The following is a 72,089-nucleotide window of genomic DNA, read 5'->3' as shown; positions in this document are numbered from 1 at the left end:
AAATCTGAAGCCGCTCGAGTCGCCTTATTGCCAAATGCGCTCTTGTTCTTCCATGACCAATAGTTAGTGCTAGTCTTGGCTGGAAGTATCTTGGCCAGAAGATAGTTGAACTATGGCTACAATTCTTCATTTAAACAAATTCAAATAGACCACCCTGATTTGTGTTATTCTTCGTATCGCGCTGAAACGGTAGATGGCTTCGGTATAGCTTCCAGGTGATATGAAGGATTGTCAGGTGTGTGTCCAAGCACGATGTCGTCAGAAAGGTGTACGTAAGTAATTGTTTTTAGGATTAGCCTCATCAATTGTGCAATTAATTGAGCGTGGATATCAATAAAACCAGTGATAGAAAACGGATATTTTAAAATGTTAATTTTACGTGTTTAATGATAGTTACATACTTATATTGGTGCAGTGAACTTATTATTAATTGATTTTAGTTAAAACAATGTCACAAAGTAATTTTTGGTGTATATATCCACGAGATTTAGCATACAGCCACAATTGGTACAGCTATGGCGAATTGCTAGGAACACTATAGCCATAAGTGGTACCTTAAGATGCAATTTTGAATTGAAATTTTCTAGTATTTTGATAAACACTGAGTGAAAATAAAAAATACCCTCGTGTTCTACACATTGTAGGCTACATAAAAACATAAAGAAGTTTGAAATTTTACCCAATACTTATTGTTACAGGCGGAAAATCGGTATCTTGATGACATATTATAGCCATAATTGGTACACCTACCATAATTGTATTTGTTTCAACTCTGTTGGCACGATATCGACCTCGTGCGAGATCTGTCAGGCGAATGTTGACATATATCGAGCTATCTTGATGATAGCTCGAATAAGTCGCAATAAATCCCTCAGATGGCGCTATACAGATACAGACTAGGACGAAAATACGAGACAGCTAGATCTCCAACATTAGGGCCAATTAGGAAATAGTTCATGTACGGTCAACTTAAGGGCAAACGAGGTCAAGGAGATCAGCTGATCGAGTAAAATGCCGCCATCGTAAAAGGGACAGTAGCAAACTAACAAAGAAAGAAGAAAGACTATTTTTTGAACTGTGCAGCGAAAACCCTATACGCGAGAGCCAGTTACAAGAAAGTCTGCAAAGCTACCGAAAATAAACGGATTGTTACCAGGCGTAACAACATTCAAAAAATACGTGCGAATATTTCTTTCGAAAACTACAATTCGTGCAAATAGTTATCGCGATGAATCAACGCGGGTTTAATTGTGGTGGCTGCGAGCGGCATATTACTGTGAATGATATGGTGCTGTGCAATAAGTGCAAAATGAGGTACCACCACGGATGTGTCGGCGTCACCACAGTGACAAAATACCGAGCGTTGTGTTGCGATTCGTGTGTGATAAAGGTGTCGAAGTGCGAAGCTAAGGAGACGGGTTACACAATGACCTCCCAGGAAGCCAACGCGAAGACGAGGAAGCCTGCAGATAGTTGCGACGGTGATAATAAGGCCAAAGAAGCAGTATCTAGCGAGGGCGAAACCTCGGCGAACAAGCTGTCCACAGGAGAAGAAGTGCCCATGATGATCCACGCTGCAAGGATGACATCTACCACGAACGCATCAAAAAGGGCGTCAACTAAAAGCACAATACAAGCTGCACTTACACGACTTGTAAAAGTGCAGCATCTAGAACGAGAAATGGCCTTGAAGAAGTTCGAACTCAAAATGGCCAATCTGAAGTTCGAGCAAGAAAAGATTCGGCTTCAATTCGAGTACGAACGAGAATCGATTCGATCTTCCGTGAAGAAAACATTCACAGAACAGACGAATTGCAAGCAGCTGCAGCAGCAGCAACAGCAACATCAACTGCAGCAACATCAGCCGCAGCAACGGCAGCCGCAACAACAGCAGCCGCAGCATCAGCAGCCGCAGCAGCATAAGCAACATCAGCAGCCGCAGCAGCATCAGCAGCCGTGTGATGTAGCTACAAATGAAAGTGCATGCATCAAATCGGGGACTCCTTCGGCAGTGGCAGTCAGGGATGAAACAGTCCTTCCTGAGCTTGATGCAGAGGAGCAGCGATCTTCCGAACCACATAACACCGCACTCCTGCACGATGCGTCGAGAATGTGGGTACCGAGAGAACCATTTGGTGTAGCGTCTGTCACACCTTTGCAACATGGACAACAAACCGTCAACACCCCCGACGTCGGATCAGCACCAGCTCTTCTGCTATCACAACTGGCACGATGCGCCGGTGTAACGGGTAAAACAAAACCATCGGAAAGGAGCTGCACAGGAGGCGCGGCGAGGGGCGATTCGACTGTGAGGCGGACCAACTTGGCAATTTTGGCGTGCGGCAACAGCAGACAACACGAGTTTGCCAACACTCGTTCCGTCAAACAGCTAAGTTTGCCGCTTCAAGAACCGTACTTCATCGCATTAACCATTGACTTTACTCACTTTCAGGGACTGTCGACTCTACCGTTCCTGAAAGGGGAGTTGAGGTCAATGATCGGGACTCAACGCATCGATTCAGTGGCATCACTCGACATTCGCAGCACCGACAACCCTGCAACCGGGAGAAGCCGTTTGAGATTGATGAACCATGGATTCGGCAGCCTCGACGGGCCCACTACCGGCAGAGGACGAACGCGACACATATTCCCCGGCGTACAACAAAACGGTGTAGCAGAGCTAAAAAATAACAATGCGCAAATTAGGAATCTGTACACACACGCACTCACCAGTATCGACACAGTTGAGGTTAAGTTACTACCATCCGCGTTGCGAAACAGGAATATAGGCCAAACAAATCTACGTCTTCGTGTCCCAAAACAAAACGGTAGGGCTAACGAGCTAGATAGCGTAAAATCATCAGAGTGCCAGCTACGGTTGAGTGAAAGATTGATTGAGGGAAGGCGCAGGCGTGACCGCTTAAAGTTTGTAGCGCAGAAAGTAAACAAACCGAACGAGATGAAACGCAATGATGAGCGTTGGAAACGGCGAATAATCAGGCGACATATTGTGAAACCTTTTATCCCACACTTGAGTCGAGAAGCAGGAAATTGGTATATCGTGCTAATTATAAGCAAATCCTGCTTTTCTAAGGATTTACGGGGTGGGGTGTTGGCACGATATCGACCTCGTGCGAGATCTGTCAGGCGAATGTTGACATATATCGAGCTATCTTGATGATAGCTCGAATAAGTCGCAATAAATCCCTCAGATGGCGCTATACAGATACAGACTAGGACGAAAATACGAGACAGCTAGATCTCCAACATTAGGGCCAATTAGGAAATAGTTCATGTACGGTCAACTTAAGGGCAAACGAGGTCAAGGAGATCAGCTGATCGAGTAAAATGCCGCCATCGTAAAAGGGACAGTAGCAAACTAACAAAGAAAGAAGAAAGACTATTTTTTGAACTGTGCAGCGAAAACCCTATACGCGAGAGCCAGTTACAAGAAAGTCTGCAAAGCTACCGAAAATAAACGGATTGTTACCAGGCGTAACAACAAACTCTCATAAGTACATACAATTTTTCGTTTGTATTGCATCGCTCTTTGAAAGATTAATCAGAAAGGAATGCAAAAAAATAATGAAAAGCTTATGCATTTCCTAGAACTAATTCGGATTTTCTAGAAGAGCTCTTTTGAACCTTATCAAACCAACATGCCAAAACAGTAGCATAACTTCAGGCGTTAAACTTTTATACTGGATAAATGAACTCAGAATTCTAATGTTCTCAGAATCAATGTTCATTGAGTTTCTTCTTTGCAGTTCAAGGAAAGTGGACAAATTCCTAATATTTGATTTGGGAAACCTATCGCAATAATGGATATATTAAATACTCGTATGTCCATTGATGTACCTGACTACAATTAGCTTTACATTCAGTTTTGTTAGGAAAAATAATATTTAAGATATGTAAGAATCATCTATCGATAATTGTAATCTTCAGTAGTAAGTGATCACTTCATCACTCATGGTATATATATCACTTTATACTTCTTTTACTGTATACGTAACATGCCCTTTGTATTGTACTGAAAAGATTGGAACCATACCTCTTCATACTGCCCAGTTCATCAAAGATCACAAACAAATTGTTTGCTTTATTTGCTACCAGAAACAAGAGCTACATCGACCCCGTGTTCCAAAACGACACACTTTAAGACCCTCTTGAGCATGTACACCCCGTTCGGCACCGTCTACTCAGTGCTCTATTCACGACCGAACATCCAAAACCTCGAGACGCCGGGCCTATTATTAGGAAGCAAACAAGCGAGGACATTTGTTTTATCATCTGTGGGCTCGAATGCGCGTGCATTATTTATGGATTTCCACGTTTAATATCAAACCGCACCGTTAGCGGTCTCCTGTGCAAAGAGCAGGACATACACCGAGGGGCGAAGGGGAAGTTGCGAAGTTTCGACGTAAAAAGAGTTATGTATGACTTTTTCCCCTTTCCCGGGGCAATAAGCGTCCCTGCGGTCCCTGCATTACCGGTGAGGTACGGTGGCTGACTTGCCTGCTGACTTGCTCACTGGCTGACTGGCTGCCTTCCTGGTGCCCCTTAGCCCGCTGTGTATGTGTGTGTGTGTGCACTCGCGCTACTATCTGCCCCGAAAGTTTCGAGTCGGCCTTATGTTTTGATTTATGACGGGTTCAAGCCTTTGATCATGAACCAAAAAGGGGAATCGGGGCCGGAAAGCGTGCGGCCGAAAAACCGCCCAAGGCGACCCGGTACCCTCCGATGTTTCATAAAACTCGTACTCCACTTTTTTCCGGACGGCGTCCGTGTGTGTGTGTGTGTGTGTGTTTGTGTGCCCCCACGGCCACAAAATCAAGCTTTGCCAAAACACGCGAATCCTTCCACCAGGTTTGAAATTGCCACCGTTTGTGGAGCTGGGCGACAGGCGGCACCGTTAGTCGGGTGTAGTAAAATTATCTCTTGTGCGCTCTGTGTGAGCTGGGGGAGATGATGCTGCGGCTGCTACTACTGCTGCTGTGATTGCTTCCTCGTGGTACTCGACGGCAGCCAACACGGCCAACACGAGACCGCAAAAGCCACATAATGAACCTATCCGTTTCGCTTACCTTTTTAGCAGCGCGGCACATATGTTTGCACCCGAAGAACCGGTAGCACCGAACCGATTGCAGGAGGGCAATAGAATTGTTTCTTCAATCCAATCGGAACGCAATGGCAGACAAAAACGGGAGTTTTGTGAGGCGTGACCCCGGGCAGATGCGCACTTTAGGCGAGGTGGAAGATAATTCTTATGACATTTGGTGGTTATGCTACCAGGTTGGTACGCCTTTAGGGAGCAAACGTGAAGATGCTTGGGAAGAACGGCCCGTGGAGTGGGATGAGTAGCAGTTTTTGCTTGATTTCTTTTTATGATGCTTGCGCTTGGCATGAGATGTGGAAATATTTGATGAAATGGGAAAACTTTTACTGCTTTATACATTTTACAAATTTGTTAAACTATTTAAAACAAAAATGGTTTCAAAATAATTTCTTACAATAAAAGGAAAATTACTTTTATCATTACTCATGACCCAATAAAGGCTACATTCTTCCACACTGTGCTCTTCAAACGACACAAAAGTCCTTCTTGTGCAAGCTTTTTCTTGTGCCCTATCAAGCCATAAAAGCTTGCTCGTTTAAATTAATCTTTAATCGGCCTGCTCCAGCAGCTTCCAGCACGCCGGCTGCCGTCCGAAGCGGATTTATTTGTGAATAATTTATCCTAAGTGAGACACTGGGGAAACGCAAGCCTCGTTTCCTATGGCTGAGTGGCTGACTTGCTGACACACAAAGCGAAGTCGTCCCCAAAGCTCACCCAAAGTCAAGCTCGGTGCGTCTGTGTGTATGTGTTTATCATTAAGATTAACAAGATAGTCGGGCAAGCCGTTGGTCGAGATAACTATTTGCCACACTATTGTTGCCGGGGCCCCGTGGAAATAGTTCCATCTGCCAACGGGTTATGACATTCATGCACTTCTCCTGCTTCATGCACCGAGCGCACGACTGTTTACACAGCCCTTATGGTCGGGTTTTCGGAAGGAACGTAAAGGCAGTAGCCACTACAGCAGAGAGAAAAAAGGAGCCTGTGTAAAGAAGCGACTGGTACAAAGACGCCAGGCAGCATCTTCAGAATCTGGTGCTAATGCTTGGCGCGGCTGCTTTCGTCGGAAGTCCTCGAGCGGCGACACAGTGAGCAGAGCCGAGCCAAACACAAGTAACAAGCCGGGACAGGGGCAGGAGTGCGTTCGTACACACTTCATCAAAGGAATAGGTTTATTATAAAACACCAAGAAATCATGACTTGCAAAGCCACGCCACCCGGCTGGTCGCTCAGCGGCAGTAAGACTGGCAGAATGGCGCACAGACGATGTTTGTTCACCATCAACCGACCAAGATGACAAAACGGATGTTGGCAGAGCTGGGAGCGAAAAAAAGCGTTCCTTCCATTATGTTTCTGTGTTTGCGTGTCCGGTCAGAATCCAGCCATTGTCGGGGCGTCGTAAGACACCGTACGCCAAACGCCAAAGGGCCCAGCGCAACTATGTGTGCTGCCGAACCCCGGGACCATCTTCTTGCGGTGTGTCATTAGCCCGAGCACTATCAAAATATTTTTATCTGCTTGTTAGATTTAATTTGGCACCGGAAAAAGAATGCGCGTGCCTTGCCACTCTGAGGATGACTCTCGTGGGATAAAGTAAGTCACTTTGTGGTGCTCCCTGTCGCCGCTTGCCAGGATAAAGCAATATTCCAGTCGCGCCTTCTTCATCTCGCCGGACCAGGACAAGAGCGCACAAAAACAGCGATGAGTCAGGCGTTGCCACAAAAGACAAACGATTATTTAGGAGCAGGGAAAAAAACAGTAATGTACAACGATGGTAAGCAGATAGTGGTGATGATGGTCTTTAAATTAGCATTTGATGTTAGCGTTTATCATCTTAATCGCACTTCGGTGTGTCACTGCCGTGAAGATGAGTAATTTGGGAGAAAAAGAAGTACATTTGTTTAATAATTGAATTGAGTAACCAAGCTAAGAACAGCACTCTCTTCCCCTCTCTTGTTAGAGCCGCTAATGGCGAGAAAAACAAAGAAGCAGTCTCTTTCGAGAAGAGCGCAAAAGGGGTAATAATTGTGATCATAATTTTCATTTGCTATCACCAGCGCTGAGTGGGTCTGTTTTTCGCAACATTCGTAACGAGTTTTCGAACGGTATCTGACCGGCTGGAGATAGAAAAATTATACAATCGATTTCCCATTGGCGGGGAAAAGGATGCGAAACAAACAAACAGACGGTGCCGACTGCTGGTACGGTTGGGTTTCTCTGTTGTCGATAGAATTGGGTTATTTCAAAGGTTATGATAGTTTATACTATTTCAGTTTAGAGCGTTTTTAATCTCAAAGGATTTATATAGTTTTGTTTTATATTTTTAATTATCTTTTATCTTAACACTATGATACAAATTTGCAATGCTCTAGACGTATCTTTTTTCATGTTTCTGTCTTTTATATTCTTCGTGTTTTCACATGTTGAAGCGTCTACTTAAGTATTTTTATTGTTTTACTTTCATTTACATTTTTTAACAATGCATTATTTTATTTTTATTCACTTTGTTACTTTTGTATAGTTTCATCCATTTTCTGTATGATAGTATACAAAAAATTGAATCACTTTTCACTTTCCTGTTATTTTATATTGTTTTCCGTTGGTTAAATTATCTTTCTAGGTTTTTATTTTCTTGTGTTTTGTTTTTTTATTTAGTATTAAAAAGATAATTCTAGAAGCACTTTGTTTCTTTATGCAGGTCTTGGTTCCCTCCATTGACTTTACTATCAAAGATTTTGTAAACCTTTGCTGCCCTTACAGTGTTCATCTCACTAAGGTCTGCTCTGGACTCCCGGAGCGCCGCCAATCGTTTTCGACCCACGCTCCGGGCCGGCCAAGTGCAATATTATGACAATAAATTTGTTCACTCTCGACCGGCTGCCAGCCCCGCTGTGTGGCCGCGGCAGTCCGGTAGCCCATCGAAAATGCTAATGAAAGTCTGCGGGAGGTCTGTCGGGTATGTTGGGCCTCCCATCCCCGGGCAGCTACTGGCGCTGTCTTTGCTGTCTTCGTCGTCGTCGTCGTCGTAATGAGACATCCTCGTCGGCCCAACTAGCGCAGCCCAGTAATGCGCACCTTCGCTCGACCCGATGTTGTCGCTGGTCTCGGCCGTAATATCAGTAGCGCGACACTCCATCGCTATCATTTGGTTTCATTTTATTTTATGGTCTTTAGGTCGAGGTCTGCCAACACGCTGCCGCCGCCCCCGTCGTCCTCGGCCACGCACACCGGAAGCACCGAAAACGGAGTGCTCCGTGCGAGCTTATTAGCGTCGATCGACACCCGCCGGGCAAAACAGGCAAAAGCGAAAACATCCTACTCGCGGCAAAAGCAGGGACCGGATTGGGGGGACAATGGCGGCTAAATGAAAATAAATAAAAACTAAAGAAGGAAGATTGTTTCTTGTAAATGAATTTACTTAATACTGTTAGAGCTTGCTGCTGCTGCTGCTCCCCCCGGGGCTGTCTCGGTTAAACGGTGTCCGTCGGCTCTCCGTGGCATCAGATTACGACGGCACGACACAAAATGAGCTCCAACGTTATTATCAGATAATGGAAATCATTCAGATTCCGGTTAGAATCAGCGCGATAGTAACGCTGGGTGTAATGGTTCGTTTACTGGCGGACGGGTGGCCTGTGTTTTTGCCGCCCTGTAGCCCGGTGGTTTGGGTCGCGTTCGCGTTACTTTGCTGTTGTTTTGAGGGAAGAGTGTAAAACATTTTGCAGAACCTGTGCCTACTGGAAGATGCCTGCATGGCCATACGCGGTTGAAGATGGCGTTAGAGTGAATTAGGATGATTAGATAGTGTCTTATTTAATCATGACATTAAGCTGCTCCCGATTATGTACCTTTGGTGTACGATTATTTTCCATGTCACCATCTCTTGCCTTCGAAAAGAGGATTCGCGTTTGAGTGTAGTTTGTGTGTTAGCAATTTGTTCTTTTTGCACATTAAATGAAATGAAAGTATCTTTTGCTCTTTGAAAAAAAAACGTGTCCTTTTCCGTTCGCTTGCTAGTGTATAATAACGTTCAGGAAAAAATAAGGTTCTAAAACACAGTAGAAACAGGTTGGATTCATGTTACTTGAGAGCTAACCAAACATATTGCTCCGATGTCAACAGAAGAGTACAAAAACCCCTCCTGTTTTACGGTACACCTGTGGGCATCGTTTGCTTTTGCTCAGTTTTTTTTAAGCGCTGCTTTCTTTCACCGCGTATGTGCACTGTTGTTACAATCCATTTTTGTTTTTGCGCCCAATGCCCGGTAGCCAGGGACAAAGCTCGAGCCACTCGAACGTGACAATACCAGCGATTCAAAGACAACAAACAAATCGGGCGCCCAGGGCCGGGGCAAACAAATTTATTCCTGAACATAAAACCAACAAACCAGCAAACGCCATGATTTACACCGAGAGGAAGTCCGAGCACTGCGAGCGCACTCCGTCTCAAGGCTACCGGGGAGTGAGGCGGCCTTGCTGCATTCGTGCCCGCTGCAGGAAGTGATATCCTTCGTGCAGAGTTTCTACCACCCAAGAGGTCCTTTTTTTTGTTGGTCGTTGGCAGTCCCAGTCCGTTGCAAGGAAGTGCAAGGATAAGCAGCGATCGCCTTTTCCGGACCGGGTCACGGGGTTTTTGGTTTCGCTCTATCCCAAAGTCACACATGCATGAATTTGTAAATAAATATTTCCTCCCTGCCGGATGGTGATGCATGGGATTCGTTGGCGGCACGAAAAATAGGCTTATTAATTCTTTAATCCTTAAACATCGCAGCGGCACAGTGAAACGTGAGGTTGGCTGCAGTCTTGACGCGCGTTGAGTATTGTTTCCTTTGGTGCCAGTGTTCGTTGCTACCGTTCCGCTTGATAAACACTCCGAGACCGGGCGGAAGAGGATCAAATTCTCAAAGTGGGTGTCTTTTGCCCGAGCTACGATTGCTTTTCCGAACAGATTTCATTTTCGGTTTTTGTTTTAAATTGTGGGAAAATGTACGTTTGTTGTATGTTAAGAAGCAGCGTAAAGACAACTTGAACATTCTTAATTTAAGGCTGTTTAAGTGCCGTATTCAAACTGTGGGGCTGTTATCAGGAATAACCATGAATTCAATTTGATAGTTTAATGAGAATTATTTCTTAAATATTTTTTATCGATGTAGTTTTAACAGTGTGAACCAAAATTATACATATGAAAATATATTTTTTAATGAAAATCTGCAAAACTCGTAGAAATAGATCAAAAGGAAAGGATAAAAATTGAACGTCAAGCAAATAAAAATTACGCCTTAAAGCTTAACAAAACTTTTTTAAATCAAAAGTCTAAATAATAAATTACAAAAATCTATAATCAAAACATAAAAAAAATTAAAACTTAAAATGTTCGAAACTTCGAAAAAATTGCAATGACTTATTTGTAAATTGTACGATACACAAATCGATTTGTATCTCCGTTTAAATCATGAATTATGATTTTTATCAATTTCCATAAAAAATGAACATTTTAAAATCTTTTCTCTTATATTCATAGTACGCACTGTGGGAAATATTCAATGCTTAATCATTGCGTGTATTTTATAATCTTCATTCCATCAGAACATCATCCAGTACATTTTCATATAATTCATCCCAGAAATGCAAACAACGCGATAAACGTAAATCTGCTCACAATTCCACCATTCGCACCTTTGCCAAAAATAAGCTCTCATCCATTACCGGTGGGGTGGCCGTCTCGTCTTCACACTCACTTCAAGTGCCATGCTATCGTCGGCGGCGAAAAGACGAATGCCTGCTCAAAATGCAAATTCCCACATCGTCGTTGGCGCTGTCATCACCAGCGCCTTTGGAACGTAAATGCGCATCCAACTTCAAACAAAAACACAGCGGCTTACGACGCACTTAACGAACGCTGCCCCGCCGAATCTACCCGGTGGTGTACAAATCCCGCGTCTAGTTATTTAAATTTGAGCACTAGTAAATTTTCTGACCTCGCTTCTCGCCCTGCAGCACGGCCGAAAGAGAGAGAGTGTTAAAGCGAGCCGGGTCGGTACCATCCATCTTAAGCTTCGACACAGGGCATTTGCGTTACAATAGCGCTTTCAAGCGAGAGGGGAGGGAGGGAAGCTAATCCGACAACGCGGACACAAGATCAAGGGGATGCATGTCTTTTTTTTGTATTTGTTTCAAATTCAGGGTGGGATGGGAAAAAAGGTTCTCCCTCCCGGTTGGTATCTCGAGCTCGAGCTGGTGCCTGGGTGCCAGCTAATCCACCGTTAAATTGTCAACAGTAACGAATCGGCACCGAATACGCCCGTGCGCCTCAAAACTCTTTAATTTGTCCTCCGAAAGCCATCGAAAACGGTTTGCAGCATCTGCAGCCGACTATCAGGGTGCTCGCACAGCACCCGATCGAACTCCACCAAACCTCACCGCGGGCAGGGTAATGCAACAACATTAGCGCGTGTTCTGCACGTGACACGGGCCCCGGGATTATATCGGAATAAAGCGACAGGCAGCATCGGCAGCGAAGCGAAACATACTGCGCCAAATTGCGACAATGCTGCCGGAGAGACTCGCTGTGAACCTTTGCACCGCTAGGAACACTACTGTCAGGGGATGCGGGCACACTCTTCCAGCGAGATTTGCTTCCAAAGATGACAGAAGATTACAGCCTCAAATAAACCTCCGACCGTCCGGCGATGAAGAATCTTCGTTTTTGCGCCCGTTGTCGAAGGTAAAGACACTCCAGAAAGGTAGAGGAAGCAGCCGGCCCAAACCATTTGTGATGTGCGTGGGCCGCACAGTGACAACCCTGCGTGTCGTCCTCGCCACCGGCCGGAAATCTACTCCCCGACCGGGAAGCGAACGATTAACGTGTAAGAAGTTTTCCATCCCGCACTCCTTCACCGCAATGGCACGTCGCACCGACAGGCGACCAAAGCGCGCGTGTCGTTAATACGAAGCCCGAGCCCGAGGAGTTTATGCTCGTTTTACGGCTGATGGCATTCGCTTTTGGACAAAACTAACAAGCATTCCGAGGCATTTTCCTTTGCAAGGCTTAAGCCCCTCTATCTCGATACTAGAATTCAGGCCTGAGTGTGGCTGCTAGCGTACCGGAATCATTACTGCGCCTCCTCGCAGGCAGAATGCTGGGACGAAGCTGTGTGGGGGTTTATTAAATTTTGTAATTGTACACACAATCATAATTAAGTTCTCCGGTTTCGGCGGTGGCTATAAGGAGGGGGGGGGGAGGGTGAGATCGTCGATCTGCCACACTCGTTCTTGGAGCGTTCTGAGCGAAGGGCGTCCAATTTTCGAACCCAGCCTCCTAAGGGGCCCCTCGGGAGGGTAATTTCGTTCCACGCAGCTAATGATTTTCTTGTTAGCTAGCATCCGGTACGGGCAGCAGGCAACAGCAATCGCAACCGAAATCAAATTAGCGTGAATGAGGCAGGTTCTATTTTCCAGCCAGTTGAACCGGGCGCGGGTCGTTCGGGCAGAGGCTGAGGGCGTTCGGTTGAAGCATCGTTCAAGACAAAATCTTTTCCCTGCAAAGCAAGTTTAAGACTGGGACCATTTGTTGGAAAGTAATAAATTTATTAATAATGACCAGGTTCGGGGAAGAAATGTGTTTGTGCTTGTCCCGTTGCTTGTTTCTTTCGAGCCAAAAAGGTTCTGGTGCTAATCTGTCTCCGAAAGTGCTGCTAATCGATTAAAAATTGCTGTCACGGATGTGTCGCGTTGGGTTTGAAATCGAAACGTCACGTGCATGGGGAAGACATGGGGCCATACTTTGGGGATGGATTTCTGAGGAAAGAATGATTTGATTCATTCATTAAAAATAGCCCAAATTTGGTGTTTACTTTTGACAAAATTAAGTTAAAATATTGCTTAAGATGACTTCAGAAATATTATGATACATGAGATGTTATAGTCTTGTGGTTTTTATATCTTGTCTTATCTCATCTAAAGTTATCCTTTTTTGTTAAAAAAAAACTCATTAAAACCATGTACCACGCAAGAAAATGCCATTTTGGGACACATTGTAACGCATCCTAACACAGTTTTCCCCTTTTAAAGCGTGATAATAATGTAGGTCACTCGGTTCGTATATCACGCGGGACGACAAACGCCATATATCTTTGGGTTTGAAAATTAATTTTCTTCCCGTTTGGCAGATACACAGAGCCTCCCGTGAAGGAAACCATTTCTGCTAGGCTGGTCGCGTTGTCGCAGAAGAAAGAAAGGGTCCCACGGGCAATGTCACACCTTGTGGCTTGTGTTCCTGTGTGCTCGTTTAGCTGCTTAACCCCTTAAGCACACCATTAGCATCAATTTAAATTATCCGAAAAAACAGACGACACACTGAGGTCGTATGGATGAAAGCATTTCGTTGGTAGAAACACTCACAGATGCAGAAGAAAGTAGAGGAAAAGGCGTGTTGTGTGCGCCGCCAAAGCTTGAGCTTGAAAAATGATACACCGGTGGCCATCGCTCACTGGCGACGAACGCGCGAGCGCGCACACCATCTTGCGCATCGAAAATTGGCCGCTAACGCTAAGCTCCATGCTCCGGCTGCTGCTGCTGCATGCATACGGTGAGATGTTAAGCTTGTTCTGAAAACATATCGAAACCCATAATGTTGTGCTTGCTTGCGACGACACCCGTCAGGTGAGAATTGTTTCGTAAGGGCTAAATAAAAACACGAGGCCACGAATTCAACGGTAATGTTGTACGTCTTGCGAGGATTACTGAGTAAGAAAGTGTGGACTGTTTTTTTATTTTCGCCTGTCTGTTAGAAGCGGATTTAACGCCCGATGAAGGGTCTATCAGGATAAGATGTTCGTCGGATATTAGCGTTAGCATCCCCCACCGGCCCCCAAACACTCGTCCTGATACATCAGCTGACAAAACAGTTTACACTGGTGGCACCTTCAGACCTTGGAATCATCCTCTCCCCCGGGGGCCGGCGTCAGAGATCAATCAATCTTCGAGTAATTAATACGCCAACAGTGGACAGACGCGTTTGTGAATGTCACATTGTCACCGTGCTGAGAGACCGCTTGCTGCTTGATGTACCAGGTTTTGCCAGCATTCCATATCTATAATTAATCACCCACCTTGATCGCATCCTCTATCAAACACACACACACACACATCTTTGAAGGCATTCGATTCCAAGCTCTAGGCTTGTTATTGCTTCGCCCGGGTGTCAAACACATCACGTCGAACCAAGGGGAGGGAGTAGCCGAACTCTGTAACTGACACTAATACCGTGCGGGGGCTGGAAAAACATATACGCCGATCAACCGGTGCTTTCTCCGTGATCCAACCTCACGATGAGACACGGTGAACACAGTTCGGTTCGGTTCCAACAGGGCATGGCGGTGTTTTCTACGCGCGGGGGAACAACGCGCCGAAGCAGACGAAGGCAACAGAAACATGTTTGAAATTTGAGGAGATTTTGGGATGAGACAATCCAACCAACAACAAACGGCTAGATTCTTCTACCCGGAGTGATAGAAAGGTTAGCAGCTCTTTGAAGGCGTTGCGAGGGATTTGAAAGTAATCGCTGCACGGGTCCGACCGCAGCGCCAGATCCGTGGCTGCGAGTTATCATCCGTTTGTTACATGTTGTGTGTTTTGTGGTGATAAAAATAAATCAAGCTGTTTACAAAACCGTCTATCAGGCGCGTTGAGTTGTAATCTACCAACGGGAGAAGATATTGTAGCTCATTGTAAACATAGAGAGAATTTTAACAAGTTGAAGATATGTAACATTTTTGATTCTTATTTTATTTGAGCGATGTTTAGAGTCTTTTGGGCTTGACAAGTAAAACCAAAAAATCGCCACAAACAACTCAAAGCATTTGCCAATTGTTCACTTTGCAGTTCTGGACCGTATTTTGTGATACCATGTGCTTCTGTTAGGATGTAGTAGCTTATTTTTAATTTATTTAATCTAGATCCTGATGTATTTATCTTTATTTATTTCTAGGAGTTTGTAGAAGATCACAGAATGTTTACCATTGATTCTTAAGTCTCTGAATGCAATGTCCTTCTACTTTAAAGCAGTCTCAAGATTAACATATACAAAGCTGTATTGAAAGTGCGACGTCCTGCTGTGATCTCCAATCATTTGAGTTTTGATCTGGAAAGTTTAAGCTTCACAGTATGGTAGACCATTACAGGTCAGAACGCAGCTGTTGATATTTCTATTTTAATGCAAATTTATATTTCACTTGTCATATTTTACTCGTAGTTTCAGATGTATGCAAAGCTTTTAATAAAAAGAAAAACAGCGGTTTTTTTTACAGTGGTACCTGTTCTACCATTACCAGCGATAACTATATTTAAAATATTCGCTATCCAACTCACTGAACCAGAAACCATGAAAACTGTAAAATGTACCTGTTTCTCGGAACTCGAAATAAGCAACATCAAATGCTGTTCCCTCCCGCCAGGAACCGGGTTAGGCGACGAACTTTGAAATTAAATGTCGCAGCTTCAAAGGAAGCCCGGAGCACGCTGTCCGCTCGTTAGATGACCATATTTTTCCACTGCAAGCCGCAAACGGTAATTTGCTTTAGAGTTTTCATAGAAAAACATTACTCCCCGACCATATTTTTACCTTTACGGTCAAAATCCGATGTAATGGCTCATTCGTGGATGGTGGACAAATATTAAATCCGTCTTCGTATCAAATTAAACAGCTCGTAAACCGGGCCATAGTGGTGAGCTTTGAAGCAATTTTATGAATGTGTGTGTTTTTTTACTCCTTCTCAAAACTGTTCTGGAGTAGTGTTTGAGCAAATGCCGCTACCGGTTTTGGTTGTTACAGTTCTGTCGTTTCCTTAGCTTGTCCAACACGCTGACCAAACCAACTGGAGTGTAAATGAACAAAACTACCCGCTATGAATTTACCCCCCGAATTGCTGGGGATGTAAAACTATTACTTTTTGGAAGCGCTTTTTACACTGCCCGTTTGCTAGTTGCCCTTCTCTGTCTCTCTGTCTAGTAATAGCCACCAAAATGCTCCACCGCAACGGTAGGTTCTAAAAATAATATAACTAAACCAAAAAAAAAAGGAGAAAACGCTACCCCTTTACACCGTGCTGTGGGTCCCTTTGGGAAAGATTTTCGACGAACTCACTACTGTCTCGCTCGTTTTGGATCGTCCCTTCTATGCCCGGAGCCATACGGCCCTCACCCAGCACCACCGCATTTCTACGGACAGCTGGGTTCTCTTTCGGTTAGTTTTGGTTGCTTTGCCACCATCTCCAAGCACTGGTCCCGCTCCGCTTTGGTCCGCTCAAACTGGGATGTCATTAAAAGTTTTATGCTTTTATTACATATTTTCCTAGTTGTAAAACTAGAGCGTTTTACGAGCACTACGGTACCACTTTTCTCGGCCCGCTCATGACCGTAAATATTTGTATATGTCACCGTGGTATTGGTGGTGGTGGAGACGCGGGGCGGTAGGCACCATTTCAGTGGCCAGTTGCGTTCTGATTCCGAGTTTGTTGAGTGAATGTGGCGTGTGTAGGCTTGCTTTTTTTGTTGCTGCTCCACTTTGGTCCCCACATCGTTTGGGTGGTTCAACCCATTCCATTACGTTGCTTGGCAACGGCCCGGTCCGGTTTGTGCTAAAAACCTGTCAATAAATGGTGATGAGAACATGATTTAGACATTATGACGGGCGTGTGGGCCCGTTGGTATGGAATGGAATTCTTTTCCTAAGTACGCCATTTAAACGACTCATTTGCTGTCCACGCATGCAGCCCGCGTGTTTGCGTTCGCTTGGCAAAGCTACTAAAGCGCACTTCAATTGCTCGGAAACCTCATGAGACTATACTTTATTTAATGACTCAAAATGAAATCTCTTTCATAATGAGCCAAATGCAAACCTTCCACCCCATGTAGCACACAAAAATATGTTACATTGCACCGTGTTAACCGAACCGTTCTTAACGATCCTTTTTGCTTTTGCTCGCCTCCGCACGTTGGTGCAAGCGTCACACTGCAACCAACCACCCTGTTACTGCTATTCGTCGTTTCTTCGCACCGGTATCGTAATTACCGCAATGATAACCATTAATAATTGCTCCTCAAAAACATAGCAGCACACGAAACCCGTACCGCGTACCGCGGGCGTCACCATCCTTGCTAGACAAAACAACACAACATCCTGGGGTTCCTGTGCAGTTCCGACACACTGTGGCGCTTGCTCGTCTTTCAAACCGCGTATCGTATTTTCCACCCAAGCAGTTTCCATAAAGCAAGCGTTAAATTTTCCCTCAAACTCAAAGTAAAGCAACACCAACCAAAACAGCAGCAGTAGCAGAAGCAGTGGTACAAAAAAGCGCTCCTCCAAACGTGCGGAGCTACTGCTAACTGCAAACGAGAAGAAGGCTGCGCCCACGAAAGCCAACACTGCGAAAATACACTTGCACGCCTCACTCGTTCGGTGTGCACGGGACCATAATTACTGCACTTATTAGGTGGGCGCTTCATGTGTCTTCGCTTCGGTCGGTGGTAGCCACCCCAGCCACCCCTGGTAGCACTGACTTTGTAGCTGACGGCTATCCACCCGGGAACACTACCTCGGTCGGTGTGTGTGTGTCGGAACTGCAGCGTTAACAGGGCGAACAAGGCTGAACCGCACCCAGCCAGCCCGTCAAACTGTTGTGCGGAGTGGAAAGGAAAAGTTACTGCTGCTTCTATCAGGAAACTACCTACCATCCCTGGGGCGCGCTGGAAAGCTCCACCGTTGGAGGACACATTTTCATACACACTAGTACCAACACGCGGGGCTCGGGCATGTCCCGGTGTGCAAACATATTGCTCGTAAATTAACTTCAGATTTAATCTAAATTCACTCCCGTGCTTGGCGCTTACAGCACCGTGTGCGTGTGTGTGTGTTTGTCTGTGTGCTTTTGTGTTGCACTTTGCATGTAAACTTTGCTGTACTTCTTGTGCAGTGTTTGTATGTGTGTGTGTGTGAAGGAACGAAAAAGGGAATGAAAAGCTCCAACAGGAGAGAAAGCATAAACCCGATCCGTACGGTTCAAGCGAAATCCTGGGCATGAGGTTCGGCCCGGAAAACCTCAACGCTAACACCAACCAACGCCTCCAATATGTTGCAAAATTTTTGATGCATTTAAAGGTGGCAATCTTGGGAAACATTAGCGTGTCTGAGTGTGTGTGTGGTGGGTCCTTATTTTTGCCCTTCCGATTAAGTGACTGCTTTAAAGTGGATCAATTAGAGCAACTTCAACGGATGGAAGCGGGGTGTGTGTATGTGTGTCTGCTTCCTCTTTTGCTTTGTGTATCGTTTGTCTCGAGAGCTTATCACAACAGTTACACCCTCAAACCACTGGCACTGGAAGGTTCCGTTTGCCCACGGATCAGCGTAAAAACTTTTCCTTCTCACTGGAGCAGGGCGCTCCAACGGGGAGCGATGCAAGCAAGAAGGTAAATTTGGGACCAAAATTGCTTCACTTATCTTGACATCCTGAAAGCTAATGTTTCATTACTGTCTTGCCGTGCTCTTCAGGAATCCTTCACCTTACAATAATAATCCCTATCCATGTGTGCTAATAAAAACGGGCAAAGCAATTATATACCCTGCGGAAGCGGAGAAGACTGAGAGAAGAGGGTGTCGCTTTATGCTAAATGTACTTAGCAACTATAAGCTGGCCGTCTCGACCCTACCAGGAACGCTTGTGCGAACTTGTGCGGATAAACTTCTTCTTTCGATACACGGACCAGCGTGTAAGCAAACGTTTGAGCGCACCAGAGAGCAACGTAAACAGTTTTGACAAATGTAGGATTATCCTCCCTGTCTGGAGCTGGATTTGGTGGAACTGCTGGAGGAACTCCACGCGGGATAGGACAGCTTAATAAACCACCACAGCGCGGCAACTGGTTTAAGATCAATCTCCGTAGGGTTTGTTACGTGATGTTATGGCTTGGCTGTTGGGAGAGTTTTTAACACCTTTTAGAGTTGGCTAGGACTGTGCTGTGACTTTAGCAAATGCGAGATCGCAACGCGAGTACACACAGCCAATTGGGTAACATTAATTAGAACGGGTCCTACGGCTGACAGTACACCGAAACGTTCGGTGCGATTAGACTAACGGGGTCGTATACGCACACTCACGACCTTTGCTTCATAAATCTCCCGGATGGCAATAGATGTATTTCCGCCTTGCCTAAATTATGTACCCGCCGCAGAATGTGGCGCAATTCATCTTCTTCCCACCACGCGAGTCCACCGATCGCGAAATGGGATGAGGATCGCTCTCAACCCTCCACCACCCTTTGAGAAAGGTGTGATACTGGAATCTCCGCACTCTGGGAATGGCTGGCTGGGCTGGTTTGTGGTTCTTGTGCGTCCCATCCCCCCACCCCTTTTCGACCAACGCAAAAGACTAAAGACACCGTTTAAGATAACCGACGATAGGAATTTATCGAATAAATATTTGAGGCTGATGTTTTGTTTGCCGATAATTTGCATAAAATTACCATCGGACAACGCAAAACCGATGTCCCTCTCCGCTGGAGGGTTGGTTCTAGCGGGTGTTCGGCTCGGGAAAGGGGGCCGGTCTGGTTGACGGAGTTTTTGGGCTGGCTGATGGTCTTGGCTTTAGGGAGCCGGGTCGTCACAGAACCGGGGTCGGGGATGCGGCGGAAAGGATGAACCACGGCCGGATAATCGATGGCAGACTGCGCAACGGGGCCCGGCGGCAAGTATTCGGGTATTTGGTTTCGATAAATTATTAGTTAGCGTCTCGTTAGCGACGCTCCTGAGCAGGAACGGAGGAGGGCAGGGTCCGACCTGCTTGCGGTTAACGAACCGCGGACGCGTCGCCGTTCGCAATGTTCGTGGTGGAAGCAGTAAAGAAGAAGAAGAAGCAGGAGGAAGCTATGCATCGGATAGAACGTCGAATTTTCCGGAGCTGATGATGTCAAGCGGGTGTTTCGTGTGAAATTCTTTCATGTCCCCGAAACGATCGGAGGGATGCACCGGCACGCGACCTATTTAGGGAACATCAACAACACAAGGGCGGAAGGAGCGAGCACAAAGGCGGAGGAGTTTTTAATGATGCGTCCTTTAAATAGACGATCAATTATTGTTTAATGTGAAAAGAAAAGGAGGAAACAGAGGGAACAGGGAACTCGCAGGGAATGCATGATGATGAAGCGTTGCAATTAAAGTCTCTAAATTTTAAGGATCTACCCGAAAAGAGTCTCTAAAAACGTAATGTTGTGAGGCATTGTTTAATTATATTTATGTGGCAAAGGTACACATTTCATGGTAGAAAATATTTGTTTGAGAAAAGCTTGTTTTACTAAGAGAAATATGTTCAAATGCCGTACCATTGAAGAAGTAGTCAAATCATCAGAAGAATTATAAGATAAGAGCGCGTTTAGCGATGATACAATAATCATCCATGTTTTTATTCAAACTCTAGATATTTGATTGATTAGAGTTCAACTTTCAATTTTTCTAGTTTTTTTTTTAAATATTAGTGTTTTAATGATGATGTTTATGTCTCTTCAATCTAATTGAAAAACTCCTTTAAGCGCTTCATTCGATAACAAAACTAAAAGCTGTCAAATCGTGTCAAGCTATCTGTCAGCTAAAACAATGCTATACCAAACCTAATAATGCATACAAAAACAGGTTTCATTTGTGTTGGAAACTGCTTTAAGGTTCCAACAAACTGTCAGCTAAGGCGATGTTTTTGTGTGTGTGCATAGGCATAAAAAGGGAGAAAACCGCGCAAAATAGGAGAATCGCGATAAAAACACCCAAGAGCGAAGATTGCTGGGAATAAAGAAAAAAAACTATTTTTTTGGTGCACCCTCAGTGCTTACCTAAAAAATTCACTTTGTTTCTCTTATTTTTTGGTTAGAGCGCCAGTTTCTAACAATTTGACTTATGGACGTGACGGAAAATGCCTAAATGCACATACTATTATCATTAATAGTGTACCACAACGAAACCTTGTACATGCAAAAAGCCAACTCAAAAGACAACATCAAACTGCCATCCGTGATACTTAACTCCCTTTCATTGTTATTTTGAATGATATCAGTTTTATCCTCCTTTATTTCATTTTGAGGCGTGTGCCAACAAGTGCCGTTCACCAAATAGAAAAACAAAAAACCACACTCACACAGTAACGAAAAAAAGCCCCCTCGGGGTGGAAAATTGAAAAAGTTCAAACACTGCACCGAGACCACACAGATCAGACGGAGAGATTAAACTAATTAGCAGACGAAACATATTTTCACGTTCGGGCTGATCCGCAACCGTGCAACAAGCGTGTGTCCCTTCTCTCTTCCCTGGGGGCAGGAAGTCACCGACACAGTCCACCTTTTATGTGGTATGATGCTCGAAAAACGAGTGCCAATGCCCATCTGCCTCCGGGGAGGGCACAAAAACGAGGAGAAGCACCGATGATGACGCAACCGCAAAAAGGAAGCCACAGGAGTTCGTCACTCCGGCCATAGGTGCACGGTCAAACACATCCCTCACAGTCTGTGTGAGTGTGGTAATGGACGGTTCTGTAGCGATTTTCAACTCACAAGAAGGTCTCGGATCGCCATCAAAGCAAAACGGTTTCACTAGCTTCATTTCACACAATCCCAACCCCCCTGCTAACGAGCCGTTGAAACCCCTTTGGCCGCTGTCAGAGTGAGCAGCGTTTGACGACGTTTGGCTGTGGGTATGGCGTCACGAAAAATGGCGCTCGATACGATGCGCGATCTAATAGCCTGTCCGCAGGGGATATAATGTGCTCCATCCGTGGATCATCGATGATTGAGCCACGGTGAAGCTAACCGCACTCCTCTCCAGCCCAGTGGTCTCCACGACCACGTGGGTCTCGGTGGAGCTAATTTTTATGACGATTTTTATGCGCGTCCGTTGCCGTTGCAGCATTGTGTCCATGAAAGGGGGAAGCCGATAAATAAACAATTTATGCTCGCTTTCACAGCACCCAATAACGTGTTACGCGCGCGCAGTGTGTTTTCCGAAAGGTATGTTGACTGCATTCTCGGCAAGCCTCCGCCGGGCCAGCCACCGGCTGGAGCCTCTACCAGCGTCACGGCAGTGGGAATAATTTATTGTTCTCTGCTTAGGTTTGATTTTATTGCTTTCGATTTGAATAAATTTTAATGTTGTGTGTGATCTCGTTTTTCGGATTCTACGCGCAAAGGAGTAGGAAGACGGGAAGTTGGGCTTGGGGGAAGAACACGGGCCATTTGAAGCATCCCACGGAGTGGGCCGCGTTCGTGGGACAACGAACGATCTGTCCACGCTTCAGCTTTTCGGGGTGGAAACAAATTAAGTGATTTTGCTGATAAAAGGACGGCCTGCGATCGTGTCTCTGTATATGTGTGTATATTTGGAGAATTTTATTATCCCGCAGTACGTGTGGGAATTGATTAATAAAGCAAACGCAAACCGTTCGGCGCGATTTGATTAAATTTATTTGTTGGTAAACACTTCGAAACGGCATTAAAAGGTTAATACACTTGGAGAGATCGTGTGAACAAAGCCATCATACATTAGCAGCTGGTGGTTTATTCATCTATTTGTCAATGTGTTTTATAAAGTGCCATGTTAAAGGCAATGCTTTTGTTAACTTAATAGCATTCTTTGAAATTTTACTTCCTATAGAACAAACGATAGCTATACGTTACTTAATCCATCCACCAGCTTGGGTCTCTGTCATTATTATCTCCCGATTGAACGTTGAGCTGCCTTTGGGAATGATTCATTCTTCGGTGCTACAATGTATCTGCACAAGAAAGCAAGAGCTTTCATCAATTCGAGAAGCTTGATCATCGATTTCTCTCAGCCCACGCGCATTCGCGCGCCCATGTATGGGCACGTAAATTGACACGCCAGACGCGTACCGCGCCTTCCGACGCAACAGCGCAAAGAATGCACACACCACAGCACCAACCTGCACCGACCACGGGCACCGGGAAATCAATACGAATCATTATAAACCATTAATGTCACGGAAAAGTGAGAACGCGCCTGCAAACTCCGCTGGTATCGTATCGTGACCGCGGTCATAAACCTGAGACTCGCGCCGGGTTTTGGGCTAGAGTGAAGCGCGGAGGTCGGTCTAGCTCGAGCCTTCGTGTGGGTTTGAGACCCCCGTATACCCCCGGCCTCGTGTTAGGTGAGTTGACCGAGGACCGATTGATTGATTTATTGGCGGTCAAATAAAGAGCATCGAGCAGTGCCAGTTAAAACAAAGTCCCAACCCCTAAACAATCTCTGAGTCTACAGGCAAGGGGCCCTTCTCTATCTGGCTCCTTCTTACCAGCTCAAGATCTTCGTGGTCCGAGATCAGATTTATCTCAAATTCCCAACAACTTGGATTCAGATCTCACACTCGGGCAAGATCAAGAAAGCTATCGCGTCCGATCGATCGAAAAAAGAGCTCGTTGCTGTCAGCTTTGTCACACGACGCTCATCCGAATCCGGTTTTATTTTTTGCTTTTTGATGGATCAAGCCATCATCAGGTCCGGGAGATAGTGTGGTCCAATCTTCGTCACCTAGTTTGACGGTCTCCGGTGCGGTCTCGTTTGCGTAGGCAGTGGAATTATTTCGATAATCGACTGTCAGAGTCCTCCGATATGAGCGCACTGGGACGGAGCAACATTTTATTGGTGTTGACAGCACAGGTGAAGTTTAGGGTGGGAAGGTTTCCAGGTGATCGTTGTTTCAGATCTCGAGTCAGCTTTTCGGATTTACATATCCGGATGGCTTATTGCTGGTGGTGCGCCTGTAAAAAAAACTGAGGAGTGCGTTACCTCCTGACACACAGAGCATGCCAGCTTGGGAGAGCTCTTACGGTTGACAGCGGTGGAGAGCTCCTCGTTCGCGTCGATTATACTGAAACTGATTTAACATTAATTACAGCTCCTTTCTTCACGCAGCAGTATCGTTTCACCTTTCAACGACCGATTCGGGCGTTTGAGTGGGTGGCAGGAGGAAGAGGAACAAGAATTCTTCTCCATTTTCTCCATTTTCCCAAAGCCAGCGCCAACATGCCCGCACATCAGTATGCTGACAACGTGCAGCCTCTTCCGGGGTTGCAAACTTCTTGACTCGATTTCCTCGCAATTCCACGAGCAGAAAGTACGCCCCAGCACTCAAGTACGGCACCGGAGCAGCTTGTTTATAGCGGTGCCGACATTAAAAATTCGTTGAAAATGAGACGCGCGTTCTTCCCTAGTGGCACGTGGTTTTTTAATGATGGCCACGGTCATCGCGCTGAGTACGACGGAAGCTTCCGCAAGCAATGGTTTGGGCAAAGCGGAAGGAAGCTTCGCTCGCTCGCTCGTTACTGCCGTTGTTCGTAAAGTGTCAAAGTGCGGGCTGGCGGGAAAACTTTGCATCGTCAGCAACTTTGTAGACTCAAATTCAAAATTTGCCTATACGTGATAATTTTCGTTATTACGCTGCTTTGAACAAGGAGTGGGAAGATTGTCCCAATTTTTTCTTCTTGTTCCGTGTACGAAGAGCTGTGTATTAAAGCTCCGTGCCCGTTTGGCGATGTAAGACAAGAATTTAAATTAAGAAACATCTTTCCAGTGGAGCGAGATTGAAGCACGTGAAAAGCCACAGCATAATTTGATTCCTTCGGGGAGCTTTGTTATTCAAACACTAATAATCAGTACAGGCGAACTACTTTATTCCCCTACTGATTGGATTAATTGAAACACGTTCACGTCTCGCTCCATTTGCCTGGAGTGCGGATATATTAAGCAATTTCGTTTCCCTGTTGTACGGTCTGAAGTTTCAACACCGTAAAATGCACCAAGACGCTCGCCCATCGGGCCCATCCTCTGCCGGAACCGTACAAGAAAAGCATTCAATATATTTTAACCAATTTTACGACGACCATCGTCTTCAAAAACGCTTCCTCGCTGCCATGGTGCACGGCCATGGTTTCTTTACGCTTGTGTGTGTGTGCGTTTTTATACACTCTCCCTCTTTCTATCTCGCTCTCTCTCTCTCTCTATTCAGCACCACCTTTCCATACGCATGCGATGAAAGTTTTTCTTTTCAGCAAAATGGAAAATGATGTTATAAAAATTTATCAAAACTGTCCATCTTTTGGCCGTGCCGGAGCGCTGTGAAGAAGTTCTTACACAGCCTTGCCCCGCTTTCACCGTATCGCCCGCGCTGCATTGCACTCCGTCCGTCCTCCAGCACCGTCCGAGGAACGTCCGAACACCGAAAGGACACACTGGGGAAGGAGTGTAATAAGAAGAGGCAAAGAAAAAAAAACGCTAGCAAAAGAAAACAACACTCGGAAACTCGGGCTCTGGGCGAAAGTGTTTCCGCTGTACCACGCTCCCCTTTTGGAAAAACACGTTTGCACGAGTTTTATCAAAACATTTTATCCACAGCTTGCTCCCGTCCCCGTCTTGGTGCTGCTTTTCTTTCGCCGGAGAGCATGAGAGGGTATTTTCATAAGGTTTTTAGAAAATGCTATTTGCCGGCGACAATAGCCAAGCGAGCCAAGGGGAGTTGTCGGTTTTATACGGGACGGACTTTGGGACGGTGGCGCTTCGCTCATTTCTTCTGGACTTAATTTTATGTGCTGCTCCGCTGAATGGTAAACGATCGTTTCCTTCCCTCGCCTGGAGATGGCAGGGACTGCACTGGAATTAGCTATGAGGTTGGGTGGGGGGGGGGGGGAAGGGGCGAGACAGAGGAAAAGGGAAAGTGAAAAAAGCCGAGGGTGCAAGTCGTCACAGAGCAGTGGAATCGGAATGGAAGCTAATATTTTCCATCTAATAGAATAAATAACTTCCTTTCATTGTACGTGACGTTCTGGCAATGATGAGTGGCAGAATGTTACCATCCTGCCCTTCCCTCCTCCTCTCTCTCTCTCTCTCTCTCGCTCGTCTCCCTGCCTCCTGCAATTATGGAAAAGAGCAAATTTATTTAATTGATTAAATGTTTTATGTTTTCCAGCAGGCAGTATAAATAAGTAATAATAGCTGATGAAGCAAGTTTCTGAAGGAAAATCGTTTCTATTTTTATGGACTTCATTTTTGAATTCTGTTTCTTGTCGTCGAGTGAAAGGAAACGAGTGATTTTTTAGTTTTTTTAGTTTATTGTTGATAAAAATATAAAAATAAAATAGCCAAAGTAGCATGTTGTAAAATTAATTATTTTTCATCTTAGTTAAAAAATAATAATCAGGATACTTTGGACACTAGAGATGTATGAATGATACAAATAATCAACACACACTGTTACGTTCTCGATTATTAATTCCGCAACGAACGAGTCAAACTGTAAATTCGCGAGTAGCGCGATCACCTTCAACTAGAAACCGGATAGGCTGCGTGTAAAGGTGGAATAAATATCACAACCACTAACACACGGCACGCACGCGTACGTACACTTATGTACTAATTATCCTCGGAAAGGATACACTAACACCCTAAAATGTATGGGCTTCCGGGGGAATAAAAGAGACCGAACTTTCAATAAACAAGCATTCGGATTTGGCAACTCTCTTCACCCCCTTCTGCGGCATAGGCTCCTCAAATTACTTTAGAGAACAACTAGCAGGAGGGTTAATTATTGGTGTCGAACGGTTGAGAAGATCGCTTTTACCCGAGCGGGTTTGACTTACAAGGCCGCATCCTTCGCGTGGCCCACATATCCGTTCGTCGTAGTAACACATACTGTGAAATACATCAAGCTACAACAAATAAATAGGTTCTTTTGTTGCTCTAGCTAAACATATAACCCTTATCCTTTTATTGTAATCATCAAAAAACCTAAATATCTTCCTTGAGATTTAAAAGCTCAGTTTTCAAGAACGTTTGTTGAATCCTAGTGGAAACCATAAGATCAAGGTGACCTAACGATGTGAGTGGAAATTGACGGAAAACAAAACTTTATATACTATAGAAGATTTCCTATTGTAAGAAACGTTGTAAATAGTTGGAGAATTGTTATTTATTGAATTTCCTTAAATTTGATGAAGTACTGTCTATATGTTTATGAACATTTTCTGATCCATCACCAAAAACCATCACTTCACGTTCCAACTTGATCACTAAATGGACCTGAACGCACTTTTTCCGGTACATACTTGTTACCAAAAAATGCAATCGACCGTAATAATGAATGACCTCACCGCAACAGAAAATGCTTGTACAGATTCAAACACCCTCTAGCCCTCCCTCAAACATCCTTCTCCATTCGAACTCCATTGGAGAAAGAAAAAAGCTGTGCTTGTTGTTCCCAATGGGATGTCCCAAAAAGCTCCTCCGAGTGGTGCCGGCACAAGATGCACAATCTCTCGCTTTCCTTTCGCAGTCTCCGGGCCCAGTGCTGCCGGTGTCAATATTCTAACGATAATCGAAAGCGAGTAACAATGGAAAGAAAATTGCTCCTTCCGGTCAACCATTTGACTCCATATCCGGTTGGCAGAGATGGAGAGAGCACGATGCCCCGTGGAGAGTGGTGCCACCGGATTCCGGTGCCACCGATCGAATTGCAACAGGATGTGCTTTATCGATGCATAAAATTGTTCCCATGCTCTTTCGATGCTCTGCTTGCACAATGCTGCTGCTGATGGTCACAATGATGATGATGATGATGATGATGCTGGCATCTTGTACATACACCGCCGTCATCCCCCAGAATGAAGCTGGAGGACCATCTGGGGGACACTGCATCGTATCGCTGGAAAACTCATCGACATGAAGGACCTCGGGTCGGTTTCGCTTCCCGGAACACAGCACAGCTGACAGCTTTCCTTCGGGTGGCGCAAGACTAATTGTTTCCGCTGAATGCTACGATGCACACAATTGACAAGCACAAGGGTATGAATAAATATGTAAGCAGTTTTCATGCATAACATGCTCGAAATACAAACTACATTTCTTCCATTATGCATGTGCTCGGAACGATGGGGAGCAGAGGGGTTGCGCGCTAAAATAATACAATGAACTTTAAAGTGTGCTTTTCGTCTTTGGCAAAATTATTTAAGCACAGAAAAATACCCTCTTCAAGGCACACAATCTTGTTAGCCCTCTTGTGCACGAACGCTGTCTGAAATTGTGTTCGTTTTGAAGCTTCACAGTTCCACGTTCACCCTCAGGGCGGTAGTCCAAGTACACGTAATTCAGCCCGATCATTGCTCGAATACTGTCATTATATTTTCTCATTGCGCTCTTACCTCCAACGTTCTCCAAAACTCGATGGGCAGGCTTTGCTGATTAAAACCGCAGCGGTCTTAATTTTTCTCCGTTTTTGGGAGGGCTGTACCTTTGCGAACCCTACACGGTCAAGGCAAACCCTTTTCGGGGGGCCTGTTTTTGGGGTCCGTTTTGGCATCCCAAAGCTAAACGGGAAGAAGTAAAGAGGGAACTAGTATTTGACAGTATAATTGGAGGTTTCATCCTATTTATCATCCTTTTTCGCATTCCCAACGTGGCGGCGGCCGCTCCATGATGCTACCCAGTGGTAATTTGTGTGAACAGTTCGCCTTAACTGGAAAGGGACGGGGGATCTGGGGGTCTGTTGTTTGTTTTATGTGTTTATCCGCTTCAACACGATCGGATGCTGAGAACCTATTTCGCCCGAGCCAAAGGCGGACCAGCAAAACGAAACGTTCCGATAATTAGTTCACGAAAGATTTTAGGCCTCGCGGGCAACCTTTCGGTGTACTGGTTGGCGGTTGAACGGGTGGGGAAGATCTTGTAACGAGCCGCCAAGCCACGGTCAAGGAGCTGCAATTTGGCAGTCAGGAACGAAAAGGAAGCCTGGCCAAAATGCTCATCCGTATCACGCAAACTCCCTTTCCGTTCCCCTGCACACCAACCACACAACACAAGCAGTCACGTCAGAGCAGGTCTCCCCCGGGGAATTGAGAGTGTTCTCGAGTGCGCCAAGTCACTCTCTTTCCACACCCGAAGCGTAGCGGTTGCGGTTTCAATTTTAACCGTTCACGTTTTGATTTATTTGAACATGAAATGATATGCAAACAGAGTGGAAGCCTACCAGACCGGGAGCACACGACGGTATGACAGGACGGGCCGAGGCACGGGACCCGAGCACAAATCGACTGTGATGAGTGTCCGTGTTTTCTGCCATTATAGGTTATTATTGATTCGCGTTTCCTGTTCGGGGTGAAATCGATCACAAGCGACGAACGAACATGACCTCGTGGAGTGTCTATCAGCAGCCTTGTTGAGGCGGGCACTTTGTGCGGGAAAATGAGAACCGGCAGGCTTCTTCAACCCCTCTGGGGGACACTGTCACACCGTCGAAGCTTGTGGTTGTGGCGAACGACAAAAAACAAGCAGCCATTTCCGCACAACCAGACGATGCCGACGAAGTGCGCAAAACCTTTCGACAGTGTCGTCAAAGAGCACAAAAGTCAAAGAACTGTTTGACGGTAATTGGAAAGTCGAAATGGCTGCATGACGCTCATTGGACGGGGACCGCTCATTGGCTCTACTGCGGCGCTAGGTTTGCCGAGCAATTTCGTCATTCCGTGGGAGTTTGATGTGTTCGCATCGTATCCATTCCCAAAGTGCAAAGTGTGTGAATATGGGTGTGTGTGTGTGCAAACTGCATGACATAGGAAAGGATTGAAGTCTTGAGGGAGGGCGGAAAATTTGATCAATTATCTACACCGCTCAACTCGCGTAATGATTTCCACAAATATTTACTGCTGTGTGTGTGTGCTTTTCTCCATTTCTTTCTACCAGTGCACTCCAGAGAGCGCATTGGGTGTGTTTGAATTCAATTACACTGTTTGACGTTTTGTGTGTGATCGTATGCAAATTGACTGCTGCTCCGTTCTTATGTTTGATGGGCTAGTTTGATAGCTCTCTGTCGGTACATGCAATTATGGATAAATGGACTGTCGTTATGTCGCTTTGATCGGGTCAGTTTTGTGATGAGTATGTTCGACGAGTATGTTTGTCGTTATGTTTTATTGAAAAGGGAAAGGCGTCTTTGACGTTTCCTGAAAGGAAAGGAAGTATTTGCTGTCCCAGGGAAAACGGTTTCTTTCCAGGAACATTCGCTGGATCCTGACATTCCTTTACATCTTCAAACTGGTGATACTGATACCTGAAGATACTGTAATTGCCGTTAAATGTTAGCTCCATATCATCAATAGTTGATAGTTCTTGCAAACCTGTGGTGCGTTTTGTTTCGAAAGCATTCTTTAGTATCTCTGAAAAAGTAATTTTAACTTCTTGTAAATACCGTTCTACTAAAAAGAAGTTAGAGTTGATATGGAACAACTTCTGTGGAACAGCAAGTTTATTAATTATTCAGGCTTGTTCTACTATATGGCCTGATTGAAAATTGTATCACGAAAACACAATCAATCAATTTCGGTTTTCTTTCCAAAAATTGTTTGATGTCAAGAACAGTGAGCTTGAAATATTTATCAAATATCACTTTGACAGTTTCAGGTAAAACAATCGTCTGGACGGCATATTCCAACTACAAAACCGCCTTTATAGCTAAAATTTAGATTCCAACAAATCCATCTATACAATTTTGAGAATGATTTTGTAAATCATGTGTGATATTGAGTTTTGATAATTTTGCAATTCATATTGTGAAAAAAAGGCGCAATGCCAAAATAAATACACCTTTAACTCAAACATTCAGGACAAAGAGGCAAAACAGGCGTTTCGAAGAAAAAGAAATAATATAAGCAACTCTTCCTGCAAAAACTGCCAGACTCTCATTACAGGGTTTACCTAGCCAATCGGGCGTCGTCAAAACGTTATCGGTCGCCGTAAATACTTTTTCGGGCGACGTAAACCCTCTATTGGGCACTGACATTTCTATTCGGGCCTTGTGAAGTATGAATCGGGCAAGGTACAGAATGAATGCGGCCTACTTTATATTTTGTTGCTTTCTAGCTGTAAAACAATACTTTTTTGCTAGTAGTTGAACTGATATGCATGAAAATTCACTATTTTTAAGTTTAATTACATAACAAATTATTCAAATTCCTTTTCTAAAATTTTTAATTCAAACCCGTACAATGCAATTTGGTTTTATATTTTTTTAAAAATATAATATGTTTGGTGATTTAATTAGGTAAACATTTTAAAATAATATATAATAAGTTAAACAACATGCAAAATACGTATTTTTAATCAACTTGATAGATCAAACACACCGAAGCTACCGATTTAACACCTTCAAGAGTAGGACGCTTTCATTCTGTACTATGCCCGATTCATACTTCACAAGGCCCGAATAGAAATGACAGTGCCCAATTGAGGGTTTACGTCGCCCGAAAAAGTATTTACGGCGACCGATAACGCTTTGACGATGCCGGATTGGCTAGGTAAACCTTGTATATTTGTTTAAAAATGTAATATGTTTGGTGATTTAATTTGGTGAACATTAAAAAAAAAAACATAAAAGTTTAACAACATGCAAAATACGTATTTTTAAATAACTTGATGGATCTAACACACCTCAGCGACCGATTTGACACCTTCAAGAGTAGGACGCTTTCGTTCTGTACTTTTCCCGATTCATACTTCACAAGGCTCGAATCGAAATGACAGTGCCCAAATGAGGGTTTACGTCGCCCGAAAAATTATTTACTGCGACCAATAACGCTTTGACGATGCCGGATTGGCTAGGTAAACCCTGTACCTCTAATATCCTTCGTATGGTTTTTACGTTCAACAGACTCAACTTGACTTTTTTCTTCCTCTCCGCTATAGCTTTCCTAAATCTTTGAGCCATTATTACCTAAAAAAACAAAGTCCTCGCTTATAAAACAATTACCATTATAAGCTCTTCCTCCCGCAGCAAAGAATCATATTGTTCTAAACTTCTTTTTTTTTCATCCCCACACTATATCCTTCAAAAACATTCTCCCTAATGGCGGAGACGCAACAAAGAAGACGCAGCATTCTGGTTGGTAGTGACGCGTAAAGGAACCGGATACGGCGGGGGTTGCGCAAGCAAGTGCTGTCTAATAACCCGGTGTGGCAGGTTTCATCTCCATATCCTGGCAGCCACCCGACCATCCCTGACTGACTGAAAGAAGAAGCAGCAAATGAAAAGTGAAAGCGTCCCCCAAACGCTCCTAGGAAAAAGTCCAACCAAACCACATGTCTACTGTCACCGCAACCCGAACCGGAAGGTACAACGGTTACGTGCGGGGGAAGTTGGACCATGGTCCAGACTGGAGCGGTTGGGGACAAAACCAAGAACCAAACCTCGCAACAGCATGCTCCCCTTTTCCGGCTGTAACCACACCGACAGAAGATACTGGAGATACAAAAACGAAGGGGGAGAGAATAAAGAAGAAAAAACGCACACCCCGTCAGCGGATGTCGTGGTGGCAGAAGCATCAAAGTCGAAGCACATGCTGCTGCTGCTGCTACTGCCCGGTTCTGGTTTGTGTCCATCTGTTTTTGTCCGCATACTTTACCATGCTCGGCTGACTGTGACTGACTCTCGCTCGGGTGACACTTTCTCCGTCCACACTTCCGCAGCACCAGACGGGGTTTGCCGTTAGTAGCGTTACGTTACGTTTATCTTGGTGTTATCGGGCAGCGGGCTCTTCACACTGCCCACCGCGACGAAGCGACCGCCGTGTCCAAGACATCGGGACCCGCACAGGACGATGGATGGATTAAATCCGCAGCGTTGCAGCCGTGCGCAAGATGGAAGTGTCAACTTCCGGCATCCAACGCCATTTTGCAATTAAATGAAGTGTGATCTGGTTGACTATGGGGTGGGATGGACAGAAATGGCGCGACTGAAATCCCAATCCCTGGGGTTGATTTTTTCACCCTGCCCTGTTATGGCAAGTTTGAGGCAATTTGCGGGTTTTTATGATAGCTTCCTGCTCAATCACCCACCATCTACCAATTAGATGGGTAAAGGGAACTAATTTTCTTTGAATTTTGCTGCCACGAATACGAACGCGACCCTGAGCGGTTTGAGCGTTACAGCTGGAACAATTACCAGTAGAAGCTCTTGGACGACGAGCTGCTTGGCGCCGGATCACTGCCAGACGGTTTTGGCAGAAATTCTCGTTTGAAATGAGATTGTCTTTCCCTCCGCGTGCTGTCGACAGTGCACTCGAGGCGACCAAGCACCAACTCCTACAACGGCTGATGTTAGCTTTGGCAGGTTTTTACTGTATTTTCAAACCTACCCACCCCCGCACACACCCGCCCCGATGTTATAAAAACATCCCGAACATCCTTCGACGGAAGAACTAGCAACTCGTCGGTATTGCCGCGGGCGTCATGTTCTTTTGCGATCTTTGTGCCTCGGTTTTGTGTATTGAGCCCCGACCCCCTGGACCAACGTCGACCGCATGGGCACGCAGTGTCCTTTCTGGCAGTGTCGTATGTCGAACCAGTAGCGCCTCGGGGGCCTCCTGCTGCTGCCGTGTGCCGCTGCGGTCCGATTATCTTCATCTCCAGAGTGTGTGCGCGCTCGGGAGACATAAGATTTCTTGCCCGCGCCCCCGGACTGGTATATGGTCAAAGTCAACAAGAGCCGGTTGTACACGGCCCTTCTCGGTACAGCGGGCCCTGTATAGAGATGGAGAGAAATCTGCAAAATTAGGAACATGTAGGATTGCTATTGCTATTGCTACAAATTCTGCCCGAAGGCGAAAACCCGACGAACAAAAACCCGACGTTTCTGTGTCAGAATCTCGCTTTTCTTTGCCCCGTGTATGTGTGCGTGGGTGTTCTCTAGCATACTTTTGCTCCACATATTATGTTTAAGAGGAAGGTAGGAAAAATGGAAATGAAATGGTAGATTTAACATTTCACATCTCTCGATCCTATTTGGCCGGCGGACCGGAACGTACACGGTTGTCAATATGCCGGAGTTTCCTTTAAAGTGCATGTATGTGTGTGTCTGTGTCGCCGGATGAAAAGGACGTCTTGATTCAATCGGAAAGACCATTTTACCGGCAGCGACTGTTTCTGAAAGGAAAGCAAACACCGGGAAAACATGCTGCGGCCTGCACTGTGAAGCACTGTGTATAAATGGGAAGGAGTTTTCTATTGAAAAGCTTAAAGACTCTAAACTACTGAGCAAATGTGTTTAAAGTGTGCCCTTTTCGGGGTGCACTAAATAATAGAAAAGAGCATTGCATTACTGCTAACAGTACATTGGTAGTGGTAAAAATGGCACAGCAAGTCATCAACTAAAAAGCAACGAACGTGCGTTTGGCAATGTAACACATCCGCTCGACGAAAACAACAACTCACCCGGTAAGCGTAATATTATTGAGCTTTCGCTCCGCAAGCTGTTATTTTACCCGTTTCCGTTTGCAGTTCAGTTTCACTTTGTGTTGTGCTTGCCCAAACTTCCTGAGCCAAACTGGTGCACACTTCCCACTGCTGGGACGGGAAAAGCAAACACATTTCTCCCCGGACCCGGGAACCTTACCAGTACTCCAGGATATTCTCGCAGCGCGTCTAAGTAAACTATAGTCTTAATTAAATTTATATCTGTAAATAACGCACACACCCACACACGTACATGGACCACTCCAATGCCATCCGGTGTACGCAGTAGTGGCTTCCCGCCTCGATACGTTGGCTTTCCACGTGCACGAATCTACACTCTTTCTCGTCAAACTCTGGCGAGAGTCCGGGAACTGCTGCAGTCTTGTGAAAAAAGGGGGGGGGGCGAAAAGCTTTTCACCGACAAACAAGCGGGAGCTTGTTTGTTTTTTGGCACTGCCAAGGGATCTGCCAAGTTCTTTATTTTTGCGTTGGATGTGTGTGGCTGTGTGTGTGTGCAGAAAGGAAGTTGGTTTTTGTTTTCTCAAGAAGATGAAAAAGAGTTGATGGTTAGCGCTGTGACGCAAATGCGTACCGAAAGCTGGACGAATTGGAAAGGATCGGTTCTGTTTGGAGCTTGTGCAAAGAGGAATAACACTGAGCTATGCACTGAGCTATGGTATGATCGTTGGGTTCGACGCAAATGTACATTGGATGGTAGAACTCATATTTGTATTGACTTTTGGGAACGGTATCCGAGCCGAGCCGTTCCTCGGAATTCATCTCGGGTTTATGAAGTGTGGGAATATTAGAATTATTATATTTAGATTGTAAAATACAAAGAATAGTTTTTGAAGTTTGAAAAATAAAACTCTCTTCTTAGCAAAACACTGTCATCCAAATGAACTGTAATTTCCTGCAAGCAAGGGATAAGTGACGCTCCAGTGTTGATAGACGGAATGAATTGACAGGCTTCACTGCCAGTAGCTGATGTTAAAATTCAACAAAATAAGCAAGAAAATGCCTACCAAAATACATTTAAAACTGTGGTTATCCTTTCAAAACATGTACGTATAATGCTTGTATTTCTTGAATATAATTTGAATTGTATTTTCTACGATATGGTTGCATGGATCCTCAAAAGTAACAATTTGGTTATATTCTATGATATCGTTTTTAGTTCAAATTTCTTGAAGCTTCTGCTTAGCGAGAGTTGACTAAATTACTCCGAAATTAATCATTAACCTTAACCGAAAAGCAAAGAAATTCGAATGATTTATCTGAAATTAAGGATTAAACAACATTCTCGGAACAAATGCTCAAACGTTAACGATTCTTTGAAGCATCTTCAACCTTTAAAGCACAACCATAACCCCATCCCGTCCAAAGGCACACCTTCCTTTGCGATGTTCGTAAAGAATGAGCTGCCTGCCGTGTAACTTCTGCCGCATGCTGGCAACCGTTTCCATCCCTAATTAAATCAATCAGTGTCAGCTTCACGTGCGTGCGTTACGCTGCATTGTCGTCCGATCAGATAGCGCCTAGCGATAAACCCGAAAGGCAGCTCCTCCTTGTCCCTGGCTCTTTCTCTCCCTTATATACCCGCGCTTCCCACTTTCCCAGTCGGTTAAGGCACGCTTAATCAAAGTCCGATCGCTTGAACCGTTTTGACAACCGGACGGGTAAAACCTGACGCAAACCCTCCCGTGTGACAGGGCAAACAAGAAAGAAAACAAAAAGAAGAAGAAAAAAACGTACTTCAGCATGAGCCCATGTAAAGCGGGTCACCATCGATTGCGTCTGAAGAATATCCTGTCGAGCCAATCAATTTCCGTCCCCTTTCCATCCCACCCGATCCGCTCCGCAAATGAGTACCGCTGCTCAATCAGGAATTAATAAAGTCACCGCGCTGTCATTTCGTGGCACCGTACACCGAGCAGGGCCTGGTGAGCAAAAGTATGATGGCGTTTAAAAAAGTGAGAAGACACGGTTGTTAGACGTCCAACCTGGCGGTGATGGATCACCAAGGGACGCGCTGCTCGACTGAGAGGTCCCGTGGTGGAAGCATTGGCCGACCGTCCGGGTGTGTCATACGGCAATGGTTGATTTCCCCGGGTGCTGCAGGGCGCCCGAAATAGGGAGAACGGCCGACCCAGCGGCTGCATATGTAATGTTGCATTCGAGCATCACCACAACCATCAAGGGTCAGAAGCGATCGAATCTCGAAATGGGAAATCGGGATCTTCTTCAAAAACCGTTCCATACGGAGTGTTTTGCTGTTGTCGTCCTTCCAACTGCGCACACACAAAAAAATAAAACAAACCAAACATCGAACAAAGCCAGTATGTGTGAAGAATGCATTCCAGAGTTTTTGGGATGTGCACCCGTTCCATCCCGGGGGACGGTGTGTTGTGTTGTTTGGTGAATGAGGCAGAAAATTAAAAACGTATACAGCGCGCGGCTGTGGCTGTCCCCGATGACGAGATGACCAAGATGGATGAGGCATCAAATTGAGTTTAATTACTGTTTACTCGACAACTGTGCGCCCTGTGCTGGATGGATGGTTGGATGCCGCGCAAAGGTTGACAATGGCGTTAGTGCAAGGCCTTTGCTGTGATGGGACCTTTTTGCTGTGATGGACACAGAGGGTTTTTGGGGCGGTGTAACTTATGGTGGCTAATTAATAAGCAATCGAACGAAACCACCGTAATGAGCAGATAATGAGCTTTATTGTGCCTGAATATGGGACTGGCTATGATCATATTTTTTAATAAGCAAAGAGAGAGCGCACGCTTTTCCGAAAGAATGCAATATTTTAGAAGAATGTTTATCCCTCGTAACAGCGTGGGCTTCATTTTCAAGCACCGACAGATAAGACTCACAGCTTCTTATCTTGAAATAGAGCATATTCTCTGCATAAAATTAAGCAACGCGACTCCACCACGTAAAAAGGTGCATTTTTAATAAAGCGCTTTCTAATAAACGCACCCTCCCAAAATAAAAGAGAAATTTTAGAAACGGAAGTAAACACGAACGAAATTTCCCTGAGATTATCAGCCGGGTGAGCGGTTTAATGTAGCGTTGTAAATGAAATTTATTAGCCCTGCTTGAAAAAGGGGGAGCACGCACATCAAAGCCAATGTTTGAAATCCTTATTAATTATCTTTCACACCGGTAGCAGCCACCTGTGACGGTGTATATTAGCCTCGCGCGAAACGGGAAAAGGATAATGAAATTCTTCCACCAGCAGTTCGAGCAGTTTCGGTTTTTCCTCGGTTGTTCAAGTACCTTTTTCTCTAATAGGTGATACTTCTGGAAAGGTGTTGGTGTTTACGCGTGTAGAACTGTTGGAAGTGTTTTTTTTTGTCAATTCCTGTAACAGGACATTTTATTTTACGCCCAAAAGTATGCAATCTTGCTTCTTTTTTGTTGTTGAACTACCACGTTTCCTTCCCATTTAATTAGTTTGCCGCATTCGGTTTAAGCGTTTGCCATTAAGCTTGAAGCAAAGTGTCCGTAAACCCGAGCAACATGGCCGTTCATATTGAGTGGGATGTCAATTAAGAAGTGTCCTTAAACCCCCTTCCGTGACCGCGCTGTGTGTAGTGCGTACTAAGGCAAAGGGCACTAGCGACTTCATAAAATTCGTCCACTCTCCACGGCAAGACAAATGTCCAGCAGTCAAGAAAGTCCGGCATACACTAAAAACCAAAGCCCTGCGCTGCCCACAAAGAATTGCTCCCGTACCGTAAACGCAGTAATGGCAGCCGGCCGATGGCGCGGAAGAGCCCAAATGACGTCAGAGCTCTGCTGTGTACTAATTTTCTGTGGGGAGCACCATTTTTGGGACGAAAGAAAAACCACAAGCCGAGCAATTAAAGTTAACGATTTGTGATTCCAGCGGCTACTAGCTTAAGCGTCCCCTGGTTGCAGTGTTGTATAGTGTGGCTGCTAATGGGTCATTGTCCGAAATGCGTTTTCTTTTTTTTTGTTTTTGCGCAAACATCCAGTCTCGAGCCATACACACTCCAGGGAGCATTTGCCGCCTGATTATCCAACCGTTGCACGTTAATCATGTTTAATTTTTGCCATAATAAATTCATACGCACTGGCAATTTCATTAAGTTGGACGGCGAGGGCGAGCGGCAAGCGAGCGAAGCGTGCAAGGGGTGTGCAGTGCAGAATAATGGACTTCCGGATGTCCAGACAGCGAACGGCACCCAGGCGGCACCATGCCACCCAGCATCCCCTTTCTCGCCGGGGCTTGGGTCATAAAAGAAGAAAACCCTCTCGTTCGCCTGTAGTTTGTGTGAACTAGTTGCCAAGTCACCGAGCGACAGGATCGTAAACGTAAACCCTACCCGTGCCCGGGACAAAGTATCCCTTTAGGCTCTCTCTACCTCGCTTCCTTGCACAGACGGCACCAACAGGCGAAGCCTTCGGGCCAAGAACGTGTGCCAGCTAAGAATGAGGAAAGTCACGCTGTAGCTTAGCTTTCCAGCTCTACTATGGTTACGGTTTCTAATGGCAATTAAATTTCATATTAAATCTGCCAATTTGCCCAGCTTCTCCCTGCGCCGAAAGCAGGGGGGAGATAAGGCCTCACGTTGGCCGGAAAGACGGATAGGGAAAACACGGAAGGTAGGAAAATGGAGCCACGAATCAAAACTATAAACTTTTCATCGTTTCATCTTTCACAGCTTCTTTGATGCTTGTGAGTGTTGTCCGGGGGAAAAGGATGCTTCGTAACAGTGAGCAGTATATAAACTGTCGTTTGTGTGTTGGTTTGTGTGGGGAGGTTGGCAACATTTAAATGAAGAGAAAGTCGATTGCGATGACTCATCATGAGCTAAACTAATTGCTTAAATGCTGCCATTACGACAGGGTGACATATTTTAGCATGAAAACTTTTCCCTTCCTACACTGCCGCACACAAACTCCAGCAGAAATTGGCAAACGTTCAGCTTGAGCGTGCAGTTCGTTCGCCTGCCCAGCTGCCAGTAAATCATTTAGCCAATCAAAACCGCAGAAGCGAATAAATCACGACCTGTGCTGGCGCGCTTACACGGTCGGCGGGCCGACGACGTTTGTCACACTTTCGTTTTGGCGAAATCGAAGCTCTTGAGGAAAATTGGAAACAGCCCGCTGAAAACAGCCCGGCCAATGAATGTAATGAAAAACGCACTCAAGCATGGACGCACCGCACCCCTCCTGGGTGCGAAACCACCCGTCCCGGATTCGTCATTGCTTTAAAGTTAATTTCATGCTTGACTGGTGCGGTAAATTTTGGCTCCCTGGTTTTCCTCCCCTGTGGAGGGGGTCCCATCAACCCCTTCACTGTCGTTCCACCCACAGAAGAAAAAAAAACTGCAACTAATTCACGACAAGGTGTTTGTGCAGCTCCAGGCCGAAAGCTGTCGAAACATAAAGCACCAGATCGACAGAATCTGTCTGACTCGGGAATGTAATGGGCCGATGGTGGAATGTGCAACATATCAGCGCGTTTTGTTATTTTGTGGAGGACTCTCTTCCTTCCCACTCAGTTGCTCTTTGCTCCTTGCCAAAAACTCAATCATTTCCCCTGCAGTTGTCAACCCCGTTGAGCTTCGCCACTGCCACTGCTGGATGCAATTTAATTACAGCGATTGTAAAAATGACTCTCTCGATTGTTGCTCGAAAGAAAAAAGGGTCCCATATCCGGTGGTTGGGGTGGGGTATTTTTTCCCCGCTCTCCTTCCCGCGGCCAACCCAAAGTGGGCGACGGAACTGGAAGTGAATAAAATGTGCCCCCGGGTCCTTTCCTTCCGGGGGGTTACTTCCCATTTTGAGTCCGTTTTTTCCCCCATCGGCAAAGCGTTTTGTTCTTTATGGAACTGCCAAACGGCTGCAGAGATGTCACTGAGTTTAGCGTTTTTTGTTTTATTTTTCGGTAGGTCTGAAACTACGCCGGCTCGATGATATCGGAAACTTTTACCCCATACCCCTGCCAACCAACCCCTTTTATCACCGTGCCATAAATATTGTTTTGTCATTTCTGTGTAGGGCGGGTATAATACATTTTTAATTGCCTTCCCCTTGTGTGTTTTTTGTTGATGTTGTTGCGAGCTGTAATATTATAAGGCGTGAGTTTGGGATGTTGGCATTTTTTTCTGTAGTTGGTAGTCTTGGTTCGAGCTCGTGTGTTTAACTTACTACCCACCGGAAAGTGGCCCGGAAATGGAGTTCAAATTCGGGTGGTCATCCATCAAGGCGGTGGGATTGGCTGATAGCACGGGAAGGATTGTTGCATAAAATTTAATTCCTTCCCTTTTTTTTTGGTCGTTCTCGTTTCGTCTTCGCGTCTCTCTGTCTCTCGGGGCGGCCTCAGCTGTGGCGCCGCTTCGTGTTAATGAAGGAACAATTAGCAGTGTGAGATGAAAATTTGATAAAAAGGGCAACAGTTTAAGGATGGCAGCACGCGGGAAAGGTGGGAGGTGGGCGGTGACTCATTAATCGGTAACATTTGGGACACTTTTGGGGCATTATTAGGTTGTGTGAGGGATGTAAATAAATCTTTGGAGAAGGCTTAAAAGACAATTGAGAAGGCGGAAGAAGGGATAGAATGTGATAGATTTATGCTATCTTTGTTTACTGAATGAGACATAAAAAATAAGTAAACTTCTTCTGGTCTTGCGCTGTCTTATGTCTTCGCTTGGGGAAGCAATTTTGAGAATGTATCAATATCAATCATTTTAAATGGATATATTTTGGAGTTCGATGAAGAAACGATCCAGGTTTTATGTTTGGTTTTTGTACTTAAGAGTATGTGCAACATCATGCATAGAAAATGTGATAATAACTGTAGTTGTTTTGTATTTTTATCTGAAATTATTGAGTTCAAATAATTTTTTAAAGAGTTTTTAATACAACACCCTTCCAAAAGCAACAACAGCGACAGCATCGGCGCAGACGACGGGGTGCCCCCGCCATCTCTAGATGAGATTGGCAGCGCCATCAAGCAGCTTAAGAGCTGTGCCGGCAGCGATGGACTGGCGGCCGAGCTCTTCAAGATGGGTCCGGAGAGGCTTACCATCGAAATGCATCAGCTGATCGTGAAAGTCTTGGAGCAGTAGAAACTCCCGGAGAAGTGGAAGCTGGTTGTTATCCACCCAGTCTACAAAAAGCGTGACAGGCTGGTTTGCACGAATTTCCCAGCCATCACAGTCCTGAAAGCCGCATACAAGATCCTGTCCCAGATCCTGTTCTGCAGACTTGCGCACCTTGCTGTAAATTTTGGTCGGCAGCTACCAAGCTGGGTTTAGTTTAGTTTAGTGTTTATTAGTGTTTAGGGTTTGTTCGAGGCAAATTCACCACCGACCAAATTTTCGCTCTACGGCAGATCCTCCAGAAATGCCGGATCCCAACGCACCACCTGTTCATCGACTTCAAGGCGGCCTACGACTCCATAGACCGGAAGGAGCTATGGAGCATCATACAGCGGTACCACTTCCCTGGGAAGTTGACCCGGCTGTTAGAGGATCACCATGAACGGGGTGAATTGCAAGGTGATAGTGTCGAACATGATGGAATCGTCCGAATCACACAGGGGTCTGAGGCAAGGTGACTGACTCTCCTGTCTGCTCTTTAACATCGCTCTGGAAGGTGTCTTTCGAGGCGCGGGGCTAGACCACGACATCCGTGACACGATCTTGTACCGGTCTCTTCAATTTCTTGACTTCGCGGATGGCATCGACATCATCGGCAGGACTAGTCGGGCGAAGGCTAGTAGGATACGATGGCTGGGGCATGTCATGAGGATGCCGAATTCATGCCCCACCAAGAAGGTGTTCGACAGCGATCCCCGTTCGGCATAAGGCGTAGGGGAGCACAGCGATCTCGATGGCTGTAAAAAGGTGAAGCGAGACCTGACGGAGATCGCCCATGTCACATCGACGTGCTCTATCGTGAGAAACCCAACAAGAGCCCAGGCTTTCAAAAAAATAACCAAAACTTCATTCGGATTAGACATTCTACTACGGTATTGCCGTTGTGATGCAGTATTTAAATACTTTTAGTTAATTACACAATATTCTATGTAATAATTTTCGTCTTTTCAGGAGATTGGTCATCTGTTTACATTTTCACAAGACATACTTTAATTTGTATAATTTGTGATATCAACTGATAAACTAGTTCTCTCCTTGATTGCGTTTTCATTTCGACGAATCAATCTGCTAATAAAAAGTAATCAATTTGAAGAAGCTCTCCTGCGTTTATTTTCATTACAATCTCTTAAAACTGCAATCGAGTGTTTTAAACACAGTTCCGTCAAACCCCTCTACGTGGGAGTACAACTTTAATAACACCACTCTAAAGAATTGCACCAGCACTAACCTTGACATCCTTTCCAGCCGCGGTACGCAACTGCTAAAAACAAACGTTACGATAACCTCATTTGAAATAGGACACCACAAACCCATAAAAAAGGACTGTACTGCACCATCCGCCCACCCGGCCGAACGAAGTCGTCTTTCGACAAAAACAAAACCACCCGATTCGTGTGCGCCCGCTGTACCGTTGTTTATCATTGTTCCAGTGTGGAGCCCTGAAGCCGCAACCCGGAATGCGCCTGAGCGTACAGGGGGGTAAATTACGGGAGCCAACCATACGGGGACGGATCATGGGTGCGTGTCAGCTGCATATTAAAAACAATGATTTTCATTTATTCAAATTGAAAATTTATCTAAATATTCAATCGATGGTCATTCGCAGGATGGCGCATTCTCACTTCAGCCATGGGCAAAAGCAAAAGGACACACTCTCCTTTTGCACACCGCACGCGTTTTTGATGCACTCTTACCTTGTGCTGGATGTGTACGCTGTGTGTGAGACTAGATTTTCCACACCGTACGACTGTCCTGTTCGCTTTGGTCAGCCACTCCGAAAACGGGTGGACAGCAAACAATATTGTCATTTAAATTTCCATTCCAATCTCCAAACCCGTCGCCATATCTACCTTCGCTACCTTTAACCTCTTTCCTTCCTTTCCATCAATTACCGTGCGCTTCTCCGGGGCGTCCAGGATCTGGTCTACCCGGTCCCACGCGGGCGGTAAGGAAAACATCATTTCAAAACCCCATCGCACCGGACATTGGGCACCGGGCAAAAAGGGTGTCCCGGGTGTTTAAAGGGGCTGTCTCCGATATCAACCATTGACAGGCGACATTGAATGCGTGTGTAAATGTTTTGACCGACCGAAATTTAACTTCACTACATCGCTCCGTTCCTCACCGCAAAAACCGGCAGCCAAACCGGCTGGTAGGTGTTCCGTGCAAATGGAATTGAATGAACGCAATTATGTAACATTTGTTTCGACTTCAGGCCGCCCTTTTTAGGTTCTCTGTCAGAAAGTTCAGACACTGGGGAGTTGACGGGAGAGACGGGACGGCTAGAACAGGGCGAGAACAGAGAGAAACCCCGTAGAATGTTGACCTTTTTCACTCGGAATTGATAAAGTTTGCGCAGAACAAGAGCATACTTATTAAATGAAAGTGTCTGGAACCGATACCCCCACACTCCAGCCTGTTAGTGTGTGTGTGTGTGTGTGTTGGTGGGGTAAAATGAAGTACTTTTCCCCTGCGACCGGCCAACCTTTTCCTTGGGCTTTGGTGGAACGCAACGGTGGAAGGACACAATCGGTGGAAGGCTTCTAATTGATTCCATTTGCGAAGAAAATCGGCCTCTGCTCCGGTCAGGCTAATTTGAGTCGGCTTTTCGGTGGCGGGGATGAGTTAATTTAAATTTAAATGAAATATTACGACAACTGTGACATTCGGTGTTTGGTGTCCCCTTCGGGTGTGTGTGAGTGTGCCTTTAAGCCACTGGAGGAATATACTTGAGCTTAATTAGAAGCAGAAAACATTGGTACGATAATTTGCCATCATTTCATGGGTTGGGATCTTGTTGAGGGTAATTGGATACATTGTGGGGGACATTCCTCGGTGTAGTAAGCAATCATTGGGGCGGTTTTTCTGCTAGGAATCTTACAGAGGTACACCAGGAGAAATAGTTTTAAAGTTGTGCTGAAGTGATTAGCTTATTTTCAATTAAAAATGCCATTAAATCAAGGTTTCCTGTGAAGTTTTGCTGGCTTTAATTCGAAATTGGTATGAACACTTAAATTTTTTGGTGAATGAACACTGGCTTTAAAATTTTTTTTCAAAAGAAACCCAAACCACATCTAAAGCCAAGTGATTTTCCACCCGATCCCGATGAAAGAGGTCGTAAATGGAACAAAAGAGCATGTGCACAATAGAGCATGTGTCTCACAGCACTCACAACCTTGTCCGGCACTACACTTTCCCAGACGTTTGTTTCCCTTATCCTGGGGTTTGTCAGGCACCCTCCTAGGCCATTGTGCATTTGGGTGGAAAACACGTTATCCTTATGGATCCCTCAGTGTGTAAGTGTGTGTATTTGTGGGTATGTGTGTGTGTGAAAGGTTCTGCTTCTCCGCTGTATAAACAATCCCATCTCCCGGGGCTGAGTCGCAGTCAGTCCGACGCTGGCCAAGAATGGAATGCGTTTCAGTCGTTTTTCACCACAAAGTCCTTAGCGTGACCGGAACTGTGTGTTGGCTTTGGCGCTTGGCTGGGGGTTTCCTCGACCATTTTCTTGCCGTCCGTTTTTCCCCATTTATTTGTAAAACTGAACACACACAGATACACCCACCGATATATGCACAAAAAGAGGACCTTAAAGTCCAGCGAATGGAATGGGGGGAGCATACAAGTTTGCCTTTTTCAGAATGTCAGTCTAAAAATGTTATTGTTGTAATTTGCAAATATTTACGAATACGACTCCTAAGCACACACTCACACACCGGTACCACTCGTCACTGTGGCAGTCAAGGACGAACAATCGTGGGAGGGCAAAAACTGCTTTCCGAAGCCCGAAAAGGGAAGAGAAAACATAGTGGGAATGCATTTCCGGATTGCAGAAGCACAGGCGTATAAATACAATCGTATAAATGGATTTTTGTTTTCCTTGGGCAAACGCTTTGCCAAACGCCTGTCAAAGTGCTTGAACGAAAAAAAAGAATGATATAAATGTGAAGATGTATTTTGGAAACACAATTACAACATATTGCTCGGGCTAGAAGTTGGCCTGGTTCCAAAAATAACCCACAATGAGATAATCGACTCCACAAGCGCTCTTGAATTCCAACTACGAGGTGTTCCGAATTTTTCACGAAAAAGAAACGTCCCATCCTCCTCTCCCTACTAAAGCCTACTCAATCGTTACTGTCTTGTGCACATTTTCCACATCTAGCTGTCAATCCCTGAGGCGCCCTAGTCATCGCTCGTACGCTCGCTCGCTAGACAACGGTTCAAAAGTCAATTTGATTTTGGGGCTCCGAAAATCATCTTCACCAACCGACGGACGGTTGGCTTCGATCCGCACGACGTCAGTAGCGTTCAGAGTGGCGCCTCGGAAAGCTTTCACTTTTCCACATCATCGAGCCGACGACCAGCGGCAGCCGGCACACGCTCCAGGTCACGATCCGCACGGCAAGCGAGGCTATCGATTTCCCTGCGTTTGTTTTAGTGGATTTGGATTTGGGCCTGGGTCGGTTCTGATTTTCAAATCCTTTGCGCTGTGGATTTAAGCGATGATTTGGCAGGCCCGAAGGCCACGCCAAACTGCCATCCTTAGCTGCTGTTAGCTGATTGTTGAGCTTTCGCCCAGCTCCACGGAAACTGGCAGCTCGGAATGTGAAGTTTTTGGTTCACATTTCCTTTTAAATTCGTCGCCACAAATCGTTTCCTTTGTGTGAGTGTGTGTGTGTGTGTTGTTCCCGAATCGTACGACACAATCTTGCGGACGTAGTGTAATCCCCATTGGCCCCGTTTTTTTTTTGTTTTTGGTCCACCGAGCCACTAATCCGCCGTGTTTTGTCAGAAGCAGCAGGACCGAGGCGAACCCAGGTAGTGACCACTCGCGAATCCGGTTCACGTTTTTGCATTGTTTATTCGAAGGTAATCCTATTTTCGAGCTCAACTTCTGTTTGCGCAAACAATGGCGGTTAGACCGGGGAATTGAGCTGTTTGTTGTGCTTGGTGCTGCTACTGCTGCTGCTGCTGCTGCACCAAGCTAAAGGACATCCCGTGGGGGTCCTGCCCGTTGCTCCCTTCGGTTTATGCTGGTCGGTGCACAACCCAAAGTAAAAAACTTCCCGCAGAATTCGTAACGAACAGACAAACCACACAAACAAAAAACCCCACTCGAACCATTTCACCGTTTTGTGCCGGCTTTTGTACTACCTCAGCAAGTTTGGCAGAGCAAAAAGTTTTGATTGTTGCTCTTTAAGCATAAAGTATTTGCAAAGCACTGCCAGTGCTGTTTTGTGATGGCCAATTGCTCCACCCGGCGAGGTGGATTTTTTAATGAATGCAAAATGGCAGGAAAGAATGGATTATTAGCAATTTGTACACAAACTGTTTTATGTGTCCTCCTCTACTGTGACTGGCGGCAGAACACGGCATTTAAAAAAAAACATGTTAACAAAGGCATTACTTTGCTCTTACATGTACCACTCTTTTCGTTCTTTCGCTTACTTTCTTTATTAGAAAAAAATCCTCCACCAGCCGTCTTTTATCGAAAAACAAACACGAACAGATGCTCTAAGGTTCGGCGGGAACGGTTTGCGTCTTGAAAAATCGCTCGCAGGTTTTGGACCCACCCGGGGCTCGTTAGTTTCTCGAGCTGTTGCCCCTTAGCACACTGACAGATGGGTTGACTCATGTCGGTAATTAAGGAGGACAGATTTCGGTAGCTGCAGGAACCAACACGGCAGCATAACAAAAAAAAAAACGGAACGTAACCTAATACTTGGGCCTGGTCGCTTCGCGTGATTGTGGAGGCTGCACGGTTTTGCCGCGGTCGGAGGATGGTCGGCAAAGACACAGTTTTGTTCAAGGAACGTTCAAGGACGCAGTAGGGTGGCAATTTTTAGAACTTGATTAATGAAGGCTTTGTTCTGCTACACGCGTTGCTACTTTTGATGTTTGTTGCCTGGAGGTAAAGTGTGCGTTTAAAGCGTCCTAATGGATGGAGCATTAACTGCTGTGTAAATGAGAATAAATGGTGATGCTATTTTGGAGAGTCATTAGAGTACTGTAAACATCTCTAAAACAGGAAAATCATGTTTGAATAGACCTTTTAGAAGCTATCAATGCATGAATCGTATGAAGCAAATATAATCCAATGAAATCGGTGCACAAAATATCGCTCTCTATGAATTGCACTTTGCTTGCTGTATTGAATTAAATATTTATTTAACGCTAAACTCACATGTTGCACGTGGGGACCGCAAACGTGCACGAAAAACAATCCTTTTGCACTAACTATCCCTTTCATTGCCAAACAATACTGGATCGTTATTGCTTGCAGCCCTGTATTTTCCCGCGTTCCCCTCTGTGCCATATGGTGGCATTGCAATTGCGGTTCGGGTTCGGGAAAATGCGCACGAAACCTCTCAAATTTCCTCCCGCAGGGAAAATGGCACACCCCGGCACACGGTGCACACGGTTTCCCTTCTCCAGCGAACGGTGTTGTTTGTATGCTGTTTGTATGGCATTGGCAAATCATGAAACTCGATACTGTCAACAGCTTGAAACGGCTGCAGGCCCCGTGAAACAAGTGACATCATTCGATGCAGGTTGCTCAAAATACGCTCGCTCGCTCTATTTTATAGAACTATCGGCGCAAGTGTCTGTAGGAAGGAATATTCCCCAGGACTACCATCACCCTTATGCGCTATTAATTTGTTGGACTACATTGAGATTGGAGAGTTTTGATTTCTTCGGAACAAAGAAAACCAGGGGAGGAATTTGGCCACGAACATGAGCAGAGCAGAGCTTCATTTATGAAATGATAAATTGTTTTTTCCTGCCCTTTTCTTTCCCGATTCCCAAGGTCCTTAAGGGAAGGAGTCCTTTTTGGGCTGCCGTTGTTGTTGTTGGTGTTGCGTCCTGCTTACGTGGCTTACGTCGCTGTCCGGCGATTCGTCGTGCTTATGATAAATGCACAAAAATAAACAAGGCAGATCCTTTGGAAAATCATTAAATCTTTATTTATTACCTATTGAAGACCCTTCTTTTCCTCTTCAGAGTTTGGATTCGTTCGACGATTGTTGCCGCCGAGTTTATAGGATGCAGGATGTTGCAGGTACAAATTATGGCGCTTTTAAAAATGACCAACGCATGCAGGTAGATCGTTTTAGGGGAAATAAAATTCTGGTGAGTAATTCGCAGTCTCAAGATTCCCATCAAGAAAACCAACACTGCGACTTTTGAGGTCGGGCATGGGCCGCTACGATTGTTTGTTTTGTTTCGATCTAATTTTCTCATGGAATTTTGGGATTCGGGAAGATTTTGGAAGTGTTTCATCTCCCATTGGCGACACACTGTCGCTTGAGGGGCGGGTGTGTTTGCGCGAAAGGACCGCGACCTCGAACCGTATTCCCAGGCTTTCCAGCTGTCACTGGCAGCGTCTTTCGCGTCTTGGAGGGAGATTTCGACTTCCATCAGGTCCATCTGTGGCGCGTCACGGCACCCAGGGGGCACCCTGAGGAAGGAAATCGTTTAGTGGAAATTAAAACAAACCCCGGGAAAAGCAAAAGGGTTTTGAGCTGTTGTTTTCCTAAACTCTTTCTCCACATGTCGTGCGAAGCCGATTACTTGAAGCGCAGAGCGGCAACCGCTCCGATTGCTTCCGTCGTAATGTCGCTTGGCAATGCGCGGGCAAGGTCTGGGCCTTTATTTTCTCACCCATTATCGGAGTGTTTCATAGCAGCGGTGTCAAAGCGGGAAAACGAGTTTGGGAAGTAGTTTGTTTTATTTATTTGTTTTTACGCCGACGCTCTCACGGATGTCGCGAGTGGAAAATCTGTGATCAAAAGCATAAAATATGGAATGGAGACTTGGTTTTTTTTGTGTACAACAAAACAGCATCAAGTGAAATGAAACATGCTGTTGTTTACGGCTCAAGCTCTAGCTCATCCTCATAATCGAAAATGAAGCGTAAGTGTGTTGAGCCTAAACAAGGCGACAACATGTCCCTCGTGAGACCCTCCAATAACCCTCATAACAATACCTTCTTCCAGTGCTCTCAAATTTTAATCACCCTCGACATCGAGCTCAACATACACCCCCCTCTTCCACTCCAAAAAAATCCACCGATTGTCCCACCCAAACAGCTTGGTGTAAGGGTAAATGACAATAAAAAAAACCCAACGACAACCAGCCAGAACACGTCCTTCAATTAAAACTTATTGTTGGATATGTTATTTGTAATTGGATACGTACGAATAACACGTTGTTTGCCGGTGCAAGGACAACTGTTCCACGTTCGTTGGCCCGATCCTTTTGCTGGCCACACACACACACGCGTTAGCACTCGCATACACTTGTCGTCCGTAGGGTGGTTTGGTGGGTTTTTTAGCTGCAAAAGGGCGCGAGGAGCAGGCGAAAAAAGGGGTTCTGTAATAAGATTATGGTGCGTTTTTGGCTGGCACCATGTGTGTGTTTGTGTGCGTTCCACCATGTTCACGAAGACATCTTTTGCCACCCCGCAATAAACGTGTTGTTGCGCTTTGCCAAGTGTGGTGCTGTAAAATGGTACGATTTTTGTTTTGTTTTCACAAGTTAAACACAACGAGCAAAAAGAAAAGGAATCAAACCCAAGAAAGCAGAACATCGAAACACATGCTCCGCCGAGAATGTTGTCGATTGTCGCCGAACACTCTTCTTCGAGGTGTTTTGGCGTTTTCGTACCCACAACTCCCGCCCTCTCCCTCTGACGCCTCTGAGCGGGTTTAAACGATTGCAATGTTTTGATTCACTCGTCCCCGTTTCCCTTCGCATCATCCGAAGCGTTGGTGTTGAATGAATCGCGACTGTCTTTGGAAGGACGTCTTACCACCCGCAGCAAACACCATTCCACGTGACAATTACGAGCAAACGGCGAGCTGCAGAACAGAGCTCATTTTCTTCGCCCCATTCAACGACGAAGTCTGCGTTCGACTTCACACATCAGACGGAAATGGCTGCGGCAATGGAGGGGAGGAAAACACTGAAGGGTTAAACAGCGAAGGTCGCTGGGAGGTGTCGAAGAATAAACATGGAGATCAAATTACCATTACCTACGCTACATCTCGCTGAATTCTGCCCGCAGCGGGGAATGCTTTTTGCGCAGCGATTTACCGGGGAAGGATGTGTAAATGCGCGCAATAAAAACGCGAGCAAACGAAATAGAGTGCAAAATCTCTGTCTGGTTGGACGGCAAAAGGGGGGTGGGATGGGAAGCGATTGAGGTCCGGATGGTCCTATGCAAACACGGAGCGAAACAATCTCAACCGACCCGGAGTGCATTGATTGTGCGGGGCCGATTGCCCGCTCCGTATCCTTTGAGCGGCGGGAGAAGTAGTTTACTTTTCCCTTTGGTTTTCCCCTAGCACTTCGCGCTAGTGCTACGTTGGTTATGAGGGTAATTTTCACTCTCTCTCACTAGGGACGGCCGCTGACGGTGTCGTCTTGATACAGGTTCCCGTGCTCATACGGAGTGCTGTTTATTTTACAGCTAAGACAATTGCAGGCAAAGAAGGAAACATGGCGAACCATCCCCGTCCCCGGGAGTGCGAGAGACGATCAAAGCCAGCGAGAAGGGTGCGGGAAGATGTGCCCCGATCGTGCTTCGTAATTACAATAGCTCACACAAAAACATACAAGTGTACTTGCTAATGAACGTAATTCGTAATTTGGTGTAATGTTTGCTGGAATTGATTGTGTTGTAGAGCAAATTGAATGAATGGTGATTTATGTGATTTAGTTGAGACTGTTCGCCCGAACGCAGGTTGGGAATGTGCACTTTGTCGTAGTTTAAACTGAATGCAGAAGTAATATAAAGTGTGAGAGTTTTAGTTTTCTTGATATTATTAAGGAAAATACCTGTAAATTTACTTTAATAAACGTTGCATTACATTCTTTATAGGAACAGTACAAACAAAAGACATTGCAAATTGCAGTATGAGAACTTTTGAATCGTAAAGAACTAGTAGACAAGGAAAAATAGAAAAATATTCTTGTAAGAAAAAATGATTTTTTTACTCGTTATGTTTCTGTACATACTTTACATTTTCTCTTTACAATTTGTATTAATAAACTTTATGAAACTTTATACCACTTACCTACTTACTTACTTACTTACTTACTTACTTACTTACTTACTTACTTACTTACTTACTTACTTACTTACTTACTTACTTACTTACTTACTTACTTACTTACTTACTTACTTACTTACTTACTTACTTACTTACTTACTTACTTACTTACTTACTTACTTACTTACTTACTTACTTACTTACTTACTTACTTACTTACTTACTTACTTACTTACTTACTTACTTACTTACTTACTTACTTACTTACTTACTTACTTACTTACTTACTTACTTACTTACTTACTTACTTACTTACTTACTTACTTACTTACTTACTTACTTACTTACTTACTTACTTACTTACTTACTTACTTACTTACTTACTTACTTACTTACTTACTTACTTACTTACTTACTTACTTACTTACTTACTTACTTACTTACTTACTTACTTACTTACTTACTTACTTACTTACTTACTTACTTACTTACTTACTTACTTACTTACTTACTTACTTACTTACTTACTTACTTACTTACTTACTTACTTACTTACTTACTTACTTACTTACTTACTTACTTACTTACTTACTTACTTACTTACTTACTTACTTACTTACTTACTTACTTACTTACTTACTTACTTACTTACTTACTTACTTACTTACTTACTTACTTACTTACTTACTTTCTGATTTCAATTTTTCTATGTTCTTCCTTACTTATTTGCTTACTTACTTACTTATTTTCATTAATACACAATTCGTTATTTTCATTTCTTTTTTACTTAGCTTCAATAATTCCGTTTCTCTATTTAAAATCATCGCACTGTGCCTACATGCCCATGGCAGTGAAAAGGACAAGCAGCTGTACTGGCCCCCACACACCATCCCCACCTTTCTTTTTTAATGAACAAACACTACGCTCTGGCACGCTGGTCCGGTATCCCGGGACAGCATTCTTGGGCAGGAGCAGTGGTACGCTTGGCTTGCATCAACACCGTGCCCGTCCTTCCGCAACCCTTCTACCCATGCGGGTACGGCCATCTCCGATTTCAGAAAACCCTGGTGACACATTCCAATCGATGTACGGCTGCAACGGGGGTGAGCCGATGAGTCGAGCAGGCGCTCGGTGATATCGGCGTTTAATGGCTTTTCTATCGCCGAGCGCGAGCAACACTTGCCACCCAAGTGAGCGTTCTGTGGCGATTGGTTTACCACGTCTGCCCAGCCGCTCTAGCCATTGTCCAGTCCAGAAGTACATGCGGGTGTGTGTCGGTGTGTGAAGGACGGAATGGGTAGAAACAATCGGCACAGAAAATAACCATAATCGTAAAAGAAAAGTGCCGGTAGAACGTGGCATGACAAGGAAGGGACAACCGTTGTCAGTATCCTTTTTAACAATCGTTCCGTTGTGATGGGTTCGCTGTGCGAGCTAGGCAGATTCTAGCACGTGAAAAGATATCATCCTTTCGTAAAACTTGTGCAATTGTGGGTGACTGTAAAGAAAGGGCCTTAGTTTTTTTTCACTCTCAGTGAGCCTGTGTCACTAGGAAACGGTTGTAAAGATGGTTTATTTCTTACATTTACAAGGTACTAAAATTGTTTCCAGCACAGATATTTCACTCTGTGGATGTGTTCAGGAATATTTGAAATGATTTAAAGCGCCTTTTATATCATAAATTTCAATATTTTGTTCATTATTTTGAACGTAGTCCATGAATACAATAAACGCCTGCGCGTTGACAGCTCCCAATGTGTCTGCAATATCTATCGTTTGATTAAAAAATTACCAAGCAAATTAGCAGCTTCGCCCCATCGGTTATTCAACAAGCATCCCTAGTTTTTTTATTCGCTGTCAATACTATCCGCTCCGTTCTTTGGGTGCGCTCATAACACAGACACACCATATGGCCGTTTAATTGATTTACGCTTCATCTGGCCGTATCGTGTGTAAAGCTGATAATAACATCCCTCGTTCTGAATGTGTCTCTCATTCTCTCCCGACCAGTTCGTGGCACCATAATTGGCTTTCGCCGATAATAAATTCGTCCTAAACGAGACCGGCGTTCCTGGGCCGACCGTCGATCAAAGGGAAATTATGTACTACCCGTGCCGTCCGTCCGAAGCAACCCCCACAAAGAGCAAGGGGCAAAACAACAGACCCAAAAGAAAACGTGCTCTCGTGTGATTAGACCGAAGATCTGTCTCTGTTATTAAGCGAACGCAAGCCAAGGAAAAAGGTTACTTTTTAGGCTGTTGTTTTTGTTTCGTTTTGTTCCTGGTTCCAAAGTTCCTGGCGGTGGCTTCTTCCACACGTTCGGTTGGAGCTTTAATTGACCCGCAGGTCGATAAGCTGTGTCAGAACTGTACTGAAAGAGGATGATGTGTTTAGTAACAACAAAAAAGAGGGAAAAAGCCAAAACTCGAAAGGTCAAACCTTGACCACATGACTCTCATTTGGCGCTCGAATGAGGTAACGCGTTTGCCTTTCTTCGGATCCTTCCGAAAAGTGGACCATACCTGATGGACTCCTAAAACCCTCCATTTTTTTGCCAACACGCACACATATTCAATCGTTTGCCCCAACGAGAAGCGTTGTTCGCGTCGCCAGAAGCCAGGAAGCAACACACGGGAGCCACCAACTCAACCGAGTATTGAGTTTCAGCGCTCTTTTTTTTTCTTCGGGGATTATGGGCTCTTCTTTTAACCAGCACTGCCCTTTCGGTGAGTTTGCGGTTGTTTACGCTAAATGGTTCCCCCAAAAAAGCCAGCAGCCCGAATGATGCAACCGTTCGCGCACAGGGACAGGTTCTTTAGGGGGGGCCCAAAGACCACACGCTCAGCAAAATTGCACGAGCTCCCGTCCGGGCCCGGGCACATGTTCGGTGTGGCCGCAAAAACCGAACTGGAAACACTATCCGGCTGGTCACCTGCTCCCTTGGCGTTGGCGTGTGGAATTGTTCGGCGAAGGTAACTTAATACGCTGACCAACGGAGGAGCGGAACGGGACCGATTTAATGCCACACCAGATGGACCAGCTTTGGTGGCTGGACGGATTAAACGAACCTGCTTTAAGGCGCAAGTCGGGCGATTTAGCGGTAGGAAGCGACGATTATAATCCCATGATTGCAATACGTAATTCGCGCTCGACGGCGTTTGAATTGTTTCAACAGACGATTCAATGGCTTAATAGCAGCGGCGACGTGATGACAGTTTGCTCTGTTATGGAGTATGACTTACTGTAGCGGTAAACTAAATTAAATTCAGCCTGAAGTTTTGCCCTGTCTTGAAGAGGTTCACAAATACAGGTTTCTGCACACAAACACACACACACACACACTATCCCTTTCTTTGTTTCATAACCTTCTTCGCTTCTATGATGCAATGCATTATAAACTGCGCAGGCTAATGAAAATCGAATGAAACATTTCAAACGGTTTCTAACCCATTCTCCTAACAAAAAAAATCATCCCTCCAAAACGCCACTCCAAACACACATTCCCGTCCGGATGTAGTCGATTTTGGGTGCTGCTTGCTGCCGACCAAAAATGGTCGTCCCACGAAAATGATCATATTTCGAATCTTCAGCCTATAAATTACCTCGTATGAACCCTGCAATTATTTTCATCTTAAGACATTCATCCCCAACCGAGAGAGCGTTTGAAGGGGAGTTCGTTACATCATAATGGCCATATATGTGTATGTGTGTGAAGCGATGAAGGGTTTGACCTGATTTTATGAATTGCCATGGTGACCCACAAGCAACCGGACGGGTTGGCGGGGAAAACCGTTTGAGTGATAAATAGAGATCAATTTCCTTCTTCCGCTTTACGTGGGCTTTGTGTTAAGGGCACCACCGCGGTAATTTTGGGGAGCTTTTGCAAAATAAAAACCACATCGCTGATTGTATCTAATAACAACTGGCACAAAGCACAATTCATTATTTGTGTTTCATTTAATTTTACACCGGCGTTGTTGTGACAGAACCGTGCGCTCGGTTTGGAGGGACACACACTCCCTCTGGGTTCAATCAATATGATGCAATTCCGATGCGGGTTTTATTATTGTGCTCTACTTTTTTTTTGCTGTTGATGGTGCTGCTCTTGCCCATCACGATCTGTTTCGAATGGGAAATAATAATTGAACAGTCAACATGCAACGCAATTTCCATCCGACAAGGGACGGAATGAATAAAAGCACAACACAACGAAATACCATCGATGATGGTATAAACTCGACAGCAGAAAATATAAATATAGCGAAACAAAAAAAAAAAACATACCCGGTCACACCGTTACCGATATTACCGTCCGGAGCGAGCAAGTGACAACGAGCTGCAGCATATTTTCATCCCACCCGCGTCGTCGCTGGGGATGACAATTCGCGTTCTGTTTGTGTACAATCTGGCCCACCGCATGGGGACGGCTAGGGGAACGGGAGGAAAACACATCTTGTCCACCTCGGTGGACCGATATCGCATTTGGACAGCCCGGTGACACCAAGCGCCGCCGACTCGTAATCACACTCACAATCGTCCGCCGAGGGTTGAACCTCTTCGTTCCGTTCGTCCCGGCCCTAACTGTCCAGCGAATCGAACTCGGTCACGTGTTTTTCATTTGCGTGGCTTGTTTTGCTCGCGGGTGGGAATGTTTTTTGCTCCATCATCGTTATTATTATTATTATTTTTATTGGAAACCCTGCACCTTCCATCGCCTCTCACACTCGGTTGTCATTTTTAACCCCTTGCTGGGGTCCCATTGCCACCTCGAAATCTGCCGAACGGCGACGTGCGTAATTTCGATCCACCGTGCAACGTGACGGTTTTGCATCCTGCCACACCCTGGGGATGGGATTTTCATCCCTATTTCTCTCTTCACTCTCTCTCTCTCTTTCTCTATTTCGAAGCTTTACGGCTTCAATTCACTCAGTCTGTAACACCACGCGCCAACAAACAATTGCAAGCCATCGGGCGGGAAAAGGCTTCGGTTTGGGTTTTAGTGAGCGTGCAAATAAGTTTGATATAATTACAGGTGGTGGCGGAAATGTGATTAAAGCGAAGGCAGGGAACCGATCAAGCACGATGCTTGAGGAAGGAAGGAAAGGTGAAAATTTTCGGAATAAATCCGCGTAATCAAATGCTCCGATGTGATTAGCGGAAACGTGATTGAAGCGATGGCAAATAAAAGTGTTTGAAATGCTACGCAAAAGGTTTCAATGAGCATGTTTGTGTGTTTTCAAAGGTCAGGATAGGCACGTGTTTTGTTAATTGGTTTAGTCCAGTGTTGGGAAATGATATTGGGGAATTGAAAATTATAAGTTTTGGGCTCATAAAATTGTTAAAATTCAGGATAAACCGTAATAACGATAATTTTATCATACGTACTTCACAAACACATTACACTAGAGAAAAAAATCAAACTAAGCCCTAACGATAACGAGATACGTTTTTGTAAATTATCTAAATATTAGACATTAAAAAACATTGCATAAGCCTATGCAGCTTACACGTTCAGGAACAGTATATGACTTCCAGTAACTTAGGCAAAGTGGAACTCTTTATGGGATAGCTTCTCGATGTCATAATACAAACTGTCTTGTTCGCAACAAAACTAATATACCCACAATTCTCCCTCAGCATCCTCTAGCACCCGAAAGAAAACCGGTGAGATGCGCAATAGCCAAGGTCAGAGCATCCAGGTGTGGTCGACCGCAAAAGCCTCAACGCAAAGACACACACACACACATGCACGCACTCACTCGCACACGTATTTATGTATCGAGCGAAACAAACCACATCCTTCCCTTTTACGGCAAAAACTTCATACCTTGCTGGAGACATGGTCTAGCGAACTTGAGCAGCCAAAGCAAGCAACGCTGCCTCGTGCCGCCTGTTCCGGGATAGGAAGGAGCGACCGCTCCCAGCAGGAGGCAGCAGAACCGAGCATCAAGAAACCTAAATATAGCGAAAGTGTGTCGTATGCCCCTGTAGCCGCTCATGTTGCTGTTGCACAGATAAGCGGGTAATAAATTTGGTCCATTTGCGTCCATTTTTGCTGTGGCCCAAAATTCTCCAAACGAAGATGCTCGTGCTGCAGGACGACGACGACAACGCCTCGTTCGACAGATGTTCGGACTCGGGAGAAGTTGTATCACCCAAAGCAAAAAAACACGGTAAGGATGCGACCAACAGCAACAGTAATAATGCTTTCGGTCAAATTAAATTAACCTAAATATGTAACTAGGTACATGTGGTGGGCAACAGCATCCTAGATGAGTAGAAGAATGGAATGGCTGACGGGTCCCACAAAAAAAGTACTGATAACGGAAAAGTTCAAGATGCATGCAAGAGGAGGGACACATGTTGCAGTACGAAGAATTCGATGGACCATATTTAGTAAATAGGAAATAAATGTTTTTGTTAAATAGGGAATATTATTTAAAACACATACAAAAGTTGGCAACATTTTTAATTAAAAAAGAAAAGTACAGAAAACATAGCACAAGAACGATTTCTACGCAAAAAAACATCAATGTTAACTACACTGAGTGTAACATGTTTTGTACATACACAGTTCCTTGTAAGCCGTATATCTATTGCCAATGCTCTTCTACGACCCTCGATCCCCTTCCAGCCACGCAAAAACTTGTTCATTGGTCTCTTGGGAGTATCCCTTTCAGTGTCTCCGTGTGTGTATGTGTCATTAAGAGCGACCGGCCGTTGAGATATGCCATGAACGGCAGGGCCCAAGCGAAAGGTAGGACCATCCCGATAGAGGAATGGTGCAAAGTAAAAACAGACATGTAATTTAATTGAAACCAACATTGAGCATGCTTGTGCATCGCCCGGCCATATGTCTGCGTGCCCTCTCGGCGTGCAAGTGTGTGTGTGTATTTGACGTTGTGTAACTTTGTGGCACGAAATTTACCATCAATGGAATCGAGGAATTGTTCCACGAGCCGTGCAAGAAAAAGTGTTTTTTTTTTCCAGGAGAAAACATCCATATATTCTTAGCAGCCCATCGCTTTGATGCTTTGTTCGCTCAAGTATTTCCCATCCGTGCGAAGGATCTGGCGAATTGAATGGTGCACCAACGGCCCCGTCCCTGGGCAACGAGTTGCATAGAAATTGTGAAGATAGATGGGACCCCCGGAATAGGTCCATCTGCGGCACCATGCCGATGTGTCCATTCTTTTCCGCCAGCCTTTGTGTGTGTGTGTGTGTGACTGCTTTGTGTGCCCCGGAAAGTTTGCAAACACAATCAGCTTTCAGTAAAAACTAATGAAAGCACCCATTTGGTTTCTCACACGTATTCCTCTCGAGGACACGTCCGAGACAGAGCGACCCGAGACGAAGCGGTCCTTGCAGACAGGAGGCTTGAATCGAGATTCTCGCACATACACAGGCAGGCTCTCGTTCTTTCGTCCCTCCGTCCTCGCGTTCATTGCGATTCGAAACGGAATCAAATTCCAATGACTTCTCGGCACATCTGGTCTCACAACACAAAAACTCTAACCGATCACGCTTCAAAGTGACTTTCCTTCCTCTTTCTGTCTGTTGCCTATTCCTGCTGCCACAAACGAACCTCTGCTCTGGTTGCAATCGGTCACAGTCCCCATTTGCTTTGATGTTTTCGCCACGGTCTCTCGCTCTCTGTGCAACAAATGCAATCTGAATGCCGAGCTAGTTCGGGTGACCTCGGGAGGGGCCAAAACAGAACAGGGACATCGTTAAACCAAGGCTAAAACGTTATTGCTTGTACTGTGTGTGTGCGCGAGCGGTCGGTTTGAAACAGGGTGACAAAATCTGTTTCTCACTTTCGACGGTTACGGGTAGAGCGTTGCATTTCGGGGGAAAGTGGTGGCTGCGGCGGCCATCGAAAGATCAAACGATGCGACCCGGTGTGAACTGATTTTTTTTTTGGGGGGGGAAGAAATGTATTGCGTGCTGGACGGACCCCATAATCGATTAAGGACGCCAATCGATTGTCGGCCAACGCTGAGAGTGTCGAGGAATGTGGGGTCCTGTGCTGGATTCCGGATGCTTGATTTTTCGCCTTCCAAGTGGTGGTGAGGCCTTGACTTCCTGGGAAATGTTCCCATAAGTGTGCTTATTTTGGTTTCGGTTGGGATTTGGAATTTTGTTGATGTTGAGTCTCTTCACACTAATGTACTTACTTTTTCAAATCTAATCCTTGTAGGTCCTGAGTGATATGAAGCAGATTAACCACAACAAAATATTTATTGAACAATTTTGAAGATTCTTTTGGAGTTTGTCGTTGAATAGATGTCTTCCCTTTTACTTTTTACTGTATTCCTTCATTTTGTCAAGAGTTGCAACTTATTGAACAATGATGTCCTTGAGTTTGCTGAAAAGAAAATGAATGTGTCGCATAACTGATACTACAACTCTAACAAAAGTAATCCTCCTCAATCATACAACCACGATAAGATACCGATTGTTTATGGCTCAATCAAGAAACCTTCCCAAAATAACTCCAAACGATTCCTCCAGAGTGTCCCCAAAACTCCTCCTGCGCGCCAACCATTTACAGTTGACACAGGCGTTACAAACTTATCGTGTCCCTATCGTGTCATACACGAGGGCGAAAAACATGGCACATTATTTGTATATGACAACGAGCAACGCGACCGGCTTATCGTCCTGCGAGTTTTGCGATAGCCGTACCCGTATAGTCCCGATCCCGCACGGCAGGGGGTGTACAGAGGACGCGATCAACTTGCCACAGCCTCTCGCTCGCCTCTCTACTTTATCACATCGCACTGTCGATAATAACAAACTAGCGAACGATACGGGGCGCGGTATGCAACAGCGTCGTCAGCTTAATCTCATCATAATTTATTATTCCATATCTGCCAGACGGCGGGCAGAATTTAATTTCTTTGCCCCGATCCCACATGACAACGTGTACAACTTGTTCGTACCTTCGTACCGGTTGCGTTGCTAGTGTCCGTTGTAGTTGTTTGGTGTGTGTTTTTTTGTCGTCGCCAATGGATAATCCCGGGCAAAAGGTGGACAAGACCGCAAGCAAAAATAATTGGCACACACACACATACACCTTCCGGGACGGGTGTGGGACGCTGAATTGCTGTCTGTTGACAACGAAGATATGTCAGGCGGCGGATGGACTCTCCTGTAAGTTGCTGCCGGGGAGGTTAGTGGACACACGGGTCGAAGTGCTGGTCGCAAACGATGTCAAGACAAACCTCGACAAAGCACTGCGTTGAAGCATGCATAAGTCATTCCATCAGGTTCCCGTTCCCGTTGACCGGGGTTTTTTTGTCACCTCGTCCTCGTCCGAGGGAAATCGATTCAATCCAACCGTCGATAATCGAACAGGAGGCGAATGTTTGATCGAACAGACGAAACGGACCTCCGACGTCCGGTGTACTTTGAACTTCAGGGCGAACTAAGTACGTTGTTTGTCGGGAACGCAGTTATCCCCCTAGAATATTATATTTAATAGTTGAAAGTGTTAGTTGTTTTATGAACTTTTTATTCCAATTCGGAGTTCATGATCGAACCTTATTAAAAAGATCTTCTTAAATGATCTGATTCCAGTTCCAATACTTTTCCACTCAATATGTAGACCGCAAAGGTAGCCTGTCAGAATAAACAGCTTGCCACAACACAACAATTCCTCCCACCGCATACACACGCACCGTGCAAAAAAAGGTACGAAAAAATAAATTTATTACTCCTTATTGGGGTGCAGGCCAGGCCAAGAATGAATGCACGTTTACTCACTTGCTCCCTATCTCCCCAAGACACCCGCCGCCGAGCGACGTCACGTTGCAGAAACCCGCCAAAAAGGACCCACCGCGCTCTTATCGACACCTCGCATCAATTTATCCAAATGTGCGAATAAATGTTTTATTGAATTAGCAAACGATACCACCACGACCGGTCGGTTCGGTCGGTTTGGTGGGACGATGTCGTGACATAATGTCACACTCGACGCGTTTGGTGCGACAAACGGTGCGCCCCGGTCTCCGGACTTCACGATCAATGTCAACTGAGCAAACTGCCAACTGCTGTGCCTTGAGTTGCCGCGCGAGACCGCGTGCGCGCGCCGGCACATGCTCGAATCGCGAAGCATTGGATGGATATTTGAATGGACCCATTTTCTATTCATTATTCGTTTCTCGGCTTTCCTGTTTGAAGACTTTGGTTGAGCAGGGAGATTTACAATCTGATCGCACTCGAATCTGGTCTGGTGTGAGGGTGTGAAGGTGCGAGATTTGCGAGATATCGCAAGGAGAGACACAGAGCAGCATCGATTGGACAGTGTGTTGTTCGGATTGGAAAAAACGTGAGCGTGCGGTGTGCTGTCTGTGACTGCACTCGATTAGGAACCGAGCTGCCGAAGATGCTTGCCACGAGGTTCACTGCAGAAGCGTTCAAGCATTAATATGGTCCTGGCTGGGCGATTATTGATTATTAAATTGCTCTTAAGCCGTTGCGGGAATCGGTTTGGTTATCTTGAAAGCGGCTCACGAACACTGAAAACCACAGCATCAACGGGGTAGAGTAGTGAGAAGATGCAGGCTGGCAACCGATTGACCTTAGACGTGTGGTAAGTGTGAGGTAGAGCTTTAATCAAGAGCGACTAGGAGGGTGGCAGGATATTCAGCTTGTGTTACGGACTCCGAAGCCATTCCAGGAGATAGGCACGTTTCGAGAAGCCGCAAAAGATGTGGATTTGTGCTTTGGACGGAAGAAGGCTTGAAATGTTTTGAGAAGAGATCAACAAGACGAGTTGATCTTTAAATCGTGCTAAGTTATCCTAGGAATTGTAGGAGGAAAGTATTAATCACATTGAAGTTTGTGGCTGCATATTGGCTGTATTAGATTCTTGGGCTTTCTGCGTTCTTTCTCTCATGCAGAGCTTGAAGTTTTTATCCTTTTTCAAAAGGATTGTTTAAGTAGATTTAAATCATACTGTTATTTTGCACGAGAAGCTAGGTATTCTGCAGTCACTTCAAGGCTTGATTATGTGTGACTTTAAAGGAAGCTCAAATTATTGGAGCACCTCGTGAAAGATCCAACCAACAGTCCCAAAAATGAAATCCCGACTCTTTTAAATCACATTCCGAATTCATAGAATTGTCCTGAACCGTCTCTAAACAGCATCATGACTCGACACTCGCAAATCCTTTCCCATTTATCATGTCCTTGTGATTGGGGACCAGCCAACCCCCAATCCACCTTCCGGCAAGCATTTGTTTTCTGCCAGACGGTGCAGAGTCGTGTTGTATCACAAGCTAAAGGGGGTGAAAATAGAAACAAACGAACCAGGCAGACACATTCAACCATTCAACATTCTTTCACGCAGCCTGAGGTGTGTGTGTGTGTGTCTGCCCGGTGTGACGACTCCTGGAATGCACGGTATGAGTGTGTGTAATTCGGAAAGCAAATACCATAATTGAATATAATCATCGTCAAGGATCCCCGACCTCTAAGAGGAGGTTGCCGCCATTCCTCATTACGCCACCCGATGCATTTGAATGGGGCGGGTTGGAAAGGTGAAGCCACCGCAAAGCCTGAGCCCATTTCCCAGTGCCCACGAGGAGCGGAAAATATTTACATTTTCAATTTTGGAGACCGAAGTTCTACACGGACCGACAAATCTCAGGTCGCCGAAAAGTGACAGCATCGTGGTTGACGGAGCGGAGGTTCATCACATTCAAAGGTAACAGGTTGCTCTCAGCCTGCGAGACTGGATACGTGATTCGTGGTGGATTGCGAGGACACACACACACAGACACGACTTGACAGACGACGAAATGGGTTCGAGCTATTCGAGATTTTTGTTGTTGTGTGCGGTCCTTGTTGTGGACCAGAAGAACCAGAAAACGGAGAAGCGCAGTAGCTGTTATTAAATGTTGACGAGCGGGATATAAATCATCCACACCTGTGACCCGTTTTGGTGTGCAGGCAGTAGCAGTAGCCGACAGCGAGACGACAGTAGCAGGGGCTTCGCGTGGTTCGCGCGAAAACGTGAAAGAATCCTTCCGCATTTGTATGCGATGTGTAAACATTAAGTTTATTGTCGTGAGATCGTGATGTCGAGCGACGGAGCAGCGAAGTAGATTGATGGTGCTTTGGGTGAGTTTATTAGGATTCACAAACGGTGCCAGCAGTAGCAGTTCGGTGCGCATTTATCCGTTTTTCCGCGAAATGATGAGATACAGCATCCGAACTCGTGAGCGGATGTTATTTGCTTTGACGTTCTTGTTTAGAGAAGACTGTGGATAGAGGCTTTATATTGCTTAACAAGCTTCGTTTAAGGGATAAAATAATGGTTTCCATCTCATTTTATACTTTATTGTCGCCGTTTTTTTTTATGAATATCATTCAAAGCATATTTAAAATTCCTTCAAACACCCTCAGATCGACGTGGCGCTTGGCGAGCAGCTCCGGAGAACGGCCCCAAACTCCCGTGGTGGTGTAAATTTAAGGTTTTATTCTTTATGCATAATCCGTTCGCCCTGTTAACCCCGGCCCAAACAATGCCGCAACAATCGGGCACGGTGAAGAAGAACACGGGCCAGACCTCCCCGCCTTCCCCCTTCTTCCCATGTTATAACCACATTAAGTTATGCCTTTTTGTAAATTAGATTGTGATTTATTAAAGCCCACGCACGCACAGCCAACGGCCGTTTTGGTCCTTTCGCGGGTGTCCACTTAATCAGCGGATTCATAAGAATGAGGCACCGCTTTGCCTTGCATATAAAGAGTTGTGCGGAAGCAGACGGGGAAAAGAAACACACACACATATGCAAGCGTTATTTATGGAGCCCTGATTCCGACCGATTGTTTCCTGTGTTGGAGGTGATTTTTCTTCACCCGATTGTGTCTTCCGAACCGTTTGTTCGTGTAGTTTTTTTTTGTTGTCGTTGTGCAGAGACAAAGTTATCTCCCCCTTAAAGATGTGATTCGTTTGGTTCTGAAACTCTAAACATGGCACATGCTGCTTTGGCTGTGTTGGATAGCGCCAACACGCCAACACGCCGCTCCAGGAGCGTATGTGTAACTTTTCATTCCATTCCGAACGCAGCGGAACGACACAGTGTGTCGCTTCTTACTCTTAATCAGCCGATCCGTTTCCCCAGCAAGATAACGATTATTCACAATCATACACGACTGGAGATGTCCTGCGGCGTTCCGTGCTGTCTGCCGGGGTCGATCTCTTTCCTAAGCGACACACGTTGATGATCTGCGTTGACACAGTAGCGCTCCGACCGCGACCTGTTTGTTCTATTTTATCTAGCACACGTTACGAACGAACAGCCAATCGGCAAACTCTTGTTTACTGCTTGCGCTATCGGAAACAAACTTGTGTACTTTTGTAAGACACAACTTGCCGTCCGCCCAGCTAGATAAAAGCGCCCAGCGACACGTGGAAGCGTGCCTGCCGGCACACCAAAAGCCCGAAAACCCACAGCCCCGACAGGCGCATCCTTTAATGTTTTGCAGATAAGGCGCTAGCACACCGGTTAACGGTGATACGCATCGGGCTGATCAATCCCGATGTCAGTTTGACGGCCTCTAGGATTCCTCGAAAACTAGGGGAATGGAAAAATTAGGAGCTGCTCCTTTTATGGCGCTAAGTGATCAGGGGCCGACAGTCACCTGCTGCATTTGTTGCGTTTTCGCTTTCGTCTGCTTTTGCTGTCGGGCATGCTCGATCTCCGAATGGTCATAATTTATGAAGTCAAACAATAGGAAAAAAATAAGCCCTGAACACGCAACGAGCGCAAGTGCCAGCGCAAAGTGCATCGGCAAATGGCGGCAAACGGGACCTTTTTGTTCTTTCTCTCGCTCTCTCTCTCTTTCTCTCAACCTTTTGGTATGATGTTCTGGTTTACGCCCTCGCCCGAAAATTAGCAGGTACATGGGAAATGTTTATGTTTTTATAGTGCTTCGATGAGTTGGTTCATTTTGGAAGGGCTCACCGTGAACTGAAAGAAAGCTAATTGGAAGAATTCCTCGAAACAGAGTCAGGCTCTTTCTTTAAGGGAACATTTTGAACCAGTTTTATTGCTCCAATAAGTTTAGAAAACGAATCTTTTCTATGATTCACTGTTTTTAAGCTTTAAATAAGGATATAAACGAGCAGTGCTTATAATGTGATCTTTTCGAGCCTTCAAAACCTATTTATTCGTTTAAAAAGGGCTTTATCCTCTACATGGTATCATGCCGCTCCTTTAACATACTCCTGTTGTGACCAACAACCACTCCGATAATGTCTTTCTTATGTTAATACACTGCTCTTGCTCCCATTCCCCTATCTGCTTTTGTTGCAATGCAACAAACTCACTTGCGTTACTTTACTCACCGCTTGGGTAATTTTAATAATTTTGAAACACAAACAGAGAATTGAGATCTCATGTTTTTGACCCGACCCGAACACCCTCAGCAGGGGGGCCACGCTGGGGTGTCGTAAGTTTGGTAGTTTTATTTGCCCATTCGTTTCAGTTTGCTGGCACCGACTAAGGGGGACAACAGTTTGCTTAAAGTCTATCCAAAACGGTACGAGTTTGTAGATTTGTGTGCATACGATGGTGCAGGAGAATGAGGATATAAAGGAGCTGCATTGAAGGAGCTGCTGAAGAAGTCCCAGGGCAAGGATATCTTATCAATGTTCTATTTGCCTAAAACAAAGGGTAGATAAACTAGTGAATGAAATAGAGGTAGTTGTTTTAACAAAATCCCTTTGCAGAAGCAAAACTCCACTGTTGATGATGCGTGTCATGATAAACACTATCTTTAGTGGATATTTATTGTAATAAACAAGCTTGGAAATAGTTCGCTTCATTCTAAGGTAAGCATCTGCATTTGTTCGTTTGTCCCCTTGTTGTTTGTTCACGTCATTTCCTTATGAAATGCATTTTTATAAATTCCCCGAAGCATTATTATTATCATATGCATTTATATATGCATTATCATATTTATCCTATCCCACAAAAACAAAAAACATTCAATGTATTAATGTTTACTATTATTATAAGCAAGAAAATGTAACTGAACGTCTGCAAACTTAAAAATAGTGCAGGAAATTAATGTAAAATGCATTTTTAGATTGTTTTTTAAGCTATAACCTTATAATCTGGTTGTTAGTTATCACCTTGTCCTTAACTGTATGTTGTGATTTTAAGGTAAATTACGCATTGAACTTCGAATGCCAACTATTGAACTTGTACCTGATGCTAGGCTTGGATATGCTATTTCCATGCAAAAAATCCTTAAACTGATAAATGACAGTCTTGACAAGTATTAAGCCGACCACCCGCCTTTGTAATGAATAAGGTGTGAACGCCCTTAGTAACGCCCCAGATTTGGCTCGTGGTAAAATATTTTAATCCACATCCTCCCAAACCGTTTCAGTTGTGCACAATAGCTGCAGGATCCACAAAAAAAACAACCTCCCAAAAAAACCAAAAACTGAACGGCCACCATGAAGATGATACGAAATACCCCTGCGGCTCGCTTCGGGCCGAATAATGGAAGTATAAATAAATAATTTTTCACCTTTCGCAAGCTCGCACATACATATTTATGCCGCCGGTTGTCGTCGCGCACGGTTTTCCACGGCACGCTGGCCATTAAATGCCTGCGCCCCCTCGTACTCCCCCGATCCGTCGGTCCAGCAACGGGGGAAAGTTTGAAGGCTCGCTACCTCCCGGGCATCTCATTTGTCTTGCTGTCGAAACACTCGCCGGGAAACGGCTGGCTCTTAATTCCAAACCAAAAAAAAACAAGGCGAACACCCGCAGGTCCTGCCTACGATCCTTCTTAGTTGGATCAGTCAGGGTTTTTTTTTGTTGAAAATTTCACTGGCTTTTCTCTCCCTCTTGCTCCCTCTCGTACACCGTGACAGTTGTTTGCCCTTTTTCGGGAAATAAGTATCAACCATAATCCGTAACAATTATCCGATGCGCCCATTGCGAAAGCCTCCACGTAACACGTAACGCAATGCCAATCGGTAACAAACCAAATCCGCTCATCCTCATCACACCCTCGTACCTTCGCTTGCTGTGTGCAAAAATGCAACCATTGTTACAAACGGCAACAACAGCACATAAAAGCGGGAAACAGAAGGCAGCAAACACATGTAATCTTCAGTGCATCGATGCATTCGATGTTATTTTTAATTTCCTTTCCATTTTGCTGTAAAGCAGAGCGCGTTTGGGACCGAAAAGCTCAACCGGGTGCTTTTGCTTTTTTTTGTTGTTGCGCTTGTCGCTTGTGCAATTGTGTTTACGGGAGGATTTACCCAAGGGACACCCCATACACGGGAGCCGTCGTCGTCGTCGTTGTTTTTCTTTTTCGTAATGCAACAACGGTGTGATCCCTTTGAACTGGCAAAAGCTTTCCGTTTGAGGGCTGCCAAATGGTATCCGTAGCGGATTAGAATGGAGGCGTTCGGCAGCAGCTTCGATCTGTGCGCTCTTTGCGCTTCGGTTCGATGCAATGAATGGAGCAATCGCCATGGCTGACGATGCATCCGACTGCATCGAAGAAACGAGCTGCACAAAAGGCTGCCATTATGGTGTTTTTTTTTTATTTTGCTTTTTCACACACCGCAGCAGCAGCTCGTCTGTCGGCGTACTCAATTAAACAGAAGCTGTAAGCATTGTTGGCTTTTCTCTTTCGACGATCACGATTTTTTGTGTTTCGCGTGCACAGACTGGCACTGCACGGACGGAATGTGATGTAAGAGAAGGGCATCTTACAACTTGTAAGCTGAAAGCTTTCCGTTCCATTGAGGTTTTGCTCCGTTCTGCTCTGTTCAATGATAAAGAGTAATAATTAAATTAAACAGTCACCAAATATTGGACAGCATGGGATGGAATTAATTTAATTCCACTCCAACGCTTCGGTTTCAACTTACCAGGCCCGAGATAAAACGCTCCCGCACTCTTCCCTTTTTGTCCGATTAAATGCGATTAACTAATTCCACTTCCAAAACCCTTTTGTCTTGTCCAGCAATCAAACGCTCATCAGTGATCGGGGAAAATTCTTCGAATGATACACCACCCTCCGGACACCTTTGGTCAGCCTGTCCCGGGCAGGATCGATTTCTTTCGACACCCGCTGGAAGCAAACACACACGGCGGATCGCTGGCACAGTGGTTTCGTATAAGTGACCACTAATGTAATCATTTCCCATAAATTAATGCCTTCACAAGGGGGAAGGTGTGTGTTTGAGGCTATGCATCACCAGAGCAAATGGACGCGCATTAGGACGCGCGATGGTGGTAAGTCCGGCACCGCAGGCACATAGCACTAGTCGACTGTCGAGATGCGCACACACAGTCGCAACAGCAGTATCAATTACATTTCTAACAAATGATATTAACTTTTTCTTATCCTCTTTTTGCTCGTTCCTTTTTTTCTCCTTCTCTTATCAGGTGAAGTGCATCGCCGCAGCATCCCGGCTGTTTGCTTGACCCACCAGGCTTACGCCCTTTGAAGATGTGTGTCTGTGTGTGCAGCCTTTCTCGCCTTCCAGTTCCGATGAATTTGAAGCGTGATCACCACCAGCACACGATGCGACAATCTAGATCGCCCACGAACACATCCCCTGACAGTGTGACATCCCCATACGCAGGGCGGGACACTCTGTTTCCTAGGTACGGGCTAAACTCGAGTCTCGAGTCCGAGTGTCATGCTGGGGAGTCCTCACGTCTCCCGATTTTCCCGCGTGGTAAGCGCTTTAAAATTTAATTTGTCGTCTCTCTGCTCTGCCCTTCCGATGGTTTTCTGCTCACACTGGTTCACGCTAACGGAGCATGGGTGTAGGTGTATTATATTTCACTTTTCCTTGTGGACTTGCAACCGAACCGAGCGTAATTGACCTTTCCTGACTGGACATGGGTGTACTTTCGTGAGGAGTTTTTGTTCCAGAAATATGCGATAAGATAAGTGATTGTTTTCTGTAAAATAATATAAATAAAATTCTCCTTTTAAAGTTGCTCTGAAATCTACTTATCCTTCAGTCATGAATGGAGTGATGTAATTTAACAATTTTGCTATCACACGACTGTGTACCATGTACCATTCTATTTCCGTCTGAGAAATACACTTTCTGAGCAATTCCTGCACTCGTCAGGAATATAAAAATAAGTCTCCCGGAAATGGCAAGCTGGCAATCCGAAATGGTTATGCGAAAAAGATTTGCACAGTCGTGTGGGAAATAAAACAAAAAAAAAAAAACAAAGCGACGCAAAACAGCTATCAAGAATGGGCAGTCTGGTTTGGAAAACTCGATTACCGCATAATGCGAAAAGATGTCAGAAACTTTCCACGGAAAATGCTTTCGAGCGTCAGTCCACGCGGCACAGTCGAGCGAGGGTGTAGCGGATGGTGGACAATATTGAAGCGAGTAACGTTGGCAGAGTTCATTGGTGTTATGAAATCAGAAATAGAGGTTTAAATCAATCCGAATCTTTCGATATTTTAATCTGTTAAACAGGTAAATAATGAAAATTGTATGTAATTTAAGTTTTTTAGCAGTATGTCTTTAACTTTGATAGAAAGCTAAATCGTTGAAATCATGACTTATTTGTATGATCAACAACGTTGGCCGAATGAAGAGACATATTAATTAGAGGTAATGCCTTTTGAATCTCATATCTCCTTTGTCTTGAATTAAGCAATCTATCTTTTCTATTTTTACGTACTAATATCACCCACTGTGCGCTTACTTTCGTTCACGCCGAATACACTCTTGAATTGGGAGTGTCCAATAAAACTTTGATTTCATTCACCCAAACTTTCCTTGACCGGCACTCTGCTCCACGTTCCATCCAGCACACGCTACACCGTCCTGCCACAACTTTTTCCTTTCTGCCCCCAGAGAGAGAGAGAGAGAGAGAGAGAGAGAGAGAGAGAGAGTGAGAGGCAAAAAGGATTTGTAATTTATGCAATCGTGAAAAAGTAATATTACAATCAGTTGCAATGCCGCCGAAAAACAAACGGGAACCAAAAAAAAATACAAACTAAAGAGGCGAATAAATCAAAAGTGTCTAAATCTGGCGGGTGCGAGGCCGCAAAACTGACAGGCTTTTTGACATTGACATTTCATTATAAATTCTAAGACGCCAGCAGCTAGCATCTTTCGCCCGACCCGGCAACTGCACTGACCACAAACAGTGCCAAACCCGAAACACGGCTTTTCCACCGACTGTGATTTTGCTGTCAGACGGCGTCTGGTGTCAAAGCACCAGAACTACGCACCAACGAAAGTGCTCTTGCGTTGGTTCCCTTTATTGGAAAGTCCCTTTCCACTTTCTTTGCGCTCCGTAATGGTACCGTAAAACGGTTTTGCGACCGAAATCGCTTCGCCCATTGAGGGGTAATAAAATTTGTCCTTCAGCGTAATTTGCCTTTTCGGCTCGGATGAAGCGGCCCGCCAAAAATGGAAAGACAAAAAAAAGGAACAGAAAGAAAGATTATCTGCCCACTCTGGGCCTGGGCCCATTTCGTGTGGGATGTGTAAGAGGGATAGGGACACTAACCAAAGAAGAAGAAAAAAAAAAGGTCCCGATGACCACAAACGGGTCGGCGCAGATGAAAGATATCCTTGAACGGCAAATGGCTCACAATGGGGGCACCGGCCGTGCGGGACAGGAAAAAAGAGACGCGACATATACGGCTTAAGCAAAAGTTCATTTCACTGCGGGCTTACGGAGATCCTTTTTGGAAAACGAAGATCCTTCCCCGTTACCCATTACCTTGCGCACTTTATGGCTGTTTCGTGGGCAAAGATCCCATTCTTGGAGTTGGCCCGAACGGAAAAGAGCAGAGAAAATCACAATTCCGGGTTTGCCCTTCCCCCGGCGGGGTTGAAAAGTTGTCTGCGGGGGCTGATAACGAGGTAATAATGATAATGAATCTGTTAGCAAGGCAATTTGCAAAAACGCACTGTTTACGGCTTATCTACCACCTTCAAGGACTCGGCGGCGTTTCGGGGCAGAATCGAACTCTGAATGGGAATCGATCGAAGGTCAACCAATCGTTTTGATGGCTATTGAATGGAACGCAAATTGAGAAGCAAAAGAGGCGTCCTTTTACGTATTAAATAAGCATTACCGTTCCATTGCTGTCATATTGCGCACATTTCCATCGCATCATGCTAGGAACAGCTAGCAAAATGACATTTTCCTCTCTTCAAAAAGGCAACGAGTGAAGGAATGCATTCTTGTTCAATTCACTCCACTAACTTTGAATGCACTGCGTGCCAAAGAAAAGCTTCCTGATGCCCTGAAGCCTCCCGGTGAACCGTAAACACACAGAAAAGTTACGACACGCTGGGTCGAACGAACAAAGCCAGCATAAGAAAAGGGAGAGTAAAAAACGCACACAATATTTCTTTTGCATACACCCCAAAACAGTCCGCCACAGCCCACTCAATCTTGTACGCAC

Source organism: Anopheles gambiae, chromosome 3, assembly GCF_943734735.2.
Source record: "Anopheles gambiae chromosome 3, idAnoGambNW_F1_1, whole genome shotgun sequence".
Lineage (NCBI taxonomy): Eukaryota > Metazoa > Arthropoda > Insecta > Diptera > Culicidae > Anopheles > Anopheles gambiae.
Note: the sequence above shows the minus strand (reverse complement) of the source record.